Below are 71,321 nucleotides of genomic sequence, written 5' to 3' on the forward strand. Positions count from 1 at the left end.
GAGGCAGGCAATGATTCTGAATTCAACTGTCACTAACACTTCACATATGAAGTTACCAGGACTATATTTTAAAGTGAGGGCAGTCTCATCCTGAGCCATGTTCCAAGATCCAAACTGACCAGTAATAAAGCTGATTCTTGGAATGGAGAAGGCTATTATTGAGAACTTTAGCTATCAAAAAGAGGATTTTATCCACTTGATAAGGATGAGGATAATGTGAAACAAGAACTGTTATGAATAGGGGCACCTGGGTGGCTCAGTCAGCTAAGCCATCTGCCTTCAGCTCACGTCATGATGCCAGGGTCTTGGGACCAAGCCCCACATAGGGGTCCCTGCTCAGTGGGGAGTCTGCTTCTCCCTCTCCCTCTGCCCCTCGCCCCCCAGTAATGCTCTCTCTCAAATAAATAAATAAAATCTTTAAAAAAAGAAATTAAGAACTGTTAACAAATAACTTCTAGTATTGCCTTGAGCAAATTACATAGTGTATGTTGGTAGCATTTATTGAGATCAAGAAGTCTGGAGGAAAAATTGTTTTGAGGGTGAATCTAGAGTCTGATATGAACATGTAAGTGTAGAAATATCTTAAAGCAGAGACTTTATTTAAAAAAAAAAAGATAGAATAAACCAATGTTGAACTCAACCCTGTCCTCTCTCTGAGAAAAGGGAAAGTGTGGTTAGGCATTGCAACACCTTACCTGCCATGCTTGTCCCTTCACTGAAGCCAGTTAATATTATATATGTAGTTCAGACAGCCTTTTGTCAGTTTTGCCATATGTAAAATGATAAGTCACTGTGAGGGAAGAAGGATTAGTATTCATTTTTTTTTTTTTTTACTATAGAACCTCATGCTTTATATATCTGTACCAAGCTGGCTTGCTTCCAACCACCACCAATCTCTTCTCTCTAGGCAAGCTCAATAAAGACCATGCTGAATTATTACCTGTTTGTATTCATTAATCTTGTTGGTTTATATGCCCATAACATTTATCTTTCCCCATTGAAATTTAAGTTCTATATTCCAGGGCAGAGATTTTATCTGTTTTCCATGTCAATCAATCTCAAACACCTAGAACAGTGATGGTCACGAAGTAATCAATAGATATTTGTTGACTCACTGGCTGTCTGTTTCTTCTTAATTTTAATAATCCTGAAGCAAGCTTGCAGATTATTTTGATATTTTCCAAAATCCTGACTGTTGATAGCTACAGATAAACATACAGGGTAAATAACTACCAAGAGGAACCTTTAAACATTTAGACATTTTAAATATCTCAGATAAACATTAACTTTTATGTTCAAGGGTGTGCACTTTAAGCAAGACCTGTTCTCTCTCAGGTGCTGCCATAATTCTTCACTTACTCTTTGTTGTCCTTCTGCTAATGAAGCTCAGTACTGTCAAACCTTTCTATCTTGGAGTCCTGAATATCTGCTTCCTTTTAATGAAATAACTATTCCTAAGCCTCCTTCTCTTTTGCACTTGGCCATGAAAAGTAAAGCAGACTTTAACTTAGGTGGTAATTGTGTTTTAATAAAGACTGTGTGGGGAAAAAAAAAAAGACTTTGAGATTGATTTACATCTCAGAAGGAACTTCAAACATGGCCCATTTGACATAGGAGGTCACTTTCACTCCCTCCCAGACTATCCGATACTATTTTTAATAACCTTATCAGCAAATAGAAAACCAAACTGTAGCTTAAAGAGCAAAAAGATCTTTGTAACTTCTCACAAAATGAACTTGAAGTATTTATTTGGAAGTAAATTGAATAGAGAAAAAATATTTTATTCCTTTATATCTTCAATATTTCATTTGAAAACTTTTTCTTCTCATACTGGGAAACACTACCACATGAAAATCAAAGAGCCTAATATCTATTATGATTATAAAAGTAATTATAGTCGCACTCTCAAAGTAGGGTTTTTGTGCCTACAGAATACGTGATCACTAGGGAACCCAGTAGTGGAAGATGGTGTCTTACAGGGTGTCTACAATTAACACACATTGATGTGTGAGGCCATGATGGGGAAGTGCTAATAAAACCAGGTGGAGTAGATCTGGAAGCAGAGTCAATTATCAAAAGATGGGAAAAAAGGAGGGACAGGAGGAGGAGGAAAAATCAAAAATGGTATTCCAAGTCAGAGCTAACGTGTTCATGGGGTAAAAGAGAACATACCCTAGGAAATCTTAATAGAACATGATAGGAAAAGGAATCAAGAGACATGACACCCAATGAAGAACTTTACCCACACAGCTCGAATGAAACAAGCGCCCAGGAGTGCTATGGAAATCATAGCAACATACCAGGATCTCACTTGGGACCGCCATACTGATTTCTCCGTCAGATCAGCAAGAAGAATGCAGTTATCAGGGGGTCAGGAAGTGAAAATTCCTAAAAAGCTTAGAGCAATGAAGAAACCAGATGAAGAATCTGAGTAATTAAAAACCTAAAACAAGAGGAGCGCTTAGAAACTCCCTCAGAATAAACAAACAGGTGGTGGCTCTATAGCCCTAAACAATCTGAGCAAAACTCACCCTCAGACACCTGTAATTTCCATTTCCTTATTCTTTCTTCTTAAATAATATATTAATGCATTGAGTCCCTGTCTTGCCAAAAACATCACTTTTGTCTCCCTCTTCCTATACCACTGTATTAATATTTGGTTTCTTAGTCTTTCAAAAGCTTCTGGCTCTGAGGAATTATTCTTTCTTTCAGCTTCCCATGACTCTTATTGTGGTGTCCAGTCTTTGTCCCATCAATCTGTTGTCTACCCCTTCTCTCCAGATGACTTTTATCATCTCATCATACACCTCTACCTTCTTCTCTGGAACTGAGAAAAGGGATGCTCACCTCTTCCTTAAGGTTGCCCTTCTCGTACCATTACGTGAGCTCCCTGTATTCAGAAGATGTCTCAGACTCTTTCTCAGAAGATGTCAACTAGAGCTCCGCTTCATTCAAAGAGATCAAAGACAAACTGCTAAACACTCTTATAAGGCTAAGATACTTCCAGTATAAACCATACCTTGAAGGAGAAGCTGTGGTTTGGACTAAAGTTTCTAGTGATTTAAAAATATTGGGAAAAATAAAAGAGGAAATTGGGGGGCACCTGGGTGGCTCAGTCGTTAAGCGTCTGCTTTTGCCTCAGGTCATGATCCCAGGGTCCTGGGATTGAGCCCTGCATCAGGCTCCCTACTCAACAGGGAGCCTGCTTCTCCCTCTCCCTCTGTCCCTGCTTTTGTTCCTTCTCTCACTGTGTCTCTGTCAAATAAATAAAATCTTTTTAAAAAAATTTAAAAAAGAGGAAATTGAGACACATATCCAAAACTGTCCATTCTAATTTTCACAAGAGCATTCAGATCGTGTGTTCAATTCCTGACATAAAATTTCTCTCTCTGATTCCTAGTTATTCTGGCATACAAAATAGAAAATTTCATATGCCCTAAAAGAAATTTATTTGTAGGTCTTAAGTACTCACAAGGCAACCTTTATGTTGGATTTTAGGGAAAACTTAATCCATGTATTGAACAGTGTCTTAGGAAGTAAGCAAAACTCTGACTGACTAGATATGGCTTCAATAATGAGGGTTAATATAGAAATTACATAAAGATCCACAGACATTGTTCAGGAATATGATTGCAAAATGGAAGATTCTGTACTGTATCTGCAAAAGCAATGAAACATTCTTATTGCATCAAGTCCAATATTGGGCATAGTTTAGTAATCTTTTATTATCTCCCTGATTAGGAAAGGGGGAGCTCAAAAAGGTTATAACATCAAAGACAGGCTTCATTAATTCCTTATAATTACTCAAGGGCTTGGGGATCCTTCATAACATACACTCTCTAGAATGTAGATCTTTCTCTTTATTAATACCATGAATATCTCTACATTCTCAAGTGAGCAATCTTGAATACAAAAACAAACAAACAAAAAAACCCTGCTATGGATAGGTACATATTGAACTTAACAAGCTTTTAAAGTGATGGAATAGTTATAGCTAATATTAAAATAGATATTGAGAACCCCAGAAAATTTTCCCTGGGGTTGGTTAGAGATACAACAAGTCATAAGGGGGAAAGAAGAAGTGGTTATAAAACATCTCCATCTGCTTCCAGTTCACTTCAGAGATAAAGAAACATAAACCCAAGGACTAATTCACTTGATGTTCCAAAGAAAACAGTTCTTGTAAACCCTATATATATTTATAGGAAAATCAATTTAAAGACCTATTTGCTTCCTTTCCCATCTCCAATGTATGCTCTCCAAGTCACTTTTTGCTCTTGACCATTGGCAACCCTGTGCTCTATTCCTTTGTCCTGTATACATTTCTAGATTACAGTAGCAAGCCTTTGAATAGAGTGCTGAGATGGTAGGAGCAAAAGCAAAAAGGAGTAGTACATCAAAATATAAGACAAAAATTGATAGGGAGAATGGGAGATTGGATCAAAAGCAGACTTGTGGTAGGTTCAGGTCAGATGTACAGATAAATGCAGCATATTTCAGTCTAATAAGGGAGTAAAGCAAAAACTAGCAATGGAAAAGATAATAACTTACACAGATTAAAAATAAAATCACATACTATTAGAGTCAAAATACATATTGTTTTTTCGGCTTGAACTCTTTTAAAGGGGACATCAGAAGTGAATCAGCAATTTGAACCAAATCCCTTTTCAAGAAAGTAGCACTGGGTTGCCCTTTTGAAAATTATTGTCCATGATTTAACTAAGTAGACCCAGTTTGATTCTCTTGTTTAAGAACTTAAAGACAATTAAATCAATAGTTGGTGGCAAGCACTACCTTCTAAGAGATACTTAGATATTTTTCCAAACAAATGTGTAGAAGATATTTTTGGTATACAGACTCACATGTACAAGATATATAGCATCTCATTATTTTCAATTTATGAGATTATTATTGTTTCTTATTACCACTGGCAGATAAGAAATTTCCTATAAGTCATTCTTGGGATGATCCTTTGGGATTATATCAAGATGCTGGGGATTACCTAATTCCAAGAAATTTGGGGAAGAATGGCAGATCATTGTTCATGGATCCAGACAGGTTATGTGCCTCAAGTCTTCAGTGCCATGATAGCTCCCCAATGCTTTGAGGCCAACTATCTCTGGCTAGTTTTTGTTGTTGTTGTTGTTACAAGGGTTGGTTACAACAAAATAGTTCTCCATTACTAGAAGTGGACCGGTTTATTTGGGTAACCTTAAATGATTTTGTTTTTCTTTAGCCCTTATAAGAGGACTATAGTAGTGAAATTAACATGTTGGGAAACTGAAATCAACCCAGATAAATAATGAAACTCTTCTAGGTCACTAACCCATTTGAAATTCTGATGAAAACTTCAGATCCATTTAAAGAATTTTTTTCACAAGTGCAGGAACAAAAATTATATATTTTTATATATTTTTATTGAAAACTAATTTCCCTTGGCCAACAGACACATCAAAAGATGTTCAACACTTCTAATTATCAGTGAAATGCAAACCAAAACCACAATGAGATACCACCTTACACCTATCGGAATGGCTAGAATCAAAGAGACAAGAAATAACATGTTTGTGAGGATGTGGAGAAAAGGGAACCCTTGTACACTATTGGTGGAAATGTAAATTGCTACAGACACTGTGGAAAAAATTAGGGCAGTTCCCCTCAAAAAATTAAAAATAGATATACCATATGATCCAGTAATTCCACTACTGGGTATTTAGCCAAAGAAAACAAAATACTAATTTGAAGGGATATCTGTACCCCTATGTTTATTGCAGCATTATTTACAATAGCCAAATTATGGAAGCAGCCCAAGTGTCCATCAATAGGCAAATGGACAAGGAAAATGTGGTGTGTACACACACACACACACACACACACACACACACACACAGAGGAAAATTATACAGCCATAAAAAATGAGATCATGCCATTTGAGGCAACATGGATGAACCTAGAAGGTACTATGCTAAGTGAAACATATCAGACTGAGAAAGGCAAATACTATATGATTCCACTCATAAGTGGAATCCAAAACAAACAAAAATCACTGAACCATGCTCTAAAAATGTTAGCTTCTTCCTTTAGACTATTGCATTCTCAATAAAGTTTGGTCACTAAAAATAATATACTGTTTTATATCAGTCAAGATTTAATCAGACTTAGATAATTAGAAAATTTATTACCTTTAATTATTAAAAAGTCAGAGTAGAATATGCTTCAGGAATAGTTGATTCAGTGGCTCAACAATACCCGTAAGAAACCAGATTCTTTCCATTGCTCTACTCTTCCATCCATGGTGTTCCTGTCATCCTAAATCTAGTTCCCCTCATAGTGATACAATGACGATCAGTAGCAGGCAGGACTACATACTTCTCTGTTCCTATTCTTTGGGAGAGGGAGATTAGCTTCCTGATTCATCAGAGAACAAGGAGAGGTGATTAATTCACTGGCAAATGTGCAATTTGTGCCTATTCCTAAACCAACCACTAGGATGACTGTTTTGATTGCCTTGGACTAACCAGTATCCATTCACAGAGCTGAAAGGTCACAAGGTACCTGGGCTGCATGAAAGAAAGTGACTCTCTAAATAACATCAAAGTTTTGTTTCTAAGGAAGAAGGTATAAATAGACCAACAATATGTACCACAGTACTAAATACTGGTTCTTTATTATATAGTTTTGTTTGCAACAATTTTAACTGATGTAGAGCATTTCATTTTGTAGAGAGAATGTGATACTTAAACTGACATTTGGCTTAATACAGTTGGATTACTACATTATTTCTTCCATCCTTGAGTCACTGAATTCATCTTTGGCAAAGTAGGTACCATGGATGATTTCTATATTGGCAAAGACAAAACTTAATTTATGTTTCAGTATTATCATCAAGACAAAATTAACAAACCCTGAAGGGTTGTCATGTGTCAGCAGATTCCCACCTTCAGAGAACTCATCCAGGCTGATCATCTTTGCTCCAATGGGCAGAAGTATTTTCCCTGGTACTAAAGATTCCACTGTTACTGCCTCCTATTCCATTTACTAAGTGGCAGGTTGACTAAAAGGGCTTCAAGTGTTGGTAGATTTATTTGTTTATACGTTTGTTTTTAATAGCAACCATAAAGATGAATATAGGGCCTAAAATTCTAAGTATATTTCACTCATAGTCTTAAATATATCTGCTTAATAAACCAACATAAACATACTTTCTTGAAATAGTTTTTGTCTGTAGTCTGTATTTTTCTTTTACCTCAAAGAGAACAATTACCTAAACTTTGATCAACATTTTAAAATCCACTTTCTAGAACAGTGGTCTGAAAACAATTTTTGTTTGGTCATACTTAGTATTTGAAAAAAAAGGAGTGCTCAGCTGGTTAAGCATCTGACTCTTGATTTCAGCTCAGGTCATGATCTCAGGGTCATGAGATCAAGCCCCACACTGGGCTCTGTGCACTCATCATGGAGTCTGCTGGAGATTCTCTCTCCCTTTCCCTCTGCCCCTCCCCCTGCTCATTCGCTCTAAATAAATAAATAAATAATTGGAAAAATTGTATATGCACACTTAGTATCAAATATTTATTTAAGAACCACACACCTATGATGTAATATAATATGCTTACTACGCAAGAATAAGAAATTGTATAAAAAATAAACACTTTAATTTTGCATTTTATTTACTAATGACAAAATTAATCTATTCTCACTTTATAACTGTCAATCTCTTTAGAGACAGCAATGTGATTGAATATGTTTCATTATTTTGCAGAATCTGATTCAAAACTAATATAATTCAAAGGTGTTGCAGGTATACATTGCTGAATAATAAACCACCCCAAAACTTAGTGGCTTAAAGCAACAATCTTATTTTTCACAATTCTGTCTATTCATTTGAAGTCAGCTAGGTGCCTCTTCATTTTTTTTTTTTGAAGGCCACTGGCTTTATTGATTTAAAAAACTTCACAAGGACAGTGACTATTCTGCCAAAAAAGGAGCCAAATAGCATAAAACAGACCAGTGGGGGCAGGGGGTGAAGGAAGGGCCAGGAATCCACTCAGAAAAGCTGATAATTGTTGACACGAAACTGGCAGGGCAAGAAGGGAGATGCATGCAAGAGTGAGAATTTCAAAAAAGTTGAAATGGTGAGGGGAGAGAACTCCCAAAAGACCTTGGAGTACATCAGAAGTGAGTACAACAGCAATCTCTTCCTTTGTAGAGGACAGGGGAAGAATCCCCATGCGGCTGCAAACTCTGGAGACTCAATGCTGGGGCTAGGGACTGGGGGCTCCCCAAGAGAGCCTCACAAGAAGGCGTCGCACCACTCTCGAAGGCACCCGATGCAGTCCTGGGGACTGCTTGGCATTGGCACCACATGTGTCCTTCAGTCATTCTGGGAAGAGATCTTCATCTTTCTTTAGCACCAGAAACTGGCCAAGGACCACAGAGGCTTTGTCAAAGCCCCTTTCCTCCAGCTTCTTGCCCAAGACTTCACCAATCCCGGCCAGGATCCCCACTGGCTTTTCCCCCATGGGCTCTGCCACAAAGTCTCGGTGCTTTTGGGAGGTTGTCATCTTGATCAGCTTAATCGGCAGCTCCGGCTCCTTCCTGTAACGGCTCCTCCCACCACCCGGCTTGCCTCTTCATTTTAGTATCACTCCTTAAACACAAATCTTACACAAACTCTGTTACCTACAATCTTGATTTAGTGGTGCTTTATGGAAAGTTAAAGAAAATAGGATCTGAATCACATTCATAAAATGTAAGGTGGAGGTTAAAGTCCCAGCAGTAACTAATGTAACCAATTCTCCCTTGCACTTCAGTTCAAGCACACCCTCTATTCTGACAATCAAAAGCATTAGTAAGGGGTTCTTTTTGCCCTTCACTCCAACCCTGTATTATTGAAATAATAATGGGAAAAGCTCTTTGTAAGTAAGGCTTCCCTAGAATTCTTCCAGAATTGTAAGTAAGTTGCTCTCTGAAGAATAAACTGGTAAATTCTACATACAATGGATAAGATCAGAACTGTATAAAAAGAACTCATTTTTAGATACAGTCAGGAAATGAGTGGCAAATGTAATTACTCAGTTGCATCAAGATAATCAGGGCATAATCTCAAGAGGTCACACTGGGATAGCCATGGCTAGAATCAGCTTTATTATGATCAATTATAATTAGCATATGAAAGCAATGAATAACAGACTTTATTGAAAATATGATGTTTTATATATTGTAGTAGAAATAAAATGGTCACTAAGAACTTCAGTGAAAAGGGAAACAAGAATAAACCAGGAGCCATTCTGAGTGGCAATCTACACACAAAAACTATAAAACTGAAGCAAAGAAAAAAACTAGGGATTATAAATCTACGTCAACTCACTAGTAATAACTTCTAATTCTAAATCTCTAATGTTCAATTTCTGATTTCCCTTCGACTGTACACTGATGTTAAATGACAGTCTAAGACTGAACAGAGAATGTTAAGAACCCCAAATAGTCTACTGGGACAAAGCTGGAACTTAACTTCCATTGATATCACATTCCAACTGTCACATAATATGCTTCAGTTAAAGGTAATAAATATGTCTGAGAGTAATGGAAAGTAACAGGATTATTTCGCTTTTGACCAACCTCAGGAAAAAAAAAATCCAGACAGATGGAGGAACCCCATCATATAATTATTATCAATATCTAACTCCTTAGCAAAATATCTAACTTCTCTAACAAAAATTTGGAAAGGATACTCATGCTTCCTCCATGTGTCTGCAAAAGTGCTCTCCAGTATGATCTCTACACATGGAGAAGGCACAAATGAATGAATATGTATACTGATTCTATCATAAACGGAATAGGTGACAGCCTACTGAAAAATGCTATGAAGATTCCTTACACAAGACTTACACATGAATAAAAAGAGCAAGTTAGCTATCTCTGTAATAGTGGATACCAATTCAACTACATGTTCATGCAGAATGTTCCCATTCATAAGTAGATCTTCATCATCTTGCAAATCGACTTGCGATGTCCATTACCAGGAACATTGTTCCAGCCCCATTTTCTTGATAGATAACAAAAATGTAGCATAACACAACCCTCATCAAGATTACTGGGTTCACCCAAGTGCCAAAATCTGAAAGGGAAAAAATGGATGAGGTTGTTTCTTCAAACAGTGCTTTGAAAAGGGCAAGGGAGGGGGCTTGGGCTGAACTGTGTGGAAGTCAAGGTCAGATATGCCCAAATCATTCCTTCTCCAATTCTCATGCAGTTTCTCCTCCACCTGAAGCTCTGGCATTTCTCTCAAAAACTTACATCACCCAGTATTGTGTCATCTTATTGCATTAAACATTCTCCTAACAGATAGCCCTTCTATTTGTCCATCATTATGTTCTGTTCCCAAGGGACTGCCAATCCATAAGCTCCCTTAAATGATGGAAAAGAAAGATTTCATCCCAGTCCCAAGTATCATTATAGTTGTTTCCTTTTTTTATATATATATTGCTTTTGGAGTCCAAAGAACTAGTTAAAACCCCTAAATCTGCTAAGATCCCAGTTATCTTAGATATGTAATTAAATTTCCCTGATTTCCATATCTAAAAAATAGAGACTAGAGTCATACTCCTATATGTTTCACACAGTGATAGGAGGATCAAAGGTGGTATTGTATTAAAACGCACTGAAGTATTTAAGAATTTTAAAAGACCTACGGAAATATGAGATATTGTAACTATCAGAAGTTAGCTCCTTTGCTTTATGAGAAATATTAAATCAATAATTGGCCATGATCTTAATTGACATAAATTTTTGTTATATTTAGAGATATGTAATGTAGTGATTAAAAGTACAGACTTCAGTGTCAAACAGAGCTGGATTTGAGGATCATTTGTTGCCAATGCTGGATAATCTTTGCTGAGTTATCTAAACTCTCTAAACTCAATTTCCTCACCTCTACAGTGGGAAAAATAATACTGTGTGCTTCAGAGAGTTCCTGTGATGATTAAATGAGATAATAAATAAAATTATTTAACCCAAGAGTTGAAAGAAGAGTAAGCTATTTTATCTTCAGAGCTGATAGTTTAACACTCTAAAATCCCTGCATGATCCAGGGCTCAGGATTCCTTTATCTAATTCTGTACTCACGTGACACTTTCATTGTATGATGTTTGATCAACCCATTTCCAATCTCTTTTTCCCTTTGGGTTTGACAGCCTATGTAATAAGTAGAATATGTATCCAGGTTCTGGAAGATAAAATCCTAAAGGAAGAAAAGAGTTATAGCCTTTAGTGTATTCAGGTAGATCTTTACAGCCTTAGGGAGAAGAGAAGAAAAGGAAAGGATCCAGGAAGAGCGACACGGGGGCCCTGCCCAGAAGCCTAAGTCTTCTCTGGCTGAACAGTGCAGGATCAAAGAGATCATTTGTGAGCGTGATGCTTGGCTTAGTCTGCTCAGGCTGCTATAACAAAATACCACAGACTGGGTAGCTTATAAACAACAAGTTTCTTTCTCACAGTTCTGGAGGTTGGAAATTCCAGATTGGGGTATTAGCATGGTCAGGTGAAGGCCAGCTTTTTCTCCCTGTGTCTTCACATGGTAGAAGGGGCGAGGTAGCTGGGTGGGGTCTCTTTTATAAGAACACAAATCCCATTCATCAAGGTTCCACCCTCAGTATCTAAGCACTTCTCAAAGGCCCCGCCTCCAAATACCATCATCTTTGGGGGTTAGGATTTCACCATATGAAGTTTGGGGGAGACATAAACATCCAGAATACAGCAATGTTCAACACAAATGGAAGCAATTTCTATCCAAGATCATAATGAATTCTCATCTCAGATTCACTTCCGCCTTTCACTAAGAGGTGGTATTCTTCAAAGTCATGCATGAAAAATTTTTTGCAGATTAAATCATTTTCCTTTCATAAATTCTTTAACTTCATTCCTGATTGTTGACTGACTCTTCATGATTGAACTTTGTTTCTCTATTGCTATAATACCCCTTTCTCAGTGAAATAGTTAATAATTTATAAAATATTTACAGGTTGAAATAATAAACTGATATTCAGCCTAAAATATTTTCATTCTTCAACTCAAACCCCACACATGATACTTTAAATCCCCCAACTTATTTTGGGAGAGATTAGTTTTATGGAAATAGGAAGAAGGTGTAGCATGTGAAGGCTTAGGCAGCCTTTCTTATCAGTTTTATTAAAAGCCTTCTGCCATACCACCAATATTCCAAAACAGTGAAAAACCTCCTTAGACAGGGGGCACCTGGGTGGCTCAGTTGGTTAAGCAGCTGCCTTCAGCTCAGGTCATGATCCCAGGGCCCTGGGACCAAGCCCTGTATTGGGCTCCCTGCTCAGCGGAGAGCCTGCTTCTCCTTCTCCCTCTGCCTGCAGCTCTGCCTACTTGTGCTTTCTCTCTGTCAAATAAATAAACAAAATCTTTAAAAAAAAAAAAAAAAACTCCTTAGACAAGAGAGGTATACAACAACTAGGCAGGACTCCTGACTCCATCATCTATTAGAAAGTACCTGTTAGGCGCGCCTGGGTGGCTCAGATGGTTAAGCGTCTGCCTTCGGCTCAGGTCATGATCTCAGGGTCCTGGGATGGAGTCCCGCATCGGGCTCTCTGCTCCTTGGGAGCCTGCTTCTCCCTCTGCCTCTCTCTCTCTCTCTCTCTGTCTCTCTCTCTCTCTGTCTCTCATAAATAAATAAATAAAATCTTAAAAGAAAAAAAAAAAGAAAGTACCTGTTCATCCTTGGTGTTTATCACCAGCAGGGTGAGCCTTCATTTCTGAGCAGTTCCTCTCACTCTCAGTCCAATCTCTTGTTATAGTAGAAATAAAGTAGCAGTTGGAACTAAATGACTTCCAGGCCTTTGGGCAGCAGCTCCAATCTTTCTCTGTATTGACAGAAGGCCACAGATGTCCAATAAAAAAGAAAAAGTTTAAGTGTGTTGTATTATCAAAATTCAGGACCAAGGAAGACCTCATGGAAACTGGAACTTGCATCTTCACCCAGAAGTGGCAAGGAGCCCACCAATCAGGTGTCAAGGAGATCAAGTCTACCTATATCAGGCAGTAACAAGGCAGGGTCCCATCTCCCTTGCCAGAGTGGTGTCAGAAAAAGCCAGCTAAAACAGAGGGCTTAAAGAAGATCCAGACTCTTAGATATTACACAATAATATCTAGGTTTCAATGGAAAATCATCCATCATACCATGAATTACAAGTTCTCAAAATTAATTTTTTAAAAATTTTTTATTAACATATATTATTTGTTTCAGGGGTACAGGTCTGTGATTCATCAGTCTTATACAATTCACAGCGCTCACATAGTACATACCCACAATGTCCATCACCCAGCCACCCCATCCCTCTCACCCCCCTCCACTCCAGCAACCCTCAGTTTGTTTCCTGAGATTAACAGTCTCTTATGGTTTGTGTCCCTCTCTGGTTTCGTCTCGTTTCATTTTTCCCTCCCTTCCCCTATGATCCTCTGTCTTGTTTCTCAAATTCCTCATATCAGTGAGATCATATGATACTCGTCTTTCTCTGACTTATTTCGTTTAGCATAATACCCCCTAGTTCCATCCACGTCGTTGCAAATGGCAAGATTTCATTTTTTTGATGGCTGCATAATATTCCTGTGTGTATGTGTGTATCACATCTTCTTTATCCGTTCATCTGTTGATGGACATCTAGGCTCTTTCCATAGTTTGGCTATTGTGGACATTGCTGCTATAAACATTGGGGTGCATGTGCCCCTTTGGATCACTACATTTGTATCTTTGGGATAAATACCCAGTGGTGCAATTTCTGGGTCATAGGGTAGCTCTGTTTTCAACTTCAAAATTAATTTTTAAAAAAGAAAATAAATACATGCCATTATCAAGATAAAAGAAAACTTAGAATTACCTGACAAAGATTTTTTTTTTTAATTTTTTAAAGATTTTACGTATTTATTTGAGAGTGACAGAGATAGTAAAAGAGCATGAGCGGGGAAGAGAGGGAGAAGCAGGCTCCCCGCTGAGCAGGGAGCCCGATGCAGGACTTGATCCCAGGACCCTGAGATCATGACCTGAGCTAAACGCAGACACTTAACTGACTGAGCCCCTCTGCCCCCTTTTGCCCCTCTGACAAAAATATTAAAGAAACCATAACAAAGGTGCTTCAACAAGAAAGTACAAAGATGTTTGAACCAAATGGAAAAAAAGAATACCTCAGAAAAGAAATAGAAAATTTCAGCCAACAAATTAGAGATATAAATGAAAACCAAATGGAATTTTATAATTGAAAAATATAATAAAATAAAAAGCTCAGTGGATGGGCTCAACAGCAGAATGGAGAGGACAGAAAAACCAGTGAACTGAAAGAATAACAGAAATTACTCAAACAACAGAGACAAAATAGACTAAAAAAATAAATAGACTTCCAGTTTCCAGTCTGGCATGAAAGAAGGTCAAAATTACCATTCCATCCTAACAACAAGTAAAAAGCTGAACAAACTGCAAATCAACAACTCTTCACAGGCTAAGACACTACTCTCAAAATTATGCATACAGACAAATACAGAGGATCACAACTTAACTGAAGCAAAAATCCAGGAGCCAAAACTTCTGTGGGAACAAATCCCAGGGTAGGGAAACCTGAACTGTGATTGTTGAATTGCTGGAAGCTCAGCCTGGAAAATCTGAGAGATAAAAACTCCAGGGTAATCCAGTCAATGGCGGGGAAGGAGGGAAAAACTTGCGAGTTTTACTTTCTGGAGCTCTACCAGGTTTATCTGAGAAAATTCCCCTTGTGCTTCTGGCAAGGGGAGGGGCAAAACATACCAAAGCATTCTGTTCTTTTTAACAAAGTCTACCCTCAGGAAAAACTATGTAACCAGAGCCTAACCTGCTATGGTTTTATCAGAGCCTGGTTAGGGAAAGGGAAAATACCCACTCTAGCGATCCTGTTCCACTTTAAGGGAAATAATTAGAAGAGCTGAGAAGCACTGTTAAGTTGAAAGTCTAGAGGCAAAGACTCACTAAAAGAATGAGACAAAATTATAGGACTACAGAATGCTTCCCCTTCACCACACCATACCACCACATTACTAAAGGTCTAATTACAGCACTTCCTTTTACTCAGTACATCACATCCAGCTAACAAGAAAAAATTACCAAGCATACTAAAAAACAAACAACATCCCACCATCCCCCAGTTTGAAGAGATAAAGCAGGCATCAGAACCAGACGCAGATGTAGCAGGGATGTTGGAATTCTCAGACCAGAAATTTAAAACGATTACTATGTTAAGGGCTGTAAAGAACAAAGTAGACAGCATGCAAGAAGAGATGAGCTATGTAAGCAGAGAGACAGAAATTCTAAGAACCAAAAAGAAACATCAGATCAAAATGCTGTAACAGAAATGAAGAATGTCTTTAGTGAGCTCATTATTAGACTGGACACAGCTGAGTAAAAAATCTGAGCATGAGGGTATCTCAATAGAAGCCTCCAAAACTAAAAAGAGGAAAAGAACGTGGGAGGTGGGGAAGGAGGGGGGAATGAACTGAATATCCAAGAAATGTGGAGCAGCTACAAAAGGTGTAACATATGCATAATGGGAACAGCAGAAGAAGAATAAAAAGAGAATAGAACACAAAAAATACTGAAACAATAACATTTGAGAATTTCCTCCAAATTAATACAGATACCAAACCACAGATTCAAAAAGCTCACAGAACACCAAGCAGGATAAATGCCAAAGAAAACTACATCTAGACATATCATATTCAAACTACAGAATATCAAAGATAAAGAAAAATCCTATGGAAGTGTTGAATCACTATATTGTACACCTGAAACTAATATTACATGGTATGTTAAATAGAATGTATATAAAAACTTTTAAAAATTTAAAAAATAAATAATTTAAAAAAATTCTAAAAAGCCAGAGGGGGGGAAAACACCTCCTCAGAGAAGCAAAGATAAGAATTACATCAGACTTCTCTAAAACCACAGAAACAAGAAGAGAATGGAATGAAATATTTAAAGTGTTGAGAGAAAAAAACTATCACCCTAATTCTGTACCCTGCAAAATTAACCATCAAAGGTGAAGAAGAAATAGGGACTTCTCTGGAAAAACAAAAATTGAGGGAATTTGATGCCAGTAGAAACTGACTTATAAGCAATGTTAGAAGAAGAACTTCTTAGAGAGAAGGAAAATAATATAGGTCAGAAACATGGATCTGTATAAAGAAAGTAAGAGTATCAAAAAAAGGAATAAGTGAAGGTAAAATAAAAACATATTTTTATATTCTTAATTGATCTATATTCTTAATTGATCTTTTGTTTGTTCAAAATAATAATGGAGGGGGCGCCTGGGTGGCTCAGTCATTAAGCATCTGGCTTCAGCTCAGGTCATGATCTCAGGGTCCTGGGATCGAGCCCCGCGTCGGGCTCCCTGCTCAGAGGGAAGCCTGCTTCTCCCTCTCCCACTCCCCCTGCTTGTGTTCCCCTCTCTCGTGTCTCTCTCTGTCAAATAAATAAAATCTTTAAAAATAATAATAATAATGGCAACCATGTATTTGATTATGTATGCTAATGTGTAAGTGAAATAAATGGGAGCAATAATACAAGAGACAGGAGGAAGGAATTAAAATTATTTTGTTATTTTAAGATACTCTCACTGTACACAAAGATGTATAGTTATTTGAAAGTGAACTTGGATTAGTTGTATTAAGTATATTGCAAACTTTAGGGCAGCCAATAAGAAAGAAGTATAACTGATATGTTAAGAATGCAATGAAAACAGAGTCACATCAAATTCTCAAAACCACAAAAGAGAGAGTAAGAGTGAATGAAAGATAAAAAAGGAACAAAGAACAAGGGCAAGATATAGAAAACAATAACAAATATGATAGATATTGATAAAAACCGTATCCATAATCACTTCAGGTGTCAGTGGTCTAAATGCACCAATTAAAACACGAAGACTGTCAGAATGGATCAAAATACCAGACTCAGCTATATGTTGTATACAAGAAATCCACATTAAAACTTCAGAAGGAGGGACGCCTGGGTGGCTCAGGTTAAGCATCTGCCTTCGGCTCAGGTCATGATCCTGGAGTCCTGGGATTGAGTCCCACATCGGGCCCCCTCCTCAGTAGGGAGTCTGCTTCTCCCTCTACCCCTCCGCCCCTTGCTCATGCTCTCCCTCTCTCTCTCTCAAATAAATAAATATAATCTCAAAAAAAAAGTCCACATAATAGTTAAAATGGCAAAATGTAATAATAGAGAATATTAAAAGCAGAAAAAGAAAAGAAAACTGACATACAAGGGAAAATCCCAAAAGGCTATCAGCTGGCTTTTCAGCAGAAATTTTGCTGGCCAGAAGAAAACAGCATGATATATTCGAAGTGCTAAATAGAAAAATACCTATGACCAAGAATACTCTACCCAAGAATACTCAATCATTCAGAATTGAAAGAGAGATAGTTTCCCAGACAAACTGAGTTAAAGCAATTCATCCCCACTAAACCAGCCTTACTAGAAATGTTAGTGGGACTTTTTTAAGTGGAAAGAAAAGGCCACAATTACAAGTGAGAAAATTATGAAAGGAAAAAATTTCACCAGTAAAAGCAAACATATAGCAAAGATTTAATTAATCACCTATGGGGTACCTGGGTGGCTCAGATAGTTAAGTGTCTGCCTTCAGCCCAGGTCATGATCCCAGGGTCCTGGGATCGAGCCCCACATTGGGCTCCCTGCTCAGCGAGGAGCCTACTTCTCCCTCTCCCTCTGCCTCTCTCCCTGCTCATGCTTTCTCTCTCTCTCTCTCTGTATCTCTGTGTCTCAAAAGAATAAATAAAATCTTAAAAAAATTTAATTAATCACCTATAAAGCCAGTATGGAGGTTAAAACAAAAAGCAGTAAAATCAATTAAATCTATGAAAAACAATCAAGGGATACACAAAATTTAAAAATGCAAGACGTAACCTCATATACACAAAATGTAAAGGAGGGAGTAAAAATTTAGTACTTTCAGAATGTGTTTGAACTTAAGCAACCATCAACTTAGTATAGACTGCTATACACATAGGATGCTATATATGAACCTAATAGTAACTACAAACCAAAAACCTGTAATGGATACACAAAAAATGAAGAGAAAGAAATTCAAGCATGACACTAAAGAAAGTCATCAAACTACAAGGAAAGAGAGCAAGAGAAGAAGAAAGGAACAGAGAACTACAAAACAACCAGAAAACAATTAACAAAATGGCAAAAAGTACATACCTACCAATAATTACTTTAATTTGGGGTTTTGGGGTTTTTTTAAAAAAAGATTTTATTTATTCGAGAGAGTGAGAGAGAGAGCATGAGCGGGGGGGGGAGGGGCAGAGGGAGAGGGAGAAGCAGGCTGCCCGCTGAGCAGGGAGCCCGATGCGGGGCTCAATCCCAGGACCCCGGGATCACAACTGGAGCCAAAGGCAGATGCTTAACTGACTGAGCCACCCAGGCGCCCCAACAATTAGTCTAAATGTAAAAATGGGCTAAATGCTCCAATCAAAAGACATGGAGTAACTGATTGGATTAAAAACAAGATCTATCCATAGGCTGCCTGTAAGAGACTCACTTCAGACCTAAAGAAACATACAGACTGAGAGTAAAGGGATGGAAAAAGGTACCCCATGCAAATGAAAAAGAAGAAAAAGAACAGTGTAGCAAAGTTTGTATCAGACAAGAGAGACCTGAAAACAAGTAGCAGGAGACAAAGAAGGGCATACTTCTATCATTACATAATGATAAAGGGACCAATCCAACAAGAGAACATAACGGTTATAAATATTTATGCACCCAACATAGGAGCACCTAAATATATAAAGCAAATATTAACAGACATAAAGGTAGAAATTGAGAGTAATACAATAATAGCAAGGGTCTTCAACACCACACTCACATCAATGGGTAGGTCACCCAGATAGAAAATCAACAAGGAAATAGTAGTCTTAAATGACATTAGACCAGGTGGATCTAGCAGATATATACAGAATACTGCATCCAAAAACAGCAGAACACACATTCTTTTCAAGTGTACATGAATCATTCTCCAGGATAGATCACATGGCCACAGAACAAGATTCAGTAAATTTCAGAAGACTGAAATCATATTAAGCACTTTTTCCAACCACAACAGTATAATACTAAAGATCAACTACAAGAAAAAACTGGGAAAAAAGAACATGTGAAAGCTAAACAACATGCTGCTAAACAATGAAGGGGCCAACCAAGAAATCAAAGAGGAAATTTAAAAATGCAGGAAGACAAATGAAAATGAAAACATAACAGTCCAAGATCTTTGGGATGCAGCAAAAGCAGTTCTAAGAGGGAAGTATATAATGATATGGGACTATCTCAAGAAACAAGAAAAATCTAAAGTAAACAACCTAAACTTAGACCTAAAGGAACTACAAAAAGAACAAATAAAACCCAAAGCTAACAGAAGGAAGGAAACAGAGACTAAAAAAAAATAGAAAAGATCAATAAAAACAAGAGCTAGTTCTTTGAAAAGATAAAATTGATAAACCTTTAGCCAGACTTATCAAGAAAAAGAGAGAGGACTCAAATAAAATCAGAAATAAAGGAGAAGAAATAACTGACACAACAGAAATACAAAGAATTATAAGTGAATGTTATGAAAAACTGAAGACCAACGAACTGGACAGTCCAGAAGAAATAGATAGGTTCCTAGAAACATACAATCTTCCAAAACTGAACCACGAAGAAATTGAAAATTTGAACAGACCAATTATTAATAACAGAATTGAACTGGTAACCAAAAACCTCCCAAGAAAAAACAGTCCAGGACCAGATGGCTTTACAGGTGAACTCCACCAAACATTTTTTTTTTAAGATTTTTATTTATTTATTTGTCAGAGAGAGAGAGAGAGCACAAGCAGGGGGAGCGGCAGGCAGAGGGAGAAGCAGACTCTCCCACTGAGCAGGGAGCCCAACACAGGACTCGATCCCAGGACCCTTAAGGCAGACACTTAACTGACTGAGCTGAAGGCAGACACTTAACTGACGGAGCCACCCAGACACCCCTCCACCAAACAGTTAAAGAAAAATTAATATCTATTCTTCCAAACCATTCCAAAAAATAGAAGAGGAAGGAAAACTTCCAAATTTGCCCTACAAGGCCCTGATACCAAAACCAGACAGACACTAAAAACAAAACAAGAACAAAAACAAAAACAAAAACCACTATAAGCCAGTATCTCTGATGAACATAGATGCAAAATTCCTCAACAGAATATTAGCAAACTGATTTCAACAAATTAAAAGGATCATTTACCACAGTCAAGTGGGATTTATTCCAGGAAAGCAAGGGTGATACATGATGTTAATAAAGAGGAAGGGTAAAAGCCATATGACCATCTTAACAGATACAGAAAAAGTATTTGACAAAATACAACATCTGTTCATGACAAAAACTCTCATCAAAGTGGGTTTACAGGGAATGTACCTCAACATAATGAAGGCCAAATATGACAAACCCACAGCTAACAACATTAATCAATGATGAAAAACTGAAAACTTTTCCTATAATATCAGGAACAAGATGAGGATGTCCACTTTCACCACTTTTATTCAACATAGTACTGGAAGTCCTAGCTGCAGCACTCAGACAGGAAAAAGAAATGAAAAGCATCCAGGTTAGTAAGGAAGAAGTAAAACTGTCACTATTTGCAGTTGACACGATACTACGTACAAAAAATCCTAAGGACCACCAAAAAACTATTAGAACCAATAAATAAATTCATTAAAGTTGTAGGATACAAAATCAATATATTGTATTATATATATATATATATCTGTTGCATTTCCACACACTAATAACAAAATATTAGAAAGAAAATTTAAGAAAACAATTCCATTTACATTTGCACCAAAAAGAGTAAATTACCTAGGAATAAATTTAACTAAAGAGGTAGAAGACCTATACTCTGAAAACTATAAGACATTGGTGAAAGAAAATGAAGAAGACACAAATACAAAGATATACTATGCTCATGACTCGGAAGAATTAATATTGTTAAAATGTCCATACTACCCAAAGCAATCTACAGATTCAGTGTAATCCCTATCAAAATAACAATAGCATTTTCCACAAAACTAGAACAAATAATCCTAAAATTGTATGGAACCACAAAAGACCTGGAATAACCAAAACAATCTTGAGAAAGAACAAAGCTGGGGGCACCTGAGTGGCTCAGTTGGTTAAGCATCCGCCTTCAGCTCAGGTCATGATCCCAGGATCCAGGGATTGAATCCTGCACTGGGCTCCCTGTTCATTGGGGAGGCTTTCTCCCTCTCTCTCTGCTGCTCCCTCTGCCGCTCCCCCCTGCTTGTGCTCTCTCACTCTCACTCAAATAAATAAATAAATAAAATCTTTAAAAAAAAAAAAGAACAACAACAAAGCTTGAGGTATCACAATTTCACATTTCCAGATACACTACAACACTATTATATAAGAACAGTATGGTACTGGCACAAAAATAGACCCATAGGTCAAGGGAACAGAACAGAAAGCCTAGAAATAAACCCACAGTTATATGGTCAATTAATCTATGACAAAGGAGGCAAAAATATACAGAGGAAAAAATACAATCTTTTCAATAAATGGTGTGGGGAATACTGGACAGCAACATGCAAAAGAATAAAACTAGACCTCTTTTTTACACCATACATGAAAATAAATGGATAAAGACCTAAATGTGAGAACTAAAACCATAAAACTCCTAAAAGAAAAAATAGGGATGGTAATCCCTTGGCAACATATTTATGGATATATCTCCTCTGGCAACGGGAACAAAAGCAAAAATGAAATATTGGGACTATACCAAAATAAAAAAGCTTTTCACAGCAAAGGAAACCATAAACAAAACAAAAAGGCAACCTAGTGAATGGGAAAGGATATTTGCAAATGATATATCCAATAAGGGGTTGACATTCAAAATATATAAAGAACTTATACAACTCAGCACCCAAAGAAACAAATAATCCTACTAAAAATGGGCAGAGGACCTGAACAAACATTTTGCCAAAGACATACAATGACCAACAGACACATGAAAAGATGTTCAACATCATTAATCATCAGGGAAATGCAAATCAAAACTATAGTCAGATATTACCTCACACCAGCCAGATAGGCTCACATCAAAATGACAAGAAATAACAAGTGTCGGCTAGGAGGTGGAAAAAAGGGAGGCTTCATGCACTCTGATAGGAATGTCAATTGGTATAACCACTATGGAAAACAGTATGGAGGTTCCTCAAAAAATTAAAAATAAAAATATCATATGATCCAGTAATTCCACTACTGAGTACGGACACTCCCCAACAAACAAAAACACTAAAAAGAAAAGATAAATGCACCTCTATGTTTATTGCATCATTGTTTACAGTAGCCAAGATATAGAAGTAACCTTAGTGTCCCACTGATAGATGAATGGATAAAAAAGATGTGGTATTTATATATAGTGGAACATTATTTTTTTAAAGATTTTATTTATTTATTTGACAGAGAGAGATAGTGAGAGAGAGAACACAAGCAGTGGGGAGTGGGAGAGGGAGAAGCAGGCTGCCCACTGAGCAGGGAGCCCGATGCAGGACTCAATCCCAGGACTCCAGGATCATGACTTGAGCCGAAGACAGATGCTTAACCAACTGAGCCACCCAGGTGCCCTGCATGCAAATTTTAAAAATTCATTTAGGAGGTCCAGGGGTCCATGAAAGAATGAAAACTGTGACAAGAGACTCTAACTATATTACAAGTGTTGGAAACAACCACACTAGGGGTGGGTAGGATGACCGCAATAACTTTGGAAATGGAATGGATTAAAGACAAAAGAAACTGCACATAAGCACTCTATTCTAGTTGATAAAGTTGTTTCCCATGGTGGTTTGAGTTTACAACTCTGATACTGCTATATGTGTTAACTGGAAATGAATAATTATGTAAATGTACTGAGCAGATGATGGGAACCAGATTTCTCTCTGTTGGAGTGGTCATTAAAGATATCAAGGGGAGTAGGCTAGAATGATGCAATGTAATCAATGAAAGTTTCAGACATCAGTAAAAACTGATGTGTACGCTATTACAGATACATAGTTACAGTATAAATATTTATCAATATATGTACATGCACAGGTTAGTACACACATATATATTTCCTTGTTCTGTGAACTGAGGGGGCCTAAAAGAAATAACACCTCAGTAGCAATGAGCATACCTAGTATCCAAATATTGGTTTCCAATACCATTCTTCAGTAACAGGAGCCATGGCTCCACAGAGAAATAGCTGATTCTAAGACTGAGACAGGAAATATACAATATAAGCCCAGAGAATCTTACAGTCCCAGAAAGTAAGGAAGTGCTCAAAAACAAAGCATAACAACACATTGATGGGGGCAAGTCTAAGGGCCACAGGAACCAATTGAAATAACTCCCAGTGGCAAAGGCAGAACAATTTGAGCAACAAAATAAATATAGTATTGGATTGCAACCCAAAGTATAAGATAAATATCCATGAGTACATGATGATACAGATACATGATTGAATAAATTAATAAACAGGATAGAAGAAACAAATACCACATACACAAGAATTTCCAATAAATTACATAGAAACTTGTTTTGAACTGAATTGTGTTCCCCAAAAATTCATGTGCTGAGGTTATAATCCTCAATGTGACTACAGTGGTAGACTTCAAGGAAGTAATAAAGGTTAAATGAGGTTATAAAAAAAAGTAGGGCCTTAATCCAATAGGACTTGGGTTCTTTTTTTTTTTTAAGATTTTATTTATTTGACGGAGAGAGAGCGAGCACAAACAGGGTGAGCAGCAGGCAAAGTGAAAGGGAGAATTGGATCCCCGTTGAGCAAGGAGCCCGATGCGGGGCTCAATCCCAGGACCCTGAGATCGTGACTGAGCTGAAGGTAGGTGCTTAACTGACTGAGCCACCCAGGTGCCCCAGGACTTATGTTCTTATAAGAAGAGGAAGAGACACCAGAAAGCTCTCCCTCCCCATTCACACAGAGAACAGGCTATGTGAGGACACACAAGAAGGTGACTGTCTCAAGCCAAGAAGAAAGGCCTCACCAGAAACCAACTCTTATGTCACCTGGGACTTCTGGCGTCCATTACCATGAGAAAATAAATTTGTTGTTTAGGCCGCCTAGTCTGTGATATTTTGTTACGGCAGCCAAACAGGCTAATAAGGATTTTGGCACCAAAGTGGAGTGTAACAAATACCTAAAAATGTGAAAGTGGCTTCAGAACTGGATGATGGGTAGAGGCTAGAAGAGTTTTGAGGTGCCTGTTAGTAAAAGCCTAGGTTGCCTTGAAAGAGCTGCCAGTAGAAATATGGATGTTAAAGGTAATTCTGGTGAGGGCTCAGAAAGAAAAGAGAGCTGTAGAGAAAGCTCCTATCATCTCAAAGAATATAGATATCCTATAATGAAAAGAATGTTGGTAGAAATATGAACATTAAAGTGCTTCTGGTAAGGTCTCAGATGGAAATGAGAAGTATGCTATTGGAAACTGGAGGAAAGGCAATTCTTGTTATAAAATAGCAAAGAATTTGGTGGGAGTTGTGTTTAATGTTTTATGAAAGACAGAACTTATAAACTTGGATATTTAGCAGAGGAGATTTCTAAGCAAAGTGTTAAAGCTGTGGCCTGATTTCTCTTTACTGCCTATAGTAAAATGCAAGAGGAAAGAGATAAATTGAAGAAAGTGTTAAACAAAAAGGAACCAGAATTTGAAGATTTGGAAAATTCTCAGCCTATCCATAGTATAAAAACTGAGAAAGTGTGTTCTGGAGAGAACACCAAAGATGTGGCTGGACAATCATTCCATAAAGAGATTACCCATGGTTTTAAACAGCCAGCTCCACAATGAAGACTATTTCATTGTACAGATAAAGATATGCATATAAGAATTTCAGGTCTTATGTATTTCTACACTTAGAGCTTGAAATGACCATGAGACTCAACTTCTTAGTATGATCTACCTGTGAATCTTATTGAAAATATTGACTTAGTATCCTTATATAGTACAGTCAACCAATGAATTATAGGCACATTAATTTTTACCTTCCATGGTCAAATTTTCTTTCATACATTCCAATTCTGTGTGAGTTCTTTTGTAGTCTTTTTTTTTCAAGAAGCTGAGAATACTTTTGAAAAAACATTGAAAAAAAAAGGTCATTCATTTTCCTGGTAGTGTTATGACTTTGCCTTCTATTGTTACTTCCTTGTACAAGATCTACAAATGCCCAATTGTTTGAGAAGGATCCTGACTGCGGAAAAGATGTCTCATCACCCCACATTCAATGTAATCCTAATTCTACTGATTTTGAAACCATAGATTTCTCCAGGAAGAGCTGAAAGATGAGTAGTTGAAAGAGGACATGATAGTTCTATTAGAATGACTGCAAAGAGATTTATCCATATTTTCCTTCAATACTAAATGCAAAGGCTAAGCCTTGGAGGTGGGAGAATGGAGGACAAACACTTCTGAGGATGTACACAGCATAGGTCCTTGTGGGGGAAATGAGCTAATTCTGAGGAGTTCTGGGTTACCTAGAGAGTAAGAATTTTGTTTTTAATCCAACATTAATCAGGAGGAATAGGCACTATTTTCTTCATCTTCTTTCCTTTAATCTATCTACTCCTAAATGGCTCTTATTCCTCACCACACCAATATACTCACAACTTAAAAATAACTTATCTCTCCCTCTAGAAAGTGAATTTTCTCTTTCTTTCCTCCTTATCTCACATTTGCTCCTTGACCCACCACATACTGGCTTAACTACTTCTCATGCCTTTTAAAAATTCAACAAATTCTTAAAGCCAAAGATACGAGGAAATCCACTTATTTGCTAAATTGGCTTTTAGATCTTACAGTCTTGGGCAGGACAGACAAACTCTTCCTGGAACATTTCTGCCCATCTCTTTTTATCCACCTGCTCATCTCAAAATATGTCTCCGTGCACTCAAAAACCCCCGGCCTTATAAACACTAATAGGCAAATATAGCTTTGTCCTCATCTACCACAACTATCTAGGGTAGAAATGGTGCCTAATAGATGTCTCTCTAAACACAAACACATGTACACACATGTACTCTTCAATTTCTCTAAAGAGTGGATTCCATTATTTTTATAAACTAAATTCAAATAAGTAACAAAATTCCTAACAGATTCCCATTAATTGTGTCCCTCCCCACCAACCCCAAAGAAGACCTCTTTTCCAGATTTCTGGATATACCCATCATTAAATGTCAGTATCTAATGGATGTCATCTCTTTATGTAAGACAGACATTCCTCACAGATTCAGATGAGTACTTACTGATAAAAGTGATAAAAAATGAGATTGTCAATAGCAGCAGAAGTACCAGCAACGAGGCAAAAAGTAGCTTGGGAAAGCTGGGGTTACTTTTGTGTGGGCTGGTCTTCTCTTTGGGAGCTGAAGGAGAAACCAAATGAGTTTCATCAGTAATAAATTCTAGCTCTTACTTCCCTTCTCCTTCTCCCTCTTCTTGGATGACATAGTATTGCCAACGATATGACATTTGAAATAATATGAAAATAGGAGAAAAATAATAATGTTCATTGTAGAAACTTCAGAAAATATATAAAAGCACAGTATCCATTGAGGATAACTGTTGCTAATGTTTTGGTATATATCCTCCCAGTAATTTTTCAAAGTGTATATACATACATACATACATACACATTTTCCCACATGATTGACATACCATATATACTGGTTTCTGACCAACCATATTCTTATATACTATACCATGAACATTTTTCATACAAGCCTATCTTCTTCTTTAACACTATTATGGTGGCAAAGTATTTCATTAGATACGTAAATAATCTTCCAGATTGTTCCCAACTTTAACTACTTTAAATAATGCCATAGCACATAAATCTTTATTATACTCATTCCCTCATCACATTCTTAAAATATGGTCAGAACTTTTTAGTCACTATTTAATGGTTAAGTCACTATTTCATTATTTTCTCAATGGGTAGTATCAAAAAAACAAGAAATAACGGTGTCAGTGAGGATATGGAGAAAAGGGAACCCTCATGCACTGTTAGTGGGAATGTAAATTGGTGCAGCCACTGTGGAAACCAGTACGGAGGTTCCTCAAAAAATTAAAAATAGAAATTTCATATGATCTATTAACTTCACTCCTGGATATTTACCCAAAGAAAACAAAGACACTAAATCAAAAAGATATATGCACTCCTATGTTCACTGCAGCATTATTTACAGTAGCTAAGATAGGAAAGCAACCTAAGTGTCCACCCATCCATGAATGGACAAAGAAAATGTGATATTCATATACAATAGAATATTATTCCACCATAAAAAAAGAAGGAACTCTTGTCATTTGTGATAACACAGATGAGCCCTGAGGACATTATGCTAAGTGAAATAAGTCAGAGAAATCAAATACCAAATGACCTCACTGATCTGTGGAATCCGAAAAACAAAACAAAGCAAAACTCACAGATAACAGAGAACAACAGATCGGTGATGGCCAGCGGCGGGGCGGGGGGTGGGTTATGGGGGAAGGGGATTAAGAGGTACAGACTTCCAGTTATAAAATAAAGAAGTTGTGGTTGTAATGTATAGCATGTTTACTATAGTTAATGCTTTAGATTATTACAGTGTTATCAACTATTAAGTATTATTACATACTTGAAAGTTGCTAAGAGATTAACTCTTAAAAGGTCTCATCACGAGAAAAAAAAATTGGGTTAACTATCTATGGTGATGAATGTTAACTAGACTTATTTTAGTGATCATTTCACAAATATATACAAAAATCAGGGGCGCCTGGGTGGCTCAGTCGTGAAGCGTCTGCCTTCAGCTCAGGTCATGATCCCAGGGTCCTGGGATCCAGCCCCGCATCGGGCTCCCTGCTCAGCAGGAAGCCTGCTTCTCCCTCTCCCACTCCCCCTGCTTGTGTTCTCTCTCTCTCTGTCAAGTAAATAAATATTTTTTAAAAATCAAATCATTACACTGTACACCTGAAACTAAGACAGTAGTCCCCTCCATTACCCACAGTTTCGCTTTACATGATTTCAGTTACCTGCGGTCAACTGTGGTCTGGAGGCAGATGATCCTAACAGTAGGTAGGTCACAATGCCTCTGTCATTCACCTCACATCATCTCATCACATAAGAATTTTCTCATCTCACATTATCACAAGAAAAAGAAACGTGAATACAGTTCAATATTTTGAGAGAGATGCCATATTCATATAACTTTTATAATATATGGTTATAATTGTTCTGTTTTATTATTAGTTATTGCTGTTAATCTCTTACTGTGCCTAATTTAAATTAAACTTTTATCATAGGTATATATGCATAGGAAAAAAACACAGTATATAGGGTTTAGTACTATCCACTGTTCAGGCATTCACTGGGGATCTTGGACCATATTTCCCACAGATAAGGGGGACTACTATATAATGTTATTTGTCAATCATACCTCCATAAAGAAATAAAAAGAATTGTTTTCTCAAAGTTATGAGGTATTGACAAGTGGGGTATGCAATAGATTTTCTGAATGCAGGGCAATTTCCCTTGTAATGTTAGAGACTCTCTTTGTAACTTTCTCTTCTTTCATATGCAACGGTCTTTGGTTCCACTTCAGTCCGGTACTAACAAATACACCCACAACATTCTCTACTCAAACTCTTCCCCTCCAACTGAGCCTGCTAATCCATCAATAGCCCGTGCATTTGGGCTGATGGTTTCAAGACCTGTACCCAATCTCTTGACTGTACTTCACTCAGCTTCAGAAAGTACAGAAGAACAACTTCTCAGCATAATTAGCACTCTCCTTAGCTCGGGACTGTGGTGGATTTGTCACACCTCAATTTTGTTAAGAGTATAACTGTACACCCCCTTAATGCTTATCTTCAGGCAACTCAGAATCCAATGTGTCCCAACTGCAGCCAGAGAAGCAGTAACTAACATTACCTATGCTTCATTTATAGTATTCTCTCTTCATCCTTCATCTCATCATAAACTCTGACCACCAGAAAATGCTTCTTACCTGCAGGAGGCCATGATTTGGTGCTTGAGGACTTGGATTCATTTTTGAAACTCAATTCAGCATAAGTGGTCTCTGAAGTCATATTGAGAAATCTGCTCTGTTCAAAAAATCCTTTTAACCTCTTCCTTTACACATCTCAAAATGGAACCCGAACATGGTGGCAACTTGTCATACTTCCTATCAAGAACAGGAGCCCCTGATACGCAAATAACCCTAAGAGGAATCTCATGAAAATTAAAAACCTCAGAGAGAGGCCCAATCCCCAGGACCAACACAGGGAGAATCATAGCATTTAATCATAGCATAGAATCATATGTCAGCAAGTGTAATAAAAGTAGGAACTTAGGAACTCAAAGGGCAGATCAAAAAAAAAAAAAAAAAAACAGGAAGTAAACAAATGGAAACTAAGCAATTGGAGAAATCTTTTCTGAGACTTGTATTATCTGAACTCACCAGCAAGAATGAAATTCAAATATTTGTGTACATCTGTATGCAAACATAATTATTTCTAGACCAACCCGGGCATATACTCATTCATGCTGTATTCTCATCATTTGTAGCTCATCAGGCACCTTTTGGGTACCACATTCTGAGAGGATCACTGACAACTCACATGTTAGCCTCTCCATTTTCAGTCAGTATCTTCTAAAGTAGTAGGGAAGCCAAAGCTTATCATATGTCTTCTGAAGCTGACCCTCTGTGCTGTTTTTCCCTGTTCTCAACTAACTCCCTCACAGATCTCCATTCATTTTGCTACAGTCACTTCCAGCACTCCTGAAAGCAGCTCTCTCTCCTGGGTGTTAATGGGGTAGGTCAGCCTTTACTCCACTCTTTTCTACCCCTTTAATCCCCACCACACTGCAACAAGACGATACAGGTCAATGTGACTATTTTTTAACAAGTTAGGATAATTTAATGGAATCACAAATTAGGAGATAACTCAGTCACAAAGACGACTTTTTCTAAAGGACAAGAGGAAATCACTCGGAAAATTGAACCTTCATATAGAATCTTCCCAGACATGCTCTTAGCTCACACCCTAGATTCAGCTCTCCTCAAATGATCCTCCTTCTTTTAATCTCCCCCACCAAACTCCTCCAGCGCCTGCATAACACACACACTTACCTCATTTATTTCTATATCAAGGTATGTTGAAAACCATGCATTCACACTAATAACCTCTAATTCGAATCCAACACTAAAGAGTTCATTCTAGTTTTCTCCCTTCCACATTTCTAATTCCCTTCTGTTACAGTAAGAAACCTGCTTCCATTGTCTTTGACTACTTTTTTTTGAGTAATCCCCTGAATTTAGTCAATCTTCTGTCTTTGTCATTCCCTGACAAAGATGCTCTTCTCTCCCTGACTGGGCTCTGACTTCCCAACCCAGGCCACCATTATTGTTGGAGCCCTTATCCTGCTTGGGTGTTCTTGCACAGAGCTAGCCAACCTCCATAGACATCATCTTGCTCAGGTGTGACACCCTATGCTAGGCCACCTTCCACAGGAAATCCCTCCTTACTCTGCCTAGACTCTGATTGCTGATGCTGGCTCCCTAACCCTCACCTGGAATCCATCCTTATCCCATTTAGGTTCTAAAACCCTACACAAGATCCCCCTGGATGTGTGGAAGCTCTCCTTACCCTTCCTGGGCTCGGAGTCCCCACCCTGGGCTACCCTCCCACATGGACAACTTCCTTACCCTGTTCGGCCTCTAAAACACACACAGGTCTACCCTCTGCATGTACACTTTCCTCACTCTGTTTGGACCATGAAACCCCATGCCAGGTCTCCCACCTCCCAGGAAGGATCATCCTGCTTAAGCTCCCTGCACCTGGCTACTCCCCCACATAGACGTCCTCTTCACCTTTCCAACACTGGCATCCCAGACCAGGCTGCTTCTGATACCCTCCCTATACCAAGCTATTGCCATGTGTGGACACTCTCCTCACTATAGAGTGTGGTTCCCCATGCTGGAAATACTCTCCCCCACTCTTGCAGAGATGTTCTCTGGACTCTTTTGGACTCCCACACCACTCTCAAGCCAACCTCCTGAATATCACCCTTCTCACCCTGCCTGAGTTCTGACATCCTGCACCAGGCCACTGTTACTCCCCCATCCCACCCTACATCAGACACCTACCTTGTTCTGCTCTACCTAAGATTTCATTTAGGACTGAACTGTTTGGTAAGGAAAGGGAAAAGGGTATGAAAAAAGGTAAGAGGGGGAAGGGCTGATTCTTGCAAATTTTCTAGCAAATAACTACTAGGCCTAACAAGTACTTGCACACTTGCATGTGTGCACACATACACCCTCCTCCCAAGAGTAATCATTGATTATCAGAGCCTTAACAATCTAAGTTTGTAAAGAAAAGACAAAATATGTTCCTAAAGGTATCTCTCTTTCCCTGGAGTAAATTACATTATAACTGGATTACACTATATCACAAACAACCCCAAAATCTGAGTGGCTTACAACGGCAAACATTTATATCTCATTCACACTGCATGTGAGCTTATGGTCTGCATAAGGTTCACTGTAACTCTGCTTGGCTCTTCTCTTAGTATTTTCTCATTCTGGAACCTAGGTTTCTAGAGCAGCTCCTGATAAGCTGAAACATGCAGAAACATTCCAATCCTCTATTCAGATAAGGTATACATGATGTCCACTATGATCCCATTGGCCAATGGAAGTCACCTGGACTGGATATGAATAGGACAGGGAAGTACATTCTACCTACAGGAAGACATGTCAAGGGCAGCAAAATATCACAGACTGTGTGGCTTAAACAACAATCTATTTTTCAGTTCTAGCAGCTGGTAAGTCTAAGATCAAGATGCCAGCAGATTTACTATCTGGTGAGAAATCCCCTTCCTAATTCATAGATGGCTGTCTTCTCACTATGTCCTCACTTGGCAGAAGTGGTGGGGGAACTCCCTGGGGTCTCGTGTGTAAGGACACTGATCCCATTCATGGGAGTTCTACCCTGGTGACCTGTCACCTGCAAAAGGCCCCACCTCCTAAGACCATCACATCAGGAATTAGGATTTCAACATATGAATTTTCAGGAGACCCATTCAGTCTGTAGCACTCTTTAAATAATTTAGCCAAGGGATCTCTAGAGCAGTGATCTCTAAAATGGGGCACAATACCCCAGGGCACAGAAATAAAATACTAGAACATCTATTAATAGGTATTTAAAATGTTAAGTAAAATAAGTTTTATTACTACCATACGGGCTCAGTGTTGGTTGCATGTCATGTGTGGTACAGAGTCTATCACGAGAAAAGAGTGGAGGTTCCACAACTCTTTAAGTTGATGGCGTACCTTCACTTGTTCATTCACTCTCTGTATGTTCCATCATATTGTAGTTTAAGTATCTGTGTAATTAATAATTTGGCTGGCCTTTGTACCCAGTTCCTGGGAGGTAGCCTCTAAATCCTTAGAATTTCCTAATATGAATGTCTTTGTTATTCACAGTGGGCCCTGACAGTTTATGCCAAAGAAGTCACTCTTAGTGAGCCCCTAGTTTGTGCTAACAAGATGATTCAAGATAGAGACTGACCAAGCCATAAAGACCAAACATGGGATTAGAGGGCTTGGGCTTTGAGCCATGAGAAATCAGCCCAGACTGGGGAAGGATGGAGACTGAGTTCAACCTTGTGGCAAATGACTCAATCAAGCATGCCTACATAATAAACTCCAATAAAAACTCTAAGCACTGAAGCTCAGGCGAGCTCCTCTGACTGGTAATACTATGTGTATTGTCATACATTAATATGCATCCACAGGGACAATGAAAGCTTCGTCTTTGGGACCCTCTCAGAGCTCACCCTATGCATCTCTCCCTTTGGATAGTTCTGATTTTATATCCTTTTGCTATAATAAAAGCATGGCTGGCACTTTTCTGAGTCCAGTGTGTTGTTCTAGCAAATTATCAAACCTGAGGGAGTCATGGGAACCCCCAAATTTGTACAAAGTTGATCGGAAGTAAGCGAAGTCCTGAAGTTCCCCAAACTTGTGGCTGGTATCTGAAATGAGGGCAGTCTTGTGGAGGACTATGACCTTAATCTGTGAAATCTGGCGTAACTCCAGGCAGTTGGTATCATAAATCATTACAATACCTCAAAATGACTAGTTTCTTAAGATATTAAATATTTGTGATTTTTTTTTAACAAGATGGGAAGTGACCATCTTGTTCACTTTGGCAAATTACTTAAAAGAATTGGGAAACTTAATTATTGCTATGCTTAAAAAACAACAAAAAAAGAAGTGTTCTAATTCTGCTCACTTCTCCAGTGCTATGAAATAGCTTCCAGTGCTATGCTTTAGCAGATGTTAAGGCACAAAAGCATGCGTGTGCGCACACACACACAACCTGTGCTTTCAAGGTAAAGGTGATTTTTAATAGTAAGAAGACAACTACTTTATAAAAGAAACTTATGGAAACAGCGGTTGGAAAACTGATGATGAGGAAAAACTATTTCCATCATGTTGTGATTTTCCTTTTGCCAAAAATTATATCAGGATATGGCTTATCCATCTTCCTTTCTGAAATCTTCAAAATGAATGGTTTTAGTGCATTTTGAACTCATTTATTAATGAGTTTAAAATATAACACTCAGGGCGCCTGGGTGGCTCAGTCGTTAAGCGTCTGCCTTCTGGCTCAGGTCATGATCCCAGGGTCCTGGGATCCAGCCCCGCATCGGGCTCCCTGCTCAGCGGGAAGCCTGCTTCTCCCTCTCCCACTCCCCACTGCTTGTGTTCCCTCTCTCGCTGTGTCTCTCTCTGTCAAATAAATAAATAAATAAAATCTTTAAAAAAATAAAATGTAGGCACCTGGGTGTCTCAGTTGGTTAAGCAACTGCCTTCAGCTCAGGTCATGATCCTGGAGTCCCAGGATCGAGTCCCACATCGGGCTCCCTGCTCAGCGGGGGTCTGCTTTTCCCTCTGACCCTCTTCCCTCTCATGCTCTCTGTCTCTCATTCTCTCTCTCTCTCAAATAAATAAAATCTTTAAAAAAATAAATAAATAAAATGTAACACTCATAAGTTTGTAAGAACCAGATTAGTATCATGAAAGAAGATATCTACTAGGTGGTTTTAACAAAAAGATTTATAGAGAGAATTGAAAGAGAATCATAACTTCTTAAGTACAGCTAATGATATTCTTCCCATTTGAGCCATGTCATTATGAGGTATGTTTTACAACTGATAGCTATTAAAAGCAAGAACTGAAATAAATCAAACTTATAACTAATCAGATATTTTGTTCTCCTAATAAGTAACATTAAATTTAAAATTGTTTTAAAATGTTATTTACTTTGCCTTTACCACATCCTTTTTATTTTTATTATAATATACGTAATGGACTTATTTGTGAGAATATCAGTTATCTGTATAAACAACCATCTTAAATCTTAGTAGCTTAACACTACAACGATCAATTTAGCTCAAATTCCTGAGTTTGGCAAATTGGGCTTGGCTCAGCTGGATAGTTCTGGTTTGAGTCAGGTGTGGCTGATCTCACCTCAGCCTGTTCATCTCTCTATGGTCAGATAGCATATTAACAGGGACTTATCTAAGATGGGCCCAACTGAGACAGTTTATATTTGTTCCATGTGGTCTCTCATCCTCCAATAGACCAAGCAGGGTTCCAAGAGCAGCAAGAGAGCAAGTCCGATGCACACATATGTTTCAAATCCCTGCTTGCGTCACATTATGTAGTCCTTCACTGGCCAAAGCATTTCATAGTCAAGCCCAGAGTCAGTGCAGATGCTACCAAGACAAACACTACAAGAAGGTGTGGTCAAATTAGGGTTATTGCTACAATCAGTCTTTCTCAGAGGGCTGAATAAATCTGGATCACAAGATGAAGTACCCATTCTCATTGGGATTTCTCCTGGTTTGATGCTCACATAAGTGCTCTGGCTGAGACAGTGATGGTGATAGGTCCTAAGACCTATACTATCCTTTGTTCCAGGACAACAAAGAAAGAGACTCAGAAATACTCCTTGATACGTGGTACTAAGGACACTGAGATGGTCAAAAAGAGGTGTCAGTGGGCTGGTCTGTGAGAGACACCTCAGTTAAATACAAAGAAAGATACCAAAAAGGGGTGAAATGCAATCAATGAATGGAGACTAGAGGGCCCTGTCTGAGGGGCCATCATAACCTGGAGCTGGGGCAAAGACAGTGCACACAAAACGTACACAATTCATTTACCAACCACTTTTAAAAACTGGAAGCCCACAAAGTACGGCAGGCAAACAACAGAGCATCAACAGCTCTATGTATGACCAGCAACTAACTGATAGGCCCTCAAACTGGCTAGACTGGATAATCAATTATTGGAAGGCACTGGTGTTCACTGAAAAGAACTAAGAAAACTTGGACTGACATATTTTTCTTCTTCTGACCCTACCTTTAAAAAGAAGGGTAAGTTAATACCAGTTTTTGGAAAAATAAAATTGTTGGTTTCCCACTGCAGGTTTATGATGCTTCCATCAAATCTATACAAAGAATAATAATCAAGACTCCTAAGGCTTCTAAACATAGTTCATAGAATACCATAGCCATATAACAGCAATCCTTGGGCTGGTACCAGCCTGAAGAAGTTCTTAGTACCAATCACTCTATAAAGACCATCTTCACCCTTGCCCTTCCTGGTAATGTTACTGTTTATTTACTTATTGTTATGACTCAACCTGGGTTTCCTCCCCTTAAAAGCAACCAGCCCTGGGGCGCCTGGGTGGCTCAGTCGTTGGGCGTCTGCCTTCAGGTCATGGATCCCAGGGTCCTGGGATTGAGCCCCACATCGGGCTCCCCGCTCAGCGGGAGTCTGCTTCTCCCTCTCCCACTCCCCCTGCTTGTGTTCCCTCTCTCGCTGTGTCTCTCTCTATCAAATAAATAAATAAAATCTTTAAAAAAAAAAAAAAAGGCAACCAGCCCTGCTATTAGTCATTACTAGTGAAAAAGGATTACAATAACGGTTAACACATTTGAGTTTACTACGTCCTGCACTATGATGAATATATTGCTTTCATTATCTCAATATTCAAAATAATCCTGAAAAATATGCATTGTCACTCCCCATTTGACCAATGAGAAAACTGAGAGTTTAAGAAGTTATTTAATTGGCCCAAGGCCACAGAGTCAATAAAATTAGACTTCTAATTTTAATCCAGGCCTGCTGAATTCCCAAATTCATTTGTATTCTAAAAGGTTATCTTTCAAAGAGTGATCTACCCAAGCAGATACTGGATAACTATCATTCAAAGATGTTATGGTGCTTTCTGCAAAACTGTCATTAAATTTCTTTTGAATTCAAGGTTCTGATTTCTTGGAACCTGTAAGAATTAAGGATTTTGATTAAAAAAGATGGAGTTTATGTGGTGGCTTTTAAATGGAAAGAAGTGCGTATCTCCATAATGAGCACTGGGTGTTATATGCAACTGATGAATCACTAAACTCTACTCTTAAACTAAAAAATTAATAATAAATTAAATTAAAATAATTTAAAAATTAAAAAACTTTTTTAAAAGAAACGTGTCTCCAGGGGCACCTGGGTGGCTGTCCTTGGGCGTCTGCCTTCGGATCGGATCATGATCCCAGGGTCCTGGGATCGAACCCCGCATCAGGCTCCCAGCTTGGTGGGAGGCCTGCTTCTCCCTCTCCCACTCCCTCTGCTTGTGTTTCCTCTCTCGCTGTGTCTCTCTCTGTCAAATGCATAAATAAAAAAAAAAATCTTATTTTAAAAAAAAAAGCATCTTACACCATGATCAGGTGGGATTCATCCCTGGGATGCAAATCAGGAACTGTGATATACCATATTAATAAAATGAAAGACAAAAAAATTACATGAACATCTCAATAGATATAGAAAAAGCATTTAATGGGGAGCCTGGGTGGCTCAGTTGGTTGAGTGTCTGCCTTCGGCTCAGGTCATAATCCTGGGGTCCTGGGATCGAGTCCCGCATTGGGCTCTCTGCTCAGCAGGGAGCCTGCTTCTGCTTCACACTCTCCCTCTGTGCTTTCTCTCTCTCTTTCTCAAAAAAATAAATAAAATCTTTAAAGAAAAAAAAGAAAAAGCATTTGACAAAATAACAACATCCTTTCATTATAAAAACTCTCAGCAAATTGGTTACAGAAGAAATATACCTTGGCATGATAAAGGCCATATATGACAAGCCCATGCAAAGTTGAAAGCTTTTCCTCTAAGATCAGGAATAAGAAAAGGAATCCCACTCACCATTCCTATTAAACACAGTCCTGGAAGTCCAAGCTAAAGCAATCAGGCAGGAAAAAGAAATAAAAGTCATCCAAATCAAAAAGGAAAACTGTCTCTGCAGATGAAATGATCTTATAAAAAATCCTAAAGACTCCACTAAAAAAAAAACTGTTAGAATTAATAAACCAATTCAGTGAAGCTGCAGGTTACAAAATAAACATACAAAAATCAGTTGTATTTCTATATACTAACAATGAAACCACTGACAAAGTAATAAAGAAAACAATCCCATTCACAATAGCATCAAAAACAAAACACTTTCGGAATAAATTCAACCAAGAAGGAGAAATTTCTATACACCAAACACTGCAACTTTGATAAAAGAAACTGAAAACAAAAAAAATGGAAAGATATCCTGTGTTCATCAACTGAAAGAATAAATATATTTTTTAAAGGTTTTATTTATTTATTTGACAGAGAGAGAGAGATAGCGAGAGAGGGAACACAAGCAGGGCGAGTGGGAGAGGGAGAAGCAGGCTCCCCGCCGAGCAGGGAGCCTGATGCGGGGCTCAATCCCAGGACCCTGGGATCACGACCTGAGCTGAAGGCAGATGCCTAATGACTGAACCATCCAGGCATCCTGAAAGAATAAATATTATTAAAATGTCCATATTGTCCAAGCCACCTATGGATTCAATGTAATCTCTATCAAAACTCCAACGGCATCTTCCACAGAAATAGAAAAAACAATCCTAAAATTTGTATGGAACCACAAAAGTATACGCCAAAGTAATAGCCAAAGCAATCATGAGGAAAAAAAGGACAAAGCCAGAGGCATCATACTTCCTGATTTTAAACTACTCTACAAAACTACAGATTTTAAAACAGTATAGTAATGGCATAAAAATAGACATATACACCAATGGAACATAATAGAGAGCCCAAAAATAAACCCCTGCATTTATCTGACCAGGCGCCAAGAACACTCAATGAGAAAAGGACAGTGACTTCAACAAAGTGTTCCGAAAACTGATTACCACATGCATTAAAATGAAATTGGACCCCTATCTTACAGCACTCTTGAAAATCAACTCAAAATAGGTTAAAGACTTAAATGTAAGACCTGACACAGTAAAACTCCTCTAAGAAAACATAGGGAAAAAGCTCCCTGACATTGGTCTTGGCAATGATTTTTTAGATACGACCCCAAGAGCAGGAGCAACAGTAAAAATCAGTAAGTAGAACTATATCAAACTAAAAAGCTTCTGTACAACAAGAGAAACATTTTACAAAAGTGAAGATGGGGTGCCTGGGTGGCTCAGTCGGTTAAGCATCTGCCTTTGGCTCAGGTCTTGATCTCGGGGTCCTGGGATCAAGCACCATGTCAGGCTCCCTGCTCAGCGGGGAGTCTGCTTCTGCTTCTCCCTCTCCCTCTGCCCCTCACCCCCTACCCCAACTCCTGCTCTCTCTCAAAAAATAAAAAAAATAAAAAAAATGAAGACAACCTATGGAATGGGAAAAAATATTTATAAACTATATCTGAGGAGTTGTTAATATCCAAAATATGTAATAAACTCCTACAACTCAGTAACGAAAATACAATTGAATTAAAAATTGGCAGAGGAACTACATACATTTTTCCAAAGGAGACATAAAATGGCCGTCAGCTCTTTTTTTCCTTCATTTACAAAAGGTAGGTTATGTTTATTTAGAGTCACAAGCAGTCAACTGTGACTCAAGACCACAAAGATACCATTTCCACTTTACTCTATTCCAAGCCCTAGGGTGGGGCCCAGACTGGCAGGAGTGATGCTTGGGGCTCATTCACATGAAAAGATGCTCAACATCAGTCATCATCAGGGAAACACAAATCAAAACCACAATGAAATATCAACTCACACCTTTTAGAATGGCTGTCATCAGGATGACAAGAGATAACAAGTGGCAAGGATGTGGAGAAAAGGGAACGCTTGTACACCTTGATGGAAAGATAAATTAGTACAGTACTATTGAAAACAGTATGGAGGTCCCTCAAAACACTAAAAAGAAAACTACCATATGATCCAGCAATTGCACTTCAAGGTATACATCCAAAAGTAATGAAAATAGGATATCAAAGGCGTATAAGCACTCCCATGTTTACTGAAGCATTATTCACAAAGACCAAAATATAGAAACAACTTGTGTCCATTTATGATAAAAAAGACAAGATGTATACATGTGTATATGCAACAATGTAGATGGACCTTGAAGGGCAATGCTAAATGAAATGTCAGAAAGAGAAAGTCAAATATTATATGTTATTACTTACATATGAAATTGAAAAAAGCCAAACTCATAGAAACAAAGAGTAGAGCGGTAATTACCAGTGGTGATTACCCAGTGGGGGTTGGGGAGATGGGGTTTAAGGGTACAAACCTGAAACCAGTAGATAAGCCAGTCCTGGAGATCTAATGCACAGCAAGGTGATTAAAGACAATACTGCATTATGAACTTCAAAGAGGTTAAGACACTAGATCTTAATTGTTCTCACCAGAAAAAAGAAATGATAAATTTGTGATGTAATAGAAGTGTTAGCTAACAGGGCACCTGGGTGGCTCAGTTTGTTAAGCAACTGACTCTTGGTTTCAGCTCAAGTCATGATCTCAGGTCCTGAGATCAAGCCCTGCACCAGGCTCCACAACTCAGCACGGAGTCTGCTCAAGATTCCTTGCCCCCCCAACCCTCCTCCCCTGCCAGCCAGGAGCTTTCTCTTTCTAAAATAAATAAATAAAATCTTTTTTTAAAAAAGGTGTTAGCATCACAACAGTGGTAATCATATTGCAATGCATAAATGTATCAAATTAACATGTTGTATACCCAAACTAATGTAATGTTACATATGTCAATTATATCTCCATAAAACTTCAATTTTCTTTTAAAAAAAGAAAGGAACTCACACCATTGTGCTCTTACATTTACCATTTCATTGCACATCCTGATACCCAGAATTAGAATAGCCACCAAGCAGCAGTAGTAGTACTGTGTGCCAGGCCCCGTCCTGAGCACTTTAAAATTTTAATTTTATTGTCACAATAACCCAATAAGGTAGAAACTATTATCCTCATATTGCACATGAGGAAACTAAGGCAAACAAAGGTTAAGTAACGTCCAAAGTTAAAAAGGCAGTATGTGGCAAAGCAAAATTTTGTACCACGGCAATCTGTTCCCTCCCAAATCCATGCTCATAACCACTACTACACTTTACTACCTATTAATCATCTATTTTGATGGGGAGGTCATTAAAATTAGTAAGTATATTCCCCATTCAAATATTTATTTAAGTATTAAAGTCTAAAGAAAATCTTATTCTCCACTTCATTTCCTGCCTACCTAAACAGCAATTTCTCTACATTCCCAACAAACTTTGCATCAAATGCATGTTTATACTCCACAGATGTGTCCCTTGAGTCTTTTTTCTATGTCTTTTTAAACACCTTCCCTGTCACCAGGCTGTCTGGGCAGTATTTCCTACAGTTGTGCTAGAGTTGCTAGAGGGAGCTCGCCCTCTAGTGGTCCCATGCTGATATGCAGTCAGATTAAGCATTCACAGAAAGTGCTCCAAGGCCTTCTTTCCTATTACAATTTCAGTGGCAGAGCACACATAAGAAAAAAGAAAATATTAAAAAGCATAATCCACAATGGGTCTTAATGCATTACTGTATGTAACTGAGGGGATGACACTATCCCCAGACTGTTAAGGCAGAACATGAGGTCACTGCGGACAATTATTTTACTCCCAGCTCCAATATAGGCAATTCAAGCATAGCAGAGCTTCTTAAAAAACATACTACTCCTGTATCTTGTTATCTTTCAAAAGGGGACTGAAGATGACTATTACAAAATCTGAAATAAATGCCAAACCATAAAATTTCTGTGAAAACAATCACAAGGCTATATATATCCTCCAGGCTTAAGGAACCTGGAAGTAAAGGTAATAAATCACTCTCTTAGTTTTTCCTTTCTCAACAGAATATGTGCTTGATGGGCAGCTCCTGAGTAGGAGTCCTCTAGTCACAAACCATATATATTATCTTCATGTACAGTTAAGAGGCAATAACAGAAGTGGATTTTTTTTTTAAAGATTTTATTTATTTATTTGAGAGAGAGAATGAGAGAGAGCATGAGAGGGGGGAGGGTCAGAGAGAGAAGCAGACTCCCCGCTGAGCAGGGAGTCCGATGTGGGACTCGATCCCGGGACTCCGGGATCATGACCTGAGCCGAAGGCAGTCGCTTAACCAACTGAGCCACCCAGGCGCCCCAGAATGGATTTTTTAGAAGCTAGAAAATAACTAAAACATAACCAAAGTGCAATGTAATCTTAGACAGTTATAATAATCAAAATGAGACAATAAGCTACCAAACCTACCCACAGCTGTGCTTTACGATATCATTTTTCTTTTCCCAGGTCATAGGGAAAGTACCAAAGTAAAATTTTTCTTCATCACTGCTTTTCCGATCCCTAATACTGACGGACTCGGGAGCACATAAATGAGATTTTCTCCAACTATGACAAAGCATATAAGGAATACTTATGTCATGTAGCAAGGAACAACCCTGAGAATGAGTAAAAGGAAAACACTCAACTTACTGATTTCTAGTCCTTCTTCACTGAAATCACTGTTTATTCAACAAGTGAGCATCGGCTCTATGGAAAGGCATACAGAAGTATGGTGAGTAGATAAAAATGCAGACATGGTCTTTATATTCAAAGAGTTTACAAACTAATAAGAGAATTTCAACAGCAACCCAAACAAAACCAAGATCATTTTTCAGACTGGGAGGATAGGTGACATTTCATGAAGTAGTATGTACACTAGCTTTATGATTGGAAAGGATTTCAACAGGCAGGAAGGTGTTCTAGGCCGAGGGAATTTTAGCAAGCATTCAGTGCTCATGGCGCTAATGGCATCTGAAGAATGACTAGTACCCTAGTTCCAGGAGCATACTGTGAGTACAAGGGAAGACAGAATTGAGGATGAAATGGTACTATGGACTTTATTCTGTAAGCAAAGGAAAATCGTTCAGGACAATGAACTGGGGAAGAAAGGGCATGAGCAGGGCTCGGTTTAGGAAGATGATTCTGGTGGTACCGGGTAAGCTGAATTGGAGCTGGAGGAAAAGAAAGCTAGAGGCAAGCCAACTGCCTAGAAGGTTATCAGGATGGAGGAAGTGGAGTAATAAAAGTTTACACCACAACTGGGAAGACAGATACAAATGTGTAACTGCGGGGATTGAGCTAAAAAAAAAAAAAAAAAGATTGTCCACATTCTTCCCCAAATAAAACCTGAGGTTTAGCATACACTTCTATCAATGACAGTGCCTCACCACCTCAGCAATGCTAAGAAAGGCCATGGGTGGGAAAGCCATGTAGGCCCTATTCTAGGAAAGCAAAAGGAGGAGGTGCATCAGAACCTCTGGAGGGAATGGCATGTTACTTTAAAGAAAAAAGAAAAAAAAAAAGGCCAGCACATATATCATTCTGATTCACCTTCTGTGAAAATCACTGAATGAGAACTCCAAGATCTTCTGGTTTCCCAAGTCTGTGACACTGACTTTAGTTCCACCTCTTACACTGATTCCCCTCATTTAAGCTGCTTATAGTTCTGGGATGTGAGAGGTGGCCTAGATCATAAAGACAATCTGAAGCAAATGAAATGAACTATACCAGCAAATAAATAATTCATATATAAATCATCTCTATTAGGAGTGCTCTGTGGGTTTAGAACCATGAAGACAGAAGTGTAATCTGAACTTAAAAGCCCTATTTCTTGAAAAAGAGTAATTGATATAAAATGTCTGTTTATTACCTACTGGCCCATTTATATTGGGTCAGTTAAATTAAAAAGGCACTGAAGTAGGCAAATTAAAAGATAAAGGAGACACTACCTTTTTCCACATTTTTAATTACCATTATTGCACCAATACAGCATATGCTTTATATACATATATTTTAAATTTCATTTTCAATTTTCCAGCAATTCAAATACATAATATATTATCATCTTGAGAATACAAAGAACACAACGTGGAGGAAGATTGAGAAAATAGGTTCCCAGTAGTTAGTCACTAGTGATTCTAAAGAACTTTCCATTTAGTGTTTTCTATTGGAATTTTAAAAATGTCCTGCCATGGCTCTGTTAAGAATAGAGCTGCCTGGAACAGGAGGCAATGAAAAAAAATGGACCCAAAGTTTAAAAGCGTCAGGAAGGAAATACAGGAGAGAGAATATATTTTGAAACTAAATATAAGACTCCCTTCAGCCAGAGTGTACACATCCAAAGAAGTGCTAAGGGAAGAAATGATATCCTCCCATCTCATCCTCAAAATTGCCCATTAACAAACAAAATAGGTAGTGCCCGTTCATCTAAGAAAGGGAACTCTCTTCACAGCATCATAAAAGGAATGGTGGGGTAGAGGGAAGGGAAAGTGGTTGGAGAGCAACTTGCTTCTGAGATACCCCAGGTGACCATTTATCAAGGCCATCACGTGGGCAAAACTATCACAGCTAGCGTGCCATGGACTCTCCGACTTCCTTCATACATGACGATGTAGGTAATAGCAGCTTTCTAGTGAAGAGCTAGATGGACTGAAAAATAAATGTTTATGGAAAGGGGCCAGATACCCAGGCAGCAAGGCAATGTGGGTACTGAAAGAGAGTTACGTGCTTTCAACCCTTCTGCTCGACACATCCTGTTAAAAACTCTAAACCCTTCAACTTCAGGTCAAATAATGGGGCAAATACAAAGTAATGCAGCAGATAGATGGAACTGCAAGGAAGTAAACGCTTCTCTACAACATAACTTGGGAAACACGGCCCCTTGAACCTCCTTCATCCAAGAGACACCCACTGGTCAAAGCTGTTGCACTATTCAGCAAACAAAAGAACAGCGAAAGTGCCACCAACAAAACCCTCTGAGCACAGGAAGAAACATGTAAACACATGAGAGGGTGACAGAGCTGCACCTGGCACTGGATGTTCACTGAACAGGATAAGCCTGAAGGAGGATCTATAACACAGACCCAGGAAACAGGTCTTTCTTCATATCTATCCCTATCAAAACTCTGAATTTGTAAACACTGAGGTCAGTCAATCCATTTTTAGGGTCTTAGGTTAATGGAAAAGGAAATTTCAAGATTTCTGTTTCCCCTGAAATTGTTAAGTAGGGCACACGGGGTCATGAGACGATATGGAAATAAATTAAAGAATTGAAAAGACAGAGAAAAATTTTACAGATGGTAGAGTTCATTTCCCCCTCAAAGAGACCTGGCCTTCTGAGCCCTGCATAGTCAGCCACAAGTATGGTTAAGACCCATTATTCCCTGCCTTAATAGTGAACAGGGGATAAGAGATACTTTCTTGGCTGTACAGCAAGTAACAACACAGGGGAGTGATATAAACCAGCTTGAATGCAATGGAGAAGCTATGAAAAAGACTGTCCAGTAATTTTGGTTCTGGGGAGAGAAGGGGTTCCTAGCTTCCCTCACAGATTGGTGCCCTCAAGGTCATTTTTTTTCTTCAAGTCTGTCCTTAATGTCCTGCCAATGCTATTCAGAACTGGACCCAGTTGGATGGCTGTGGTGCCTGGTTTGGAACAGAGCTGCAAGACAGGAGAACAGAGAGAAAGCCAAAGGAATTAGGATAGCTACTCCATTCTTCACGTAATAGCTTCCAAGAAATTGCTACCCAGAATTTTTGAAACTATACCTCACTAGAAATTCTAATTATCAAGGCTTGAAATATCCCACTCAAACTTCATCCTACAGTTTTCTTACCCCACCATCCCCAGCACTCCTCTACTTCCTTACCTAGAATTCCTGCCAAAGACTCTGTATGACCTGCAACGCCCTGCTTTCCCAGATCAAGATTTCATTTGACTGTAACACATCCTCTGCACTCTGATTGAGAGTATGGTGGTTTCACTAGGCTCATACCTGGATGCAGTGCTAAAGTCTCCCCACAAGTCACTGCTTGCAGAAACTGGAGCTGGTGCTGGTGTCGTGACAGGAGCAGGAGAATCCAAATCTAAAAGGATATCTGAATACACAGTAAAGAGATGAGAAAAGAAAAGGGAAAACATAATAAAAATCTTAGAAATAAAAGCTCAGGGGTGCTTTTAAGTTAAGGCAGTCGCTAAGCGTCTGCCTTCGGCTCAGGTCATGATCCCAGGGTCCTGGGATCGAGCCCCGCATTGGGTTCCCTGCTCAGCGGTAAGCCTGCTTCTCCCTCTCCCACTCCCCCTGCTTGTGTTCCCTCTCTCGCTGTCTCTCTCTCTGTCAGATAAATAAAATCTAAAAAAATAAAAACCTATGCTCACACAAAAATCTATATACAAATGTTCACTGCAGCTTTACTTTTAATAGCCAAAAACTGTAACAACCCAGCTGTCTTTCCATGGGTGACAGTTATACACGCTTGTGGTACCTCCATATTACCCAGCAATAAAGAGAAACTATTGAGGGACACCCGGGTGGCTCAGTCGGTTAAGCATCTGCCTTCGGCTCAGGTCATGATCCCGGGATCCTGGGATCGAGCCCCGTGTCAGACTCCCTGTTCAGCAGAGAGCCTGCTTCTCCCTCTCCCTCTGCCTACCGCTCCCCCTGCTTGTGCTCTGTCAAATAAATAAAATCTTAAAAAAAAGAGAGAGAGAGAGAGAGAAACTACTGATATACACAACTTGGATGAATCTCAAGGGAAGTATGCTGAGTGGAAAAAGCCAATCCCCAAAAGTTATGTACTCTGTGATTCCATGTATATAAATTCATGAAGTGACAAAATCATAGAGATGGAGAAGAGATCAGTGATTGCCTAGGGTTAGTGAGGGGGTGTGGGGCAGGATGCAGGAGGTAGGTGTGGTTATAAACGGATGACATGAGGGATCCTTGTACTGATGGAGCTGTTCTGTATCCTGACCATGGTGATGGATTCAGGAACCTACACATGATAAAAGTGCATAGAACTAAAAACACACATATATACACAAATGAGAACACATAAATCTGGTGAAATCTAAATAAGATCAGTAGATGGTATTGATGTCAATTTCCTGGTGATATTTGACTTTGGTTTTGCAAATGTTACCATTTAGGGGAATTGAGTAAAGGGTACACAGGATTTCTTTGTGTTATTTTTTACAACTGCATGTGAATATAATTACCTTAAAATAAAAAGTTTAATTCAAAAAAATTAAAATTTTAGACATTATCCCCAGTGCCTTCTAGAGACACTTATGAAAAGAAGTAGGTTACAACCATTTTTATCTCAAAATTCCAGAAAGAGAAACTTTACTCTTAGCAATCAATGATAAGAATGCTCTGCATCCCTGCAATATAATAAGTTAAAACTAGATTCTAATATCTGCTTCTCTAATCTTTGGAAAACTCCTTTCCGAGTTCTAATGTTCTCATTTTGAAATGGAAATAACTATTTTTCCCATCAGATAGTACAGAAGAGTGAAAATGTATTCACAAACCCAGATGCTGTCTAATTTTCTCCCAACTGCCTTTGTGAAGAAACAGAGAAGATTAAAAGAAATAACATTTACTGACTGACTACAACGTTCCATGAACTGTGCTAAGTAGTGTCACATCATTTCTCCTTTATAATCCTGGGGTAATTCTAAGTCTCCATTTTACAGATAAGAATATTGAGACAGGGGTGCCTGGGTGGCTCAGTCCATTAAGCATCTGCCTTTGGCTCAGGTCACGATCCCAGGGTCCTGGGATGGAGCCCTGTGTCGAGCTCCCTACTCAGCGTGAGGCCTGCTTCTCACTCTCCCACCCCCCCTGCTTGTGTTCCCTCTCTCGTTGTCTATCAAATAAAAAAAAATAAAATCTTTAAAAAAAAAAAAAGATATAAAATAGCAGAGCTATGACCAAAATCTTTCTCCATCTGACTTAGGCCTACTAGCATCTAACCAAGGTACAATGAAGAAAATAGTCTTTTTAATATCTATTCATTTTCTGACAAAGAACCTACCAACTACCATGACTCTCGGTTCACTAGAAAAGCTTTAATTCCTTACTAGAGGCTGCCAGAATCACCTTGTCAGTACCAAGTGCCATTTCATAGCAAAAACATCAACACACTCCTTGGTAAACAGGTGCTACCCAATCAAAACCTAAGATATGATGATTTCTCAAAGTTAAAAGTAATAGGGAGAGATTTACCTGCATCACTACCTCCATGGTTAGATTTTGGAATGGGTGGTGGAGTGACATGATTGCTGATGGGAACGGAGGTTGGTGGGGGAATAGTGACTTTGCCTCCAGGTGGGGGTGGGAGCAAGCTCAGACCCCCAGCCCCTGTAGTCTTGGGCTTAGAAGCACCTCCTTTCTTAGTTGTAATGTTCTACAATGAGAAAACAGAGAAGAGAAAGAAAAAGTCACAAGCTTATTATAAAAATACAGGGAGTGGGGGAAAGAAATCATACTCACCCCAATACTCAACTTGATGGTCTGTCCTTCCTTGAAGCCCAGATCCAACTTAGGACGATTGTCCATGTCCTGAGATTCTTTGGAAATCTCAGATTCCTGCTTTACCCACCTTCAGTAAAAGAGTAAATTATCTTAATTTGGGATTACCTAAAAGCAGAGACCGACACACAAATCTGAGTGTAACTAACTTACATGAAACAGATTTCAGAAAGCAGAGCGAGGAAACATGAAGAATGAGGAAGGAAAGGAAGAAAAGCCATGAAAGAGGGCAACAGGGTTCAATGGTACTGAGGAACCACCCAGAATACATATTTAACTTATCCCTCCAAAGGAGGGCATTTAGCTGCCAATCCCCATCCTCCATGGTTGAGGGCTACCCCTGAGGGAGTGTAATTAATTTCTCAGTCCCTCCAGGCTGCTTCCTTATGCCAACGGAGTGGAATTCCACAATTTCAGAGTCCTGAGCCAGAAAAGCAGAGTTATGCCTATGCCTGCCCTTGAAGTAGGAAGTTGACATTGTGCACAGTGCTATGCACCACAGCTGTGCCAAAACCAGGCAGGCGGAAGAAATGTTGAAAACAGACATAAAACATGTCAGCTATACAAAGTAACAAAACTGGCACACAATTCCCCACATATCTCCCATACAGTCCTGCTATTATTATATGCCTCCCTCAGCCACTTAAAATCAAGTGCCAATTCCCCAGAGACATAAGCAAAAGCATCTCAAGACACTGTACAAGGGACCGAAAACATGTTCCAGGTTTTAAGGAAAGGTCAAAGCAGATAGAAAGATAATGTAAGGAAACAGCAAATGGGAAGATTCAAATTCATAATGAACTAGTTTACCAAATACAGAAACCAGGAGGTAAAAGAGATAGTGTCTATTCAACTGAAAAGGAGCACTTCCAAAACTTTTTAACCAGGTAACTAAAGGACAAGTTTCACTCACTTGAAGTGATCTTGCAAGGAGACATTAAAGTCAAAGGCATCACCCCGATCTGTGAAGCCAATGCCAATGAAAGCACTACGCCCTGTGAAAAAGACAGGAATACTCAGAATAGGAAGTGTCCCTTAGGGAAAATTCCACCCAGTGAAAATTAACAGTCACCTTAACTAAATCAAGTCGTGAACATAAAACATTTTCTCACAACCCAGGGGTCCAAAAACTACATACAGCCCAAGGGCCAAACACTGCCATTGCTTGTCTTTATAAGTAACATTTTACTTGAACACAGCTACACCAATTTGTTTACATATTATCTATGGCTGCTTTCATACTACATCAGCAGAATTAAGTGGCTACAATAAAGAACAAAAATCTAAAATATTTACTATCTGTGTCCAAACAGAAAAAGTTTAACAATCTCTGATACAGACTATGGAGAAAAGACAGACTGCCCTAGACACAGATGATTTAAGACAGTCCCATCAAAACCTACCACAAACAATGAATGAATGGGCAATATGTGTTAATTCTTTGGTTAGCTAGACATTTTGATTTATTTACGTCTACCTATTAATTACCATGTCCTGAACTTGTGTTCATACCTATTACAAATAACATGTTAATCCTTGTCCTTTAGCAACTATAGTTAACTATGGAGAAAGGAGAGGAAAAATTTAGTAAACTGAAGTAAGATAAATGCAATTAGGACACACTTTCATTGAAGTGCATTTACCTGTTTTCCTAATATCATCCCATTCAAAATCCCAGATTCCTTACCAGTACCATCCTGGATCCGGATTACAAAGTAGCGGCTGGAATCTGTCACTGTCTCCACAGCAATACCAGGATACTGTTCTACTGGTGCCTGAGCAAAGAGCTCCCCTGACAGATAAGAAAAGACTTCTTTGAGCAAAGGAAGCAAAAAATCTAAAACTCCAGTTAACAAACATTTCCATGCCAGTCCCCAACTTAAATGTACTTACAAAAATGCACCAAACTAATACTCTTAATATGTTAAAGAGTCAGCAGCAGATTACCTGAAACTTTATCCTCAAGTTTGATATAAGCGATCTTCCCTTTTGAAGTGATTCGGAGGCGACCAGTCCAATCAGGCTGGTCTAATTTCCAGTCAGATGCCCTAGGATAGGAAAATAGGAAGTCTTAGGTCCATGTCTTTAATTACTAAAAGCCTACACAGAATCATTTGCCATATTCCTGTTTTGCTGTCCTGGTTGCTTATTCTTTTTACCTATTAAATAATCAATAAGAATAACTCATGATCTGGGTGTCTGGGTGGCTCAGTTGCTAAGCGTCTGCCTTCGGCTCAGGTCATGGTCCCGGGGTCCTGGGATCGAGCCCCGCATTGGGCTCCCTGCTCCACAGGAAGCCTGCTTCTCCCTCTCCCACTCCCCCTGCTTGTGTTCTCTCTCTCGCTGTGTCTCTCTCTGTCAAAAAGTAAATGAAATCTTAAAAAAAAAAAAAAAAAAAAACTCATGATCCCCTCTACATAGATGTTTCATTATTACATATAGCCCAAAGCAAACAAATCCTTACTACGTAAGGATTACCCAATAAGCATCAAGAAAAACATGTAAAGTACAAATACGAGCAATTTAAAAAAATTCCCATAATACTATTTCCATACTGCAGAAAATAATTTATATAATAATGGGGCGCCTGGTGGCTCAGTTGTTAGGCGTCTGCCTTCAGCTCGGGTCATGATTCCGGGGTCCTGTAATCAAGCCCCACCTCGGGCTCCCTGCTCGGCAGGGGGCCTTCTTCTCCCTCTCCCACTCCCCCTGCTTGTGTTCCCTCTCTCACTGTGTCTCTCTCTGTCAAATAAATAAAATAAAATCTTTTCAAAAAACAGTAATAATAATTTATATAATAGTATTTGACTGATCAGGTAACAACAAAGTCTACTAAATGAATTATACTAGGTAACAGAAGCCGTCCCAAATCCCTAAACGTATCATCTTTCACTGAATTCAACCAATATTTACAGAGTGTGTATTAAATCAGAGGCACTGTTCTAGATGCTTGGGATACAACAGTGAATGAACAAAACGAAGACTTCTACCCTCATGAGGTTTACATTATAATAGAAAACAGATAATAAAAAATAAGCAAAATAATTAGTATCTCAGAAGATGGTAAGTGCTAAAATAAAAAGAAAATGCAGAGGCAGAAAAGGGAAATTGGGAGGGTAGTGGGAGAGTAAACAGCTTGCAACATGCAAGAAGGTGGTTGGGGAGACCTTATTAACAAGGTGAAATGTGAACAAAAACGTGAAGAAAGCAAGAAAGTTACTCATGCAGATATTGGAGGAAGAAGGCGATTCTAGGATTGGAACACTTAGTGCAAAGGCGCTAAGGTAGGAGTGTGTCTGGAATGTTTGCCCTCAAAAAAAGGAAGCCACTGCAGTAAGAATAAAATAAATTAAGAGATGAAGTGAGAGAGGTAACAGAGGACCAAATTTTACAGGTCTTGTAAGAACTTTGGCTTTGACTCTGAGTGAAGGAGAAGCCATTACAGGTTTTAAGCAGAGGTAAAATATGATCTTCCTTTTATTTGTTTTAAGAGAGTAGTTACTTTTTTAAAGACTTATTTATTTGAGAGAGAGAAAGAGAGGGAGGAAGAGAATCTCAAGTAGAGACTCCCCACTGAGCATGGAGCCGGACACAGGGCTTGATCCCATGACCCTGAGATGATCATGAACTGAGTCAAAATGAAGAGTTGGACGCTTAACCTACTGAGCCACCCAGGCGTCCCAATCTCCCTTTTATTTTAAAAGGATTACTTTATTGTGTGTAGAAGCAATATAGGGATGTAAGTACTTAGTTAAGACACTACTGCAGTAATCTAGGAGTCATGATGGTGACTAGGAACAGAGAGCAGCAGAAGTAGCTAGATTCTGGATATATTTATTTAAAGTAAAGAAGCAGGATTTTCTAAGGGATTTAATGTGAAGTCAAGGATGACTCTGAAGACTTTAGCCTGAGCAAAGGAGCTGCCAATAAGTGACACAGAAAGGCTATAGGTAGAGCACGTCTGGGAAGAAAGATCAGGAGTTCAGTTTTGAATATGTAGAGTTTGAGATGTCAAATAGATTTTCAAGCAAAGCTAGAGAGAAGGCATTTGAATATGAGTCTGGAGTTTAGGAAAGACATGTGGGCTAGAGACAGCGACGTCCATGGAAACATTACAAACTACTGAATACTTATAATCTGTATGATAAATGAATTTGAATGAAATCTAAGACATTATTTAAATATGACCAATTTTACAAAGCACTGCCTTGTGATTTTGTTTTGTCAGCATGTGGAAAAGAGAGGGCAAAGTAAAAGTTATTAATAACTCATCCTGGGACAGCTGGCTGGCTCAGTTAGTAGAGCATGTGACTCTCGATCTCAGGGCTGTGAGTTCGAGGCCCACGTTGGGTGCAGAGATTACTTAAAAATAAAATGGCAAAAAAAAAAAACAAAACTCATCCCTTAGAAACCTGAAAACGAATACTTGCAAGTTAGAAAGGTAACAATAAGGTATATCTAAACAAGAATAAGTTTAAGGAGAGAGTAAGCAAAAGGTGGAAAAGAGAAAAATGAAAATGAGCACAGGTTTTGAACAGGATTTATAAGACAAATCTTTGTCATGTCCTCCTCTCTTGATGCCCTGCCTCAAAGAAGCTCAAGCCCTTGAATCTGATCCGACTACAATGTTCTAAAGGTCCCTGTATTTTAATTTTTTTTTAAATGAGTCATTACTTCTGTCATGCCACCATGAGCTAAACATAGTGTACTGAATGTATTAGGAACAAGCCTACCAGCTGTGTTTCCTGGGACAGGTTCCTTGTCTTATTTATCTTGCATGTCCAGTGGCCAACATTAAACAAATTGTCAGTAAGTGAATGGATATTCCCAGCAGCAATTTCCCTCAGCCCTGAACCTTAGTTCCTTTCCCGCTCCCAAAACCTAGCCTGAGGAACTCTTGGTTTCGCTGGTCTTCTGAACAGACTTCACAAATTTTCACTTACCTCAGTAATAAATCCTTACAGCAACCATACGGAATAGGCATGAAAAGCCTATCATCTCTGTCTCTCTAAGTGAAGAACAGTAACACAGTAAGTAATGATGCCTAACTTTGAAGTCCAGCATTCTTCTCATCACATTAAAACAGACTATTGAGTTTACTATTGATTAAGCTGAGGAGGAGGGCAGTGATGAATATAAAAACAGTTTTAGAGGTTGGGAAACTATTTCTTAATCATTTATAACTTTCTCATCGACCTAAATTGTCAGTGAAAGCCTGAGAAGCAAGAGCTCACCATAGATGAATCGAAGTCATTCATTCCCTCTAATCTTGTTAGTCACTCAAACCAAGTATTCCTCCTGCTTCCTAAAAAGCCCAGTTTTTCCTTTAATGGCAGCCTAAAGAAGAATCATGCTCATAATATAAAATGGGTTCTGTAAACAAGATTAGGCAGACAAAAAGACATAAAAGTAATATTTATTAAGCATCTATTATGTGCCAAGCATTATGCCCATTCTTATGAAAATTAAGTGAGAGGATACTGCAAGATAAGTAGTAGTATATCCATTTTTACCAATGAGGAAACCGCAGTTCAAAAGAGTTAAGCGTCGGGACGCCTGGGTTGGCCTAGTTGGTTAAGCGTCTGCCTTTGGCTCGGGTCATGGTCCCAGGGTCCTGGGATCGGGCTCCCCGCTCAGTGGGGAGTCTGCTTCTCCCTCTCCCTCTACTGCTCCCCCTGCTTGTGTGCTCTCTCGTTCTCTCTCTCTCAAATAAATAAATAAAATCTTTAAAAAACAAAAAGAGTTAAGTGTCTTGCCAAAAGCAAATAAATGGGAATCTTGGTGCAAACTCAGTGCAGCTCTCTTCATTCACTATAGTAAGAGTGGCTAATGAAAAAATGCCTTTTGGAAGATAGGAAATGTCAATAATAAGCATGGAAACCATAGATAACAAGAAAAAGAGGAAAATTAAAAAAATGTTTTGATGGCTCAGTGCAATTAACTGACATAAGGATAAAAGGCTATGGATAAACTAGAAAGTGAAGGTAGAGAATGCAGATGAGAGAAGGAAGGTCTTTAAAAAAAAAAAACAAAGTAGAAGAAAAAGAAGAGAACCCCACTTTGTGGTGTATCATATCCTTTAGGAAGGCTTTACTACTAAAGTTGGAAGTCATGAGCTATTTCACCTACTTCAATGCTAACTTACGTGATTAAGTGCAATCTTTTTTTTTAATTTTTTATTGTTATGTTAATCACCATAGATTAAGTGCAATCTACTAATTTCTTCCACGTTTACAGAGTGCCGACTATGTGCCAGACACTGTACTAGACCCTGGTACTATTAAATTAGAAAAGAAACAAGTTGTTCATAGCTAGTCTAGAGAAACAGATGGAGCAATTACAATACAGACGGAAGAACACTCACTATGATAGAGACAAGCACAGGTGCTATGGAAGCACGCAGAGAACACACCAAAGCCAGAATGGAAGGGTCAAGGGGGCTTCCCAAGGAAGGTGATGTCTCAGCTGAGTCATACATATTATTACCCCTAACTACTATCAAAAAGCATGTAGATTCCTATTCATGGTCAATTTGGAGTCTGATTGAAAGCCTGGAATTAGGACTACCTCTTTGCCAAAAGGTACAACCCACAGGGTCTAAGGCACAAGTCAGCAAGTACAAATATATTGATTCATGATGAATGAACCTCCTGTAAGGAGGCAAAATAATGGACACAGGAGGAGGACAACAGCCAAAATAATTATAAATGCCAAGAGGAAAATCATGATGGTGATGTGGATCAGAGAACAGTAAGAACAATATCTTATATACTTATATGCTGCTTTACTGTTTCCTAAATTCTTTCACATTTATTATATTATTTCATTTAACCCTCCAAAAACTTCTGTGAGGTACACAACTAGAGCAGGCTTTATTACCATTAACTTTTTTTTTCCTATTTCACAGATGAGAAAAACTAAGGCTTGGAAAGGTTAAGAGATTTGTCCCAAATCATATAGCTGTTAAGTTGCCAGGGGTCATACTCATATTTCTTAACATGTAACCCAGTTAACATGTTAACTTTTTCCACTACATGACTTCACGACCTCCTACAGCATCCTCAGAACCTCACCATCATTGGATTACAAGATGGTTAGCTGGCCCTACAGAGAAAATGCTGCATTAACTCTGGAGAGAAAAAGCTATGGAAGAGGTTAAGAAGGGAGGGGGGTAAGGAAAATAGAAAATACTATGTAATCATCAAGAAAATGTACTGAAAAAAAAAAAAAACAGAATAGACACCCACTGGAAAACCTATAATCATAACCTTTGCCCACTAGCAAAAGAACTGAAAGGAAAACCAAATGGTGGATGGTATTTGGTAGCAAGACTGACAACAGCACAGAAGGTAAACTATCACCTACAGAATGGCCAACACAATGACTACCCACAAAAGCGCACGGGGTACTGGAAATGTGTACGAGCGGGAGGACGGGAGGGGGCTTCGACAAGGGTGACAAACTGAAGGACGCAGGAAAAGAACCAAAGGTGACTGGCAATGGAGCAGGCACGACTGGATGTGGATGATGGGGAGCAGATGGGTAACCCAGAGGGGCCCAAGGGAGGAGGGGTGGGAGGGTGCAGACGGTAATTTTTTTTTAAAGCAGCGGAAACCAGGATGTCATTCCACAGTGAGGAAAGAACAGGAGGGGCAGGGCGATAACAACCCAGGTAGGGAGGCTAGCAAGGTGACAACCCAGAGGTGGCAGTGGCAAGGGACTCGCAGCGTGCTACCTGAGGAGGAAACTGTCATCCCCGACCCGGTATGCGTGTGCTGCAGTGTATCGGGGTTAGTACCTGTAACCGCGGTTGGAGGCCCGTGGAGGAATCCGGTAAACGCTAACGTCTGGCTTCACACACAAAACAGACTCGTACTCCAACTCGGCCGCCATCTTGGCTCTGCACTCCGCGCCACCGGTGGCGGGGCGTAGGAACGGGGGCGGACGTAGAGGGTGGGAAGTTGGGCTGCGCGCAACTTCCGCTTACGCTACTTCCGCGCGATTTTAGTTTGGTTCTTGAGATTAACCTCCGGAGGTACGGGTTGGGGAAGCCATATTGAAACCTGGAAATCGTGAAGCTGCGCAGTTCGCCATCTTGGGTAATGGCAAAAAGGCCTTTCCAGTGCGTGACCCACGTTATAGAAATCTCCATTCCCGAAAGGTGATTAGGGAAAGCTCCATCTTGCCCGCAGTGCTTAGGGAGCAGGAGGACCGTCTTGAAATCTGGAGAATGTTTTTCTGACAAGAACCACTTTTTAACCATAGTTTCCCGGCAGAAAAGGGGTATCTGCCTGTTGGTAATCCCGAACCGGGTACCGACAGTAAATATATGACCCAGCAGTAGGCATGGTGGATTTTAATCTTCCAGCGTCTAAATTTTAAAAATGCCCAGCCTGATTAGTTGCCTAATAGCACCTTTTAATCTTGGATTTTACAGAACAGCACCTGTTGAAATAGTTTGCCTCACTTTCAGTGTGCATTCTGATTATCTTTTTTGAAAATGTGAACATCTTAAACTCTTAAATGGGACCAACTCAATTACTGATAAATTCAAGAAGAGTGGTGGCGACTGGTGGCGCAGTCGTTAAGCGTCTGCCTTCAGCTCAGGTCATGATCCCAGCCAGGGTCCTGGGATTGAGCCCCGTGGGGGGCTCCCTGCTCAGCAGGAAGCCTGCTTCTCCCTCTCCCACTCCCCCTGCTTGTGTTCCCTCTGTCTCTGTATCTCTGTCAAATAAATAAATAAAATCTCTAAAAAAAAATTGGTTCAAAGTGATAGTGTTGTGGCAAATTTACATGCGAAGTGTACAAAGAACATATTTATGGAAAGAGTTCAATAGAATTTATCGTTACAATAGGACTTGGAGCAAATAGTGGTCATTAAATAATAGCTCATTAGTGTTCGTGAATTTTTTTTTTTAAAGATTTTATATATTTATTTGACAGAGAGAGACACAGTGAGAGAGGGAACACAAGCAGGAGGAGTGGGAGAGGGAGAAGCGAAGCAGGCTTCCTGCAGAGCGGGGAGCCCGACGTGGGGCTCGATCCCAAGACCCCGGGATCATGACCTGAGCCGAAGGCAGACGCTTAACGACTGAGCCACCCAGGCGCCCCTGAACTAATTTAATTAGCAGGGATAGATGTCAAAACCAAGTTACGAGCTGAAGTCTCTCTGACTACAATGGCAGTGGTCTTCGCCCCTTCATTATACTGACTGGTTGAAAACCTATCTTTAATAATAGTCTACCTGGCAGTGTGATAATCTTAAAATTAAAAGATTTACGATATATATCCCTGGCAAGAATGTGGGAAATAAGCTACTCTCATACGCTAGTACCAAGAATGTACATTAACACAACATTTTGAAGGGAAATTTAGCAGAATTGATCAAAATATTGTATATAACTTTAAATTTAGTAAAACCACTATTAGGTATCTTAGAGACTTTTTTTTTAGGATTTTATTTATATATTGACAGAGAGAGACACACACAGCAAGGGAGGGAACACAAGCAGTGGGAGTAGGAGAGGGAGAAGCAGGCTTCCCGCCAAGCAGGGCGGGCGCTTAACGACTGAGTTACCCAGGCGCCCCTCTTAGAGACATTATTGTTTTTAGATTTTATTTATTTATTTTAGGAGAGGGAGGAGGAGAGAGAGAGAGAGAGAGCACACGAGGGGAGGGGAGGAGCAGAGGAAGGAGAGAATCTCAAGCAAACTCCACCCTGAGAAGGGAGTCAGACACCTCGCTCCAGCTCACCACCTGAGATCATGACCTGAAAAGAGACTCTTAACCAGCTGAGCCACCTAGGCGCCCCTACAGACATTCTTATATGCACAGTAAAGTAGGTACAATATTTATTACAGTACTGTTTGTAATAGTAATATGAAACAACATGAACATCTATCAGTAGAAAATACATATTAAAATATATATGACATGGGATGCCTGGGTGGCTCAGTCAGTTAAGCATTTGCCTTCAGCTCAGGTCATGATCCCAGGGTCCTGGGATCCAGTCCCACATTGGGCTCCCTGCTCAGCAGGGAGTCTGCTTCTCCCTCTACCCCTCCCCACTGCTTGTGTGCGTGCTCGCTCGCTCTCTCTCACACACACTCTCTCACACACACTCTCTCTCTCACACACACTCTCTCTCAAATAAATAAATAAAATCTTTAAAAATATATATATATATAACATAAAAAATATTTTAAATATACCTTGATATAACGGCATGATAAGAAGAGATCCATGATAAAAAACAAACAAAAAGAAAGCCAATAAACTTTCACTTAAAATTTCAGTAATACTCAACTACTTCTGGTTCCAGAATTGTCTGTGTTCTTCATATTCTTCACACCTTTACATGCATTAAACCTTCTATCTTGAACATTTTCCTCTAGCCTGTCAATTTGACAAACTGATACATTCACATATGTGCTCAAATAATACCTCCTCTGTGACTTCACCAGGTACTTTTTTTTTAATTCCAATGTAGTTAACATACAGTGTAATATTAGTTTCAGTTGTACAATATAGGGATTCAAAACTTCCATACATCGCCTGGTGCTCATCACAGCAAGTGCACACCTTAATCTCGATCACATATTTATCCCATCAACCCCCACCCCCAATAACCATCAGTTCGTTCTCTATAGTTCAGAATCTGTTTCTGGGTTTGCCTATCTCTCTCTTTTTTCCCTTTGTTCATTTGTTTTGTTTCTTAAATTCCACATATGAGTGAAATTTACCCACAGTAAAAACACATTTTATATTAGAACCCAATGCACACATATATACTTGAAACAAAGTTTTCCCAAAATGATAACCCTATTAAACATGATGGCAGTTTATAATTTTTATTGTGTTCTGTTCTGAAATGCCCTTCCCATTCATTCCTTGGTAAAATGCCTTGAGATGTAATTTAAATATCATTTTATCTGAGAAGTTCTTCTCAACTTCCCTAAACCCTGCTCTATGCTCCCACAGCATTATTTATACTTACATTTTAATTTTTATCACATTGTATTCATCTGTTTATACGTACAAAGGCAAGAAACATGTTTGTGTTTACCCAGTATCCATCACAGTTTTCAGAATGTAGTATGAACTCCATACTTTTTTTTTTCTGTTGAATAATTGTTTCTGTCCATTTTTACTGGGATAATTTGTTCTTTCCCAATCAAAAACTGCTAAATGTCTTGGCTGGAATTCACCTCTGCCCACCAGTACAGGGTAGCAGCTACACAATTCAAAAGTTCCAGACTGGAGACTAGATCAACTGTCCCAGAAATCAAGCTAATTTTCTCCTATGTGTGATTTTCCAAGTATATGTGATTTAACCGAGTTCAACAAAAGCACTTTTGTTAGAAATGACAGAGGCCTCATCCATCTCAAATTTTGATTACTTTTAGATATATTTTAAACATGAAAATAAAAGTCAAGTTTTCTTGACTTTTTTCCACCAGTAACATATTTTTCAGCTCTTTATTCTTTGCACAAATACAAAAAGTTATTTATCACAGGGTTTTCAATTCTGATTTACCTTTGCTCAGGGTACTGTTATCTTTCATGAAATCGTACTTGTTAAAGTATAAATGTTCTAAGTCCTAGGGTTGCTACAAATGCAGTGATAAAAGTTGTAATGAGATTTCAATCATGGTTTATAAATCTTCCTTACTTAGAATGGACCTAGTGACCTTGTGGTTGATATCTTGCACTTTACATATGACAGACTTGAATCCCAGACTTATTAAATCATTTGTCCAAAGACACAGTTGGTGATGAAGTCAGGATTGGAAACTCATGTCTCATGATTTACAAATTAACATTCTCTTCACCACACCACACTATTTAATACAAGAAGCACCCAAGATACTGGTACAAAAATAGTAAACTCGTGTAGTTTTGTACACACATCTATTTTTTTCACTTAATATAAACCATAAAGGGAACTTAACAAGTACACAAAAATAAATAGGATATTTATTGCAGAATTTTTGTAATTAGAAAATGGAAGTAATCTAAATGTCCATCAATCTGGAATTGATCCATTCCATAAGTAAATAAATTATGGTACATCTATCAATGAAGTACTATGCACCTATTAAACACTGAGATTGATCTATATGCTCAGATATGAAAAGGTAAATTAATAAGTGAAAAACTGCAAGGTACAAAAAAAGTGTAATATTACGTCATTTCTATAAAAAATAAATATAAGGGGTGCCTGGCTGTTTCAGTCAGTAGAGCATGCAACTCTTGATCTTGAGATCATGAGTTCAAGCCCCATGTTAGGTCTAGAGCTTACTTTTTAAAATAATAAATAAATAAATAAATAAATAAATAATATCTAGACTTGATAGGCATAAAATAATTATGAACTATAGCTAAGATACTTAACAGGGGCTATTATTTCTAGCAAATGGAAAGGGTAAAGAAAGGGAAACTCTTTCATTTTATATCATTCTTTATGCTACTGTTGTAATAATTGTAACAGTAAATCAAGAACTATGCATCTAAAATTTCAATACATGAAAATGAAACTACATGTTGCTTATGAAGTCGTACATATGTAATAAAAGTATAAAAGCAATTAGGGGGAAGGGGTTATCTCTGGGGAAAGAGAGAGCTGAAAGATTTGGGGAAGGAGTATATATCTTTTTAAAAGTATCTGATGTAGGTTACCTGGGTGGCTCAGTTGGTTAAGTGACTGCCTTTGGCTCAGGTCATGATCCTGGAGTCCCGGGATCGAGTCCCGCATTGGGCTCCCTGCTGAGCAGGGAGTCTGCTTCTCCCTCTGACCCTCTTCCCTCTCATGCTCTCTATCTCTCATTCTCTCTCTCTCTCAAATAAATAAATAAAATTTTTAAAAAAATATCTGAAGTAAATACAGCATAATATAAAAACCTTAATGAAGCTGATTAGTCACAACTTGATAAAGCTGATGCTAATTCTATTTTTTATATACTTATTTGCCTGTTTTGAATATGTCATCATAATAAAATAAAGAATGGGAGCCCAAGAGGTAAAAATTTTAAAGTAAATAATGAAAAAATAACCCGGTAAATTACTGAGTGATGTAAGTGAGCTGCAGAATTATATGTATATTTTTAAAGTGAGTATGCACAATGCTCACACACACACATACGCACACTTCACATATACTTACATGTACATAGAAAAACTTTGAAAAGGATACATTAAATAGCAATCACTTCTTGGGAAATGCACTTGGGAAAAGGAGAGGTAGAGAAAGAATTTTCACTTTTGTTTTAAACATGTCTGCATTTAATTAATTGAATTAAAATTTTTAAAAAGTGCATTTGATTTTTGCAATGAGCACGTATTAGTTGTATAATTCAAAAATGAACATTTTTAAAAGTTAGAAACACTGTACTGGTTTTACAATAATTTCATGATGTTTTAGTTAAATAGTAAATAAAGTCAGTCATTGACCTAAATCTACATGTTCCTACTCCTTGCTTCCCAATGTGGTCCTGCAGCTACTGGGTCAGGTTAAACTGACCTGGTTTGTGAATTTGACAATCTCTAAATCTGAGAGGTCATGAATTCTAACTTTGTCCAATTGATTGACTCTGTATCCCCAACACATAAGCCATGCCTGGCACATGATGTGTTCAATCAATATCTACAGTTAGAATGGTGATGACCTAGAGGCCTAAGGGGGGAAAAAGCCGAGCAAGTCCTAGAATTACAGAATTTAAGATCGAAGCCACTTTAGCATTTGTGGAGAAAATTCTACTGGGTTCTACAACCCTGAAAAACAAAGGATATGTCTCACTTGAATATGCTCACTTGAAGTTCCAAATGAGAACTCTTGAGTTAGGATTCTTTTTTCTGACTTAAGAAAAATACCTTTTCTTAAGAACACCTTCTTCCTATGTGTTCAGGTTTTAACAGCTACAAAACATGGATAATGATTTGGTCCCAGGGAGGTTTGCAGCAATAACTCATCCTTTGAGAACCTCCACTCCATCTCAAGGACATGAGGCATGTGGCAGGTGTGGGATATAATTAGCAAAAGGATCAGACACTGCAGCTAAATATGTCTGATTTTCCTCCCAATTCTGTCATCTCATACTGCACCACCAAATGTAAATCCAGCAGAAGCAATTTCTAATCCCTCCTAGAGTTACTAGAGTCTGTAGATGATTTTCTAAGGAAATACTTGATTTCCAGAGTAATCTCCTTATTTAGTGAAGAGTTTTGGAAGACATTTCTCATGACACAGTCAAAAATTTTTTAAATTGGTCCATATCCAATGTTGGCAAGGATGTGGGGCAATGGAACTGGTGGGAATTTGGCTGTTTCTAGTAAAGTTGAATGTGGCTATACCAGGAATTCTCCACTGAAGTAAGCAACTCCTGCATATGTTCACTAGGTGCAAACATAAAACCAGGGGCTGGATGTTATTAGGAAAAATGCACAAGAATATTATTGCAACATTGTTTACCATTTATGACAGCAAGACATTGGAAATAAATGTCCATGATTAGACCAAATCAACTGGAGTATATTTGTATAATAGAATAATGAACATGAAGAAGCTACTAGCTATGTGCAGCAAAAGGGATAGATCGCAAAAACATAATGTTGATTGGGGGGGAAAGTAAGTTAACAAAAGAAATAACAAGATTGTCCATTTGGGCAATATTCAAAAATGAACAAATCTAAAATCGTATGGTTTGGGGAAATACATTTAGGTGGCAAAACCATTTTCAAAATGAAAAGAAATGATAAACACAAAATTCCCAGTTGTGGATATTGAGGGCCAGGGGGGAGGAAGAAGATTAGGGTGGGCAAAGGGGGTGCTTGAGTGATACTGGTTGCATTCTACTTTTAAAACTGGATGAAAAGAATTGGATGATAAATTCATGGTAGTCATTTCATTATTATTTAAAATGTACATATATAAAAATAAATAAATAAATAAAATGTACATCTGTATCGGACACCTGGGTGGTTCAGTCAGTTAAGCATCTGCCTTCAGCTCAGGTCATGATCTCAGGGTCCTGGGATTGAGCCCCGCATTAGGCTCTCTGCTCAGCGGGGAGTCTGCTTCTCCCTCTCACTCTCCTTCTCTCTCTCGCAAAAATAAATAAAGAAAATCTTTAAAAAAATAAAATAAAACGTACATGTTCATGGTAGTCATATGTACATGATCAGTACAGACTCTTCCAAATGTATTATATACCTCACAATACATTTAAAAGGTGATACATGAAGCAGCTAAGTTGTTATTGATTTCAACAATAAATGTTCTGTGTAACAACAATAATTGTGTTAACTGATATATAGCACTTTAAAATTACAAAACGCCTGGGTGAGTCAGTTGGTTAAGCATACGATTCTTGATTTCAGCGCCTGTCATAATCTCAAGGTCGTGGATGGAGCCCTGGGTTGGGCTCCTCGCTCAGCAGGGACTCTGCTTGAGGATTCTCTCCCTCTCATTCTCCACCTCCCCTTGCTCACATGCTCTCTCTCTCTAAAATAAATAAATCTTTTCTAAAAATTACAAAATGCTTTCACATACACTATCTCATTTATTTCTCACAACAGTCTTGGCTGGTCTGTAGTATTATCCCCATTTTCATCAAAAATATGCTGAGATATGAAAAGATCTATTGATTTGTTCATTTAATAATTAAATGTCAGGAAGAGAACACCTTACACTTCTGATACCAACACAATAGCTGCCTATAATTTATATTTAAATGTTTGCATGTATTAGTAATACTATGTGTATGGTTGAGTTATAGTAATGACTAACAATTATTGAATACTGAGTACTATTCTACATGCTTACGTGCATTATATCATTAATCCTCACAACAGGTAGGTCCTATTATTACCCTGCTTGTTTTACAGGTGAAGAAACTGACAAAGTGTGATTAACTAACTTGTCTACTGTCACAACTGGTAAACATAGATCTAAATGTCTCCAAGACCAGGTCCTTAACCAGCACGCAACTCTGCCTTGGTAATTTTTTTTTTAAGATGGAGAAAGAGACAGGGAAGGGAGGGGCAGAAGGAGAGGGAGAAAGAGAATCTTAAGCAGGCTCCATGCTCAAAATGAGCCCAACACAAGGCTTGATCTCACAACCCTGAGATCACAACCTGAGCCGAAATCAAGAGTCAGATGCTTAACCAACTGAGCCACTCAGGCGCCCCTGCCTCAGTTTTTCTTCTCCCTTCAATATCTCCATCTAGTTAATGGGCAGAATATGCAAGACTTTTAGCAATTCCAGTAGATCCTCATTATTCATGAATTCTGTATTTGCGAATTAGCCTATTTGCCTAAATTTATTTGTAACCCCAAGATCAATATTCCCCAAATATTGGGGAATGACTGTGGAAACACAGTCATTCTTGGACACACAGAGTGGCAGAAAATTTGATTCACTGGAAATGCACATATACAGCTGATATTGAACAAGGCAGTGTTGTACCTTCTTGTTTCACCTCTCATACTTTATTTTTTTAAGATTTTATTTTTATTTGAGAGAGAGACAGCGTGAGAGAGCAAGTACAAGCAGGGGGAGGGGGGGCGGGGGTGGTGTGGGGAGCGGGCAGAGGGAGAGGGAGAAGCAGGCTCCCCGCCAAGCAGGGAGTCAAAAGCGGGGCTTTTATTTATTTATTTGACAGAGAGAGAGACAGCAAGAGAGGGAACACAAGCAGGGGGAGTGAGAGAGGGAGAAGGAGGCTTCCTACTGAGCAGGGAGCCTGATGCGGGGCTCGATCCCAGGACACTGGGATCATGATCTGAGCTGAAGGCAGACGCTTAACTGACTGAGCCACCCAGGTGCCCCTCACCTCTCATATTTTAAACAAGTGCCCTTTGCAGTCAATGTAGTGCCAAGATTTTTGCATTTTTATGCTTTTTCTTGGTGATTTTTCTGTTTAAAATGGTCCCCAAGCAGAGCGCCTGGGTGGCTCAGTTGGTTAAATGTCTGCCTTCAGCTCAGGTCATGATCCCAGCGTCCTGGGATGGAGTCCCGCATCAGGCTCCCTGCTCAGCAATGAGTCTGCTTCTCCCTTTGCCTCTTCCCCCCACTTGTGTGTGCTCTCTCTCTCTCTCTCAAAAATAAATAAATAAAATCTTTATAAAAAAAATAAAATGAAATGGCCCCCAAGCATAGTGCAGAGGTGCTGTGTTATGTTCCTAAGTGCGAGAAGTCTGTGATGTGCCTTACAAAGAAAATATGTATGTTAGATAAATTTCATTCAGACATGAGTTATAGTGCTGCTGGCGGAGAAATCAGTGTTAATTAATCAACAATGTACCTTAAATAAGGTGTCTTTAAACAGAAACACATATAGGGGCACCTTGGTGGTTCAGTCGTTTAAGCGGCTGCCTTCTGCTCAGGTCATGATCCTGGAGTCCCGGAATCGAGTCCCACATCGGGCTCCGTGCTCTGCGGGGAGTCTCCTTCTCCCTCTGACCCTCCCCCATCTCATGCCCTCTCTCTCAAGTAAATAAATAAAATCTTTAAAAACAACAACAAAAAAAGAAACACATATAAAACAAGTTTATACAGTTGACCCTTGAACGACATGAGCTTGAACTGCTCAGGTCCACTTATAGTGGGTTTGGGTTTTTATTATAAATACAGTACAGTACTATAAATTTATTTTCTCATTCTTTTGATTTTCTTTTTTTTAATATTTTATTTATTTGAGAGAGAGAGGGTGAGAGAGAGAGAGAGAAGGAGCAGGGGGAGCAGCAGAGGGAGAGGGAGAAGCAGATTCCCGCTGAGCAGGGAGTCAGATGACATGGGGCTGGATCCTGGGACTCCAGGATCATGACCTGAGCCGAAGGCAGACGCTTAACTGACTGAGCCACTCAGGTGCCCCATCCTTACGATGTTCTTAATAACATTTTCTTTTCTCTAGCTTACTTTATTGTAAGAATACAGGATATAATACATGTAACATACAAAATGTGTGTTAATCCACTATTATTGGTAAGGCTCTGGTCAACGGTAGACTATTCACAGTTAAGTTTAGGGGAAATCAAATATTATATGTGAATTTTTGACTGTGTGGAGGGTCAGCACTCCTAACTTCCTCGGTGTTCAAGGGTCAACTGTATAGTGATCAGTTAACCAAAACACTACGACCAGATGGCAGAACCTAAATCTGTATTTCCCCTAGCAGCAATGGTTCAGAACCTGCCAATTCAGTGTTCTTGGTGACTTTGTGGAGCATAAACTACCACGAATACGGAGAGAATAGAGCATTCATGCCAGAGCAAGTTGTCTAAGAGGATAGGCTTTGGAGGCTAGCTGTCTGGTTCTAACTTTGCCGTTTACATAGTGGTGTGAGCGAGGATAACTCATTAGCCTCTTTGCAACTCAGTATCCGTTTTGACAATGAGATACTAATATTAGTACCTATCTCATCACTGGGGAGTTGGGAGAGCTAAATAACATGCAACCAATGAAGTGCTTAACACAGTGTCTGGTAGATAAGATCTCAGTGTGTAAGTTATTACTATCATTGATGCGAATTTACATTTGAAACAAGAGTTACCATGTTCATTTAGGTAAAGATAAGCACTGACACATTGATTTCAGTATTTCAGAAGCTACACAACAGAGAACATAGTTACTAAAATTGAGTAACCACGGCACCTGGGTGGCTTAGTCGTTAAGCGTCTGCCTTCGGCTCAGGTCATGATCCCAGGGTCCTGGGATCAAGCCTGGCATCGGTCTCCCTGCTCAAGGGGAAGCCTGCTTCTCCCTCTCCCTCTCCCCCTGCTTGTGTTCCCTCTCTCACTGTCTCTCTGTGTGTCAAATAAATAAATAAAATATTTTTAAAAAATAAAAAAAGTAGGGGCGCCTGGGTGGCTCAGTCATTAAGCGTCTGCCTTCGGCTCAGGTCATGATCTCAGGGTCCTGGGATCGAGCCCCACATTGGGCTCCCTGCTCCGAGGGAAGCCTGCTTCTCCCTCTCCCACTCCCCCTGCTTGTGTTTCCTCTCTCACTGTCTCTCTCCCTCTGTCAAATAAATAAAATAAAATCTTAAAATAAAATAAAATAAAAAAATTTTAAAAAATGGAGTTACCATTCTACCACCATTTTTCCCTCAGTGGCTGGCAAATGTGGCAAATAGGGCACATGGGTGGCTCAGTCAGTTAAACATCTGCCTTCGGCTCAGGTCATGATCCCAGGGTTCTGGGATTGAGCCCCGCACCGGGCTCCCTGCTCAGCAGGTAGTCTTCTTCTCCCTCTCACGCTCCCCCTGCTTGTGCTCTCTCTCTTTCTGTCAAATAAATAAAATCTTTAAAAATAAATAAATAAATTTTTAAAAATGTGGCAAATATATAAGGAACATCTCACCTGAAATGGCCACGTGTGATATTGTGATTTATAATAAGAAATATATATCTTGGTCTCTGCCCCCAGTTCTTTACACAGAGCTCCTAAAACCCTTGTAAATTCTTAAGTGATAAGAGCATTCGGAGCATTTGTTCTGTATATTTGGTCTTTGAACCGGACTCCTGACACAGGGGTCCTGAAATTCTTGTAATCTCCTGGGTGACAGGAGTCTCTTTTGTCTTATGAGGCAGCTCTGGGTAGGCTCCCAGATGGCTCCTGGTTGAGGGTTCTGGAGAGACAAAGCCATGATTCGAAGCTTGAAATTTTCAGGCCCATCCCCCATTCTCTTGAGAAGGTAGAAGAGTAGGAAAAGGAGTTAATAATTGATCACGCCTGTGTGCGGAAAAGGCCATAAAAATCCCAAAAGTAGGAGATTCAAAGAGCTTCCAGGCTGGTGAGCACAACCACACTGGGAGAGTAACACATCCCACCCCGTCAGGGGCAAAAGTTCCTGCACTGCTGCACTTCATAGGGCCCTCACCTATGTATCTCTTCATCTAGGTGTACATATGTATCCTTTCTTGTGTCCTTTAATAAACTGATAAACATAAGTAAGTGTTTCCCTGAGTTCTGTGAGCCACTCTAGTAAACAGTGCAACCCAAGGGGGAGGAGGTCATGGGAACCTCCAATTTGTAGCCACAAGGCACAAAGGTTGTGAGTAACCTGGGGACCTACCACTTGCCATTAGCACCTGAAGTGAAGAGCAGTCCTGTGGGACTCAGCCCTTAATCTGTGGGATGAAACACTAGCTCCAGGAAGATAGTGTGGAATTGAATTATACTGACCCCAGCTAGTCTCACAGAATTGTTTGATGCGGGAAAAAAAAAAGAAAAGAAAAGCCCGCAGGTGTGGCAACCAGAAGTGTCAGAAGTGAAATGTCGGCTGTGTGAAGGAGATACACAGAAGAGAGAGAAGTTTTTTGGGTTTTTTTTTTTTTTCCCTACCAGAGGGGAACACTGGGAGGTTTCCCAACACAGTAGCACCATCTTCTGTTGCCTTTCAGTGAAAATGAAATAGGGGAAAAAAGAGGAAGAAGAAAAGAAATGGAGAAGACATTTTCTTTTTTTTTTTTTTATTACCATGTTCAATTAGTCAACATATAGTACACCATTAGTTTCTGATGTGGTGTTCAACAATTCATTAGTTGATTGTAACACCCAGTGCTCATCGCAACACGTGCCCTCCCTAATGCCCAACACCATTTTCTAAATAGAGAACAGGTAGGGTAGCTAACCTACAAAATCCACCAAAATTTACTCAAAAAGTTATGTAGACTTACATTTATGAGAGCTATCTGTTCCTCAATAGTCCCCACCAAAAAACGTTCCTATGGCTTCTCATCAGATTAGATAAGCAGAAACTGAAAACTTGTCCCCTTGTCCACTTTCAGTTTCACAGAATGAGAGCCCCAAAGGGTGTTCATGAAAAATGTGCCTGGACTCTGTTTCCTCCCCCTTCAATCTCCCTCCCTTGGCTATCCTAGGTACATACTATAATAGAAAAATAATAACCAGGGATGCCTGGGTGGCTCAGTCATTAAGCGTCTGCCTTCAGCTCAGGTCATGATCCCAGGGTCCTGGGATCAAACCCCGCATTGGGCTCCCTGCTCCGCAGGAGGCCTGCTTCTCCCTCTCTTGTGTTCCCTCTCTCGCTGTGTCTCTCTCTGTCAAAATAAATAAATAAAATCTTTAAAAATAATAATAATAATAACCAATAAATCAATAGAAGAAACATTTACTTTTCTTTAAACCACTCAGATCTGAATGATTTATCATGCCAAATTTGACTGACTTCTTTCAAGATCCAGGCATCAGATACTTGCCATTTTGATGGGATTAACAGTTTTTTGCTTTGTTTTATTTACTGTTCAACTGAATTGCTTCCCTTTCTGGGTGATTTTGTTCTTCAATTTGTATTCCTTCTTGGTTCTACTATAACTATGCATAATTAGGCAGTTATGCAAGAGGAAGAAGGGAGTACATCTAATCTACATTCCTGGAGGGCCACGGGTTACGATTTGATTTGACAGAAAGGACATGACTTAACAATGGGAAAAGAACATTCCGTAAGTTATTTGTTACATGTCCAAGATGGGAGAATGGTTGTGATATAATAGGCAAAACTGGAAGCCACGTAATTTTTTGGCATCATAATTGCGAACATTTATTGAGTCCTTATGTGCCAACACTCTTTCAAGTGCTTGGCATGTATTTATTAACTCCTAACAAACCTACACAGTACAGTGAATATTCCCCCGAATCAGTCATTGCCCAGCCAGGAAAATAGAAACCATTGTAGGTCCGTCAAACAGGGTATTTAATATAAGGACTTGGGTACAGGTGTTGGAAGGGCTAGAGGAATAAAAGGGAAGGAGATGATATTACTGCAGGAGGCTGCTTCCCTAGAATTGGAGAAGCGTGTCACCTAGAATGGGCAAGGATGCACTTGTCTTTGAGGCTGAGGGTTCCTGTTGCTGCATCACAGGCATCTGGGAACTCACAGGCCTGTGGAAGCAGTAATCCTGCCAGAGCCCACAGGGGCTAGCAGCTGCCTCAGCCACCCAGCCTGTCTCCTTCGCAGGAGTCTCCACAGTTGTCTTCTGCTACAGGAGCCAGAAGCTAAAGGATTCCCTTTTCAATCAATCTCTTTCTCTCTCTCTCTCCCTCTCTCCCTCTCTCTCTCTCTGTGTGTGTGTGTGTGTGTGTGTATAATATATTTATATCTATATATACTATATATAGATACATAGTTTTAATGTTTAGTCTATTTTACAGTTTTTGTTCTTTTTACTTTTTAAAATAGATTTGCGGGCCACCTGGTGGCTCAGTCGGTGAAGCCTCCGACTCTTGATTTCAGCTCAGGTCCTGATCTCAGTGTGTGAGATCAAACCCACAACAGGCTCCATGCTGGGCGTGGAGCCTGCTTAAGATTCTCTCTCTCCCTCTCCCTCTGCCCCCGTACCCCCGCTAGCACGTGTACACTCACACACTCTCTCTCAAAACTAACTAACTAACCAACTAACTAAACAAACAAACAAACAAATAAATAAATAATGAAATAAAATAAAGTAAAATAGATTTGCAATCCTGGGCACCTGGCTGCCTCAGTCAGTGGAGCATGCGGCCCTTGATCTCCTGGTTGTGAGTTTGAGTTCGAGCCCCACGTTGGGCTTAGAGATTATTTAATAAATAAATTAAATAAGTAAAAAAACAGCTTTGCAATCTTTGTGAACAAACTAAGTTCCAGAATCAAATGTAATGGTTCCCTTTATTTTTCACCGTCCAATAGCACATGAGCATGCCCCTATGGCAGAGTCTCCTCGGAATTCCATTGGAGAGAAGGTCTAGGACATGTGGTGCCCAGGCTTCCAATAGAGAGATAATAAGAAAGGATGGGAATGGGTTTAAGTTCAATAGACAAGATCCAACACAATCCCCGTTTTGCAGGTGAGGAAATGAAAACACAGGGTTTAAATAATTTCTGTACAGTCCCACAATGAAGTGGTAGAGCTGGGATTCAAACTCAGTTTTCATCAAAGTCCTTAAGGGCAGAAATTTTTGTTGCATATTTATTTTTAATTCTCTCAGACAAAGCAGGCTAGAGATTCTATGATTCTGAAGTTTTTAATTTGGCCAGGTGACTACAAATTGCCATCACTGAAAATGTAGAATTAATCAGTAGCTCATAAAGCTCATGACTGACTTTGTAATATATATTCAAAATTTCCTTCTAGATCATCTAATCTTTGCTTAGACGTTTATAATTTAGATATTCGAAAAGAACAAAACATGGGCTCCTGGGTGGTTCAGTCAGTTAAGCCTCCGAGTCTTGATTCCGGCTCAGGTCATGATCTCAGTGTCCTGAAATCAAGCCCTGCGTCAAGCCCTGGGTTGGGCTCCATGCTCAGTGGGGAGTCTGCTTGTCCCTCTCCCTCTGCGCCTTCTTCTGCTCATGCTCAATCTCTCAAATAAATAAAATGTTAAAGAAAAAAAAGGAACAAAACAGAAGATAACCACATAAATCTCCCCAATTTTCAACATTACACCACAAAACAG

At 39.0% G+C, this 71,321-nt stretch overlaps 1 protein-coding gene and 2 pseudogenes across 4 annotated transcripts; all 3 read right to left on the reverse strand.

Moving 5' to 3' along the window:
• Nucleotides 1-8,293: 8,293 nt before the first annotated feature.
• LOC114222541 (barrier-to-autointegration factor pseudogene) lies at nucleotides 8,294-8,564 on the reverse strand (annotated as a pseudogene).
• Nucleotides 8,565-9,968: 1,404 nt separating this feature from the next.
• LOC114222542 (C-type lectin domain family 4 member A-like) lies at nucleotides 9,969-29,483 on the reverse strand (annotated as a pseudogene). Its single transcript, XR_015768820.1, has 5 exons — nucleotides 29,128-29,483; nucleotides 26,392-26,508; nucleotides 12,735-12,887; nucleotides 11,128-11,242; nucleotides 9,969-10,120 (listed from the first exon to the last, which is right to left on the reverse strand). The product of XR_015768820.1 is annotated as a C-type lectin domain family 4 member A-like (transcript).
• A 12,168-nt stretch (nucleotides 29,484-41,651) lies between these two features.
• Nucleotides 41,652-55,788, reverse strand: NECAP1 (NECAP endocytosis associated 1). Of its 3 annotated transcripts, XM_028121091.2 has the most exons (10): nucleotides 55,670-55,757; nucleotides 53,106-53,244; nucleotides 52,815-52,879; nucleotides 49,819-49,919; nucleotides 49,559-49,663; nucleotides 48,785-48,866; nucleotides 47,833-47,941; nucleotides 47,566-47,746; nucleotides 45,331-45,433; nucleotides 41,652-44,996 (listed from the first exon to the last, which is right to left on the reverse strand). In XM_028121091.2, exons 2-10 carry the CDS (start codon nucleotides 53,127-53,129, stop codon nucleotides 44,948-44,950), a joined length of 819 nt encoding a protein of 272 aa, XP_027976892.1. In that variant the 5' UTR covers nucleotides 53,130-53,244; nucleotides 55,670-55,757; the 3' UTR covers nucleotides 41,652-44,947. The 3 variants fall into 3 exon arrangements, with proteins under 3 accessions (XP_027976892.1, XP_027976893.1, XP_027976891.1); XM_028121092.2 differs by lacking the exon at nucleotides 53,106-53,244; XM_028121090.2 differs by lacking the exons at nucleotides 52,815-52,879; nucleotides 53,106-53,244 and having other exon boundaries at nucleotides 41,653-44,996; nucleotides 55,670-55,788.
• Between the last annotated feature and the right edge of the window lie 15,533 nt (nucleotides 55,789-71,321).

The sequence above is a fragment of the Eumetopias jubatus genome, unplaced genomic scaffold (assembly GCF_037043125.1).
Source record: "Eumetopias jubatus isolate StellerSeaLion01/CBP00866 unplaced genomic scaffold, mEumJub1_p1.0 scaffold_8, whole genome shotgun sequence".
NCBI classification, from domain to species: Eukaryota; Metazoa; Chordata; class Mammalia; order Carnivora; family Otariidae; genus Eumetopias; species Eumetopias jubatus.

Coding starts and splice junctions, on each gene's coding strand:
- NECAP1 (XM_028121090.2), bottom strand. CDS start 55,764: ATGGCGGCCGAGTTGGAGTACGAGTCTGTTTTGTGTGTGAAGCCAGAC. Junction 48,867..49,558: donor CCGGATCCAGGATGGTACTG/GTAAGGAATCTG, acceptor TCTTTTTCACAG/GGCGTAGTGCTTTCATTGGC. Junction 47,942..48,784: donor TCCTTGCAAGATCACTTCAA/GTGAGTGAAACT, acceptor CTTTTACTGAAG/GTGGGTAAAGCAGGAATCTG.